General features: G+C 44.2%; 2 pseudogenes; both read left to right on the forward strand.

Annotated features, from left to right (window-relative positions):
- The first annotated feature begins 6,706 nt into the window (after window positions 1–6,706).
- Window positions 6,707–9,644, forward strand: LOC100402161 (catenin alpha-1 pseudogene; annotated as a pseudogene).
- A 22,216-nt stretch (window positions 9,645–31,860) lies between these two features.
- On the forward strand, window positions 31,861–32,722 carry LOC100407959 (calcyclin-binding protein pseudogene; annotated as a pseudogene).
- The last annotated feature ends 39,367 nt before the right edge of the window (window positions 32,723–72,089 follow it).

The raw sequence follows: 72,089 nt of genomic DNA on the forward strand, positions 1-72,089 counted from the left end.
ATAATGGGTATGCAAACAGAGGGGTGGTCCTATGTGAGCTGGAAATAATGTTCTTGGCTGCCGCTTCCTTCTCTTTCTATTTTAGTCCTGAGGGACATGGCTTTTTGCTTCTTTGAGACTTAGGAGTCTTGAGGTTTTATTGCAAAAAAAAAAAAAAAAAGAAAGAAAAGAAAGAATTTAGTGTGGTTTTAGAAGGCAAGTCACTCTGAGTAATTTAAACCCTCATTTATCTAAACACAGAGGCTGAGGACCTCTTAGCAAACTGGGTCCCATGTTATAAAGCTTTAGGCAAAGATTTGTTATCTGTCCTGTGCTCTGCCTGCAATCTTACCTAGCAAGTCCAATCGTCATTTTTTCAAGCCAGCTTGGTCCTGCTGGTTTCTCTTCATAGGTGTGCATTTTGTGCAGGTATGTGTAGATGCCTATGAGCGCATGTGCTGTACAGGAGGTCACGTTAGAGAGAGCAGAGGCTGCGGCTGTTTACCAAGCCCTGCAGCCAGTGAGGTTCAGGGATAATTAAGAGAAATCTCCCTTGGCAGAAATGTGCCTGCTTAGGTCTGCTTCTCATTTTGGACAATTGGAAAAGGCAATCACTCAAGTTTTATTGATGCCAAGGAGTTTTTCACAGTCATCAATATGGGTTACAAAAATGAAGTTGTTGACATCTTATTCTGGGGGTTTTTCTTTCAAATAATTGTGAGCCCTCAAGCATCATATATTCTGAAATAAGGCAGTTCCACTCCAGAACTTAGCATTTTCAATGCAATGCATGCAACTGATCTTACAAACATTCTGCCAAATCCCTGATCAGTCATATCCATCTGTATCTTTCAAGCCCATTCAGAGTTCTCCCTCTGCTGTAAGACACAGGAAGAGTAAAATCTAAGAGTAAAGTCAGAGTAAAATCTGACGTTGATTTTACTCCAAGACGTGTGAGATAAGGTTTAAATTATACATGACTGCTATTAGCTATTTCTTAACATGATGTATATGTCTTGGATACGAACTCCCAGGGTGTTGTATAGAGTTTGGTCTGCTCCCTCAAGCTCCCTGTTAGTTAGGTCTTCTGAACGGCTTTGTTTTCACTCTTCGACCATCCTGGGCTGGGGCTCTCGTTGGGAGCTCAGTTCAGCAGCTGTGAGCCCCAATGGTCAGCTCCCTAGGTCCTAGGAACTCGTTTGAAATCTGCTAGGTTTCCCAGCTTCCATGGACTAGAAGAGGACACCTCTCCTCTCCATTTGTAGAGTGACAGCAGCCAAGACTTAGCTCTTGACAGCAGACTTCTGTCCCTGTCATGGAGGGCCAGGTTCTGTGCTCACTTGATCATGACGGGGCATGAGACCGGCTCAGCCAGTCCAGGGCTGCCTTCTGTGAGCTCAGAGCAGACGATCCCAGCAGGGCCTTGGTGCCTGCCCCTCATGGCTGATCTCATGATGGAGGTGCTATTTCCCTCAGGCCAGCTCCTCGAGGGCTCAGACCTGAAACCAGGTGCACAGGAAGCTGAGTCACGAGGGGCCAACACAGTTGCTCTCAGCCCAGGGGAACTGAGGGGAGCTCACTACAGCTGGCAGAAGTCCTCACCATAAAAGCATAGGTATTTACTAGCCCAGGAAGGAAACGGAGTGAGCCATACAATAGTATGACCATGGAACAACTCTATGAAAGTCACAGTTTGAGCCATCTTTTGTTTAAGATTAAAGAGCTAAGTGGAATAATGGGATAGACTGAAGGTATTTGTCAGGCCACCAGGATGATCTCATCTGCTTTCTATCATTTCTAAAACTGGAGCCAATTTTAGAAACTGAAGCCACCCCTTGCCAAATTACTCTCCTCTATTCTAGTGGGTAAACACTATTCTAGGCTGCCCTTACCAGTCTCCACTGAAATCCATGTGCACATTATGTGCACATCTGTAGTTCCTTTCTGTGGAAGAGAAGCTGAAGGTTAAATAAGTTCCCCAATGCCACAAAAGAGTTTAACAAGATCTCAACATTTTTCTCAAACTACCTCCTCGATCATCCATCTAAAAATGTGCTTCTCTCTCCAGATATGTGCAATGCTGTAATCAGTTGCCATGGAGACCACACTCTGGCCCCGTACCCTCAACACCATGGTTAAATAAGTGGTAATGTCAGACCTCTCAAAGCATCTCAGCGGCCCAATCCAGATACCAGAGCTCCAGCCAGCACAGGTCTGGCCAGTGTGGAAGCAGTGTTGGGAGCTCGTGGGAGCCTGGGTGGTCTAGTGCATCCCTGGCCAATGTTTAAATGCTGACTTCATGCGTGGGGCTGCCCTGTTGGGTTGTGATAAAGACACTATTCCTGTAAGCTGCTGATAAGAAAGAACATTGTAAAATAAACCATTTGTAACTGACTATGGCAAACTCTTCTCTGCCATACATCTGGATTCATGAAGTGCAACATGACCCCACAGATCTTTAATGTGTTCAGGAGCTGGTTTTTCTTTACTTTCCTCTTGTCCGTCTAATGAGTGATTCCCTGCATGCCCATGTCTGCTGATGCCCAATGCATACATAGCTAGAAGTATAAATGAGTGCGTTGACCACTGAAGGTCAAAAAAATTTTTTTTTGCATGATGTTCCTATAAATGATGGGACTGTGGGTTTGAGCCTGCTGCAAACTTTAGGTCTTCTGTCAGTGGCCTGTTGCAAAAGCTCTGCCCAGCTGGGTAGCTCCATATGGTGCCATATTGGCCAGTTACACTGTCTTTCTTCTGGATTTTGAAAATGAGACACACAGGGATGCTGACATTGGACCAGGAGAGCCAGACGACTCACAGGGAGAGTCTGTGAGCAGACACCTTCAGACAGCAGGGCCTGTGTGGGCTTAGGGGCATTTGAGTGGCAGCAACCAATCAAGGGAGATGCAGAGAAGAGAAAAGTCAGATCTCCATGTGGGGTTCAGGGTGGGGTACAGGGCAGAGTGCAGGGCACACTTGCCCAGGATGGGGGTGAAAGATGCCTCCCTGCAGCTGGCCTGAATTTTAGATATTTTTTCATTGGTGGATGCTTTCCCCTTTCCTCTTGACTTCTCTCTTAGGATGAAACCCAAAGGTGTCCTTACTTTTCCTGCCAGACAGATTTCCTTAAGTGAGCCATGTGTTGGTCATGAAATCCTGAATCCACGAAAGGAGCTGTTCTTTCATAGCTCCTTTCTTCCTCTTCAAGAAATCTAGAAATCTTTATTCTTCTCAATTATTTGAAACCCTACCAAATTTTCAGTCCATATCCTAGGTTTGTACCCCTCCCTCCTGATAGACACTCATTAAGGACCAGGGACATAGTGTTTTAGCTTTTCCAGGAAGCTGAGGGTTCCTGGCAGAGCTGGGAACTTGTCCTGAGTCTTTTTCCTCTGAATCATCCCTGCTGTGCTACTCGTGGACTGAAATGATCCCATAGCGGCCCCACCCCCTCTTCAGAGCTTGACCTGCTCAGTGGGGATGACAGTGGAATGGAGAGCCATGTTTATTTGTCTTGCTGTCAAGATGTAACGCCTACTGAACCTGCACCTTCCCCATTACCTGGACACCCCAGCGCCCAGTGAATTCTCCCACACAGCTCCTGCCTCCCACCAGGTGCCTCTTCATCTCTTCCTACGTCAGCATCTGGCCTCTCCCCACTCAGAATGTGGTCTCTCTCTGCCTCTCGAGCCCTGCCTGTCCTCAACAGCCAGGCTGTGTCCTGGGGCTGTTGCACTCTGGCTGCCCTCACAGTGACTGCCCAGGTAGGGTTTAGTGGCAGACCCAGAGAACGAGAATGGCAAACAGAAATGTATCTTTGGTGTCCTGTGTGCTGTCTGTCTCCCTTGTTCTGGTCCATGGTCTCCCTGGGGCCCGGAAAGCACTGCCATGTTCATCACTCTGTCCAGGGCTGGATGAAGTGCCTTGTAGGCCAGGTCTCAGGTGTCCCTGCTGACCCAGCCACCACTGACCAACCACCTACAGGAGTGGCCAATTGTGCCTGCCGAGAAATGTGCACACATTATCTCATGAGCCCTCTTAAAAATCCTTTGAAGAAAACACTGTTTCTATTCCCATTATACAGATGAGGAAACAGGCTCAGAGCAACTGAGGAAGTGGCTCCTCAGCCTGGCTAGTCAGCAGAATCACCCTGAAGCTTTTGAAATACAGATTTCTGAGCTTCTTTCCAGATGTCCTGAATCAACGTTTCTGGAGTTAAAATATCTGTAATTTCTAAGAGTTGACCAGGAGCTCCTCATGATTAGTGGAGTTTGGGGCTAAATTAATTATTCAGGTTCCAAAGATAGTAGGAGGCAGGTCATGATTTACACCTGGGAGTAGCTGGCTCTAGGACCTCTGCCCGCCTGCTACAGAGACGCGGGGTGGCAGCCTCTCTGCCTGTCCTTGGAGAAGTGGAGCCTCAGGGAGCGTCTGGCCACAGAGTGAACAGCTGCAAGGCAGACATTGGAGGTCACATCCTTGACCCTGGTCTGTGGCATATTCCATTCCCCGGCTGCCTTGATGCATTTATATCCCAGGCACAGGGCCATATTGGCTGCTCTGGAAGCCAGAATTTGATCAATGACTAGAAGGTAATATTTCAGAAATGAGTTTTAGAGGCTGGTTATTTTCAAATGAGGTAGCAGGTCTGAAATGTGGTACAAGTGAGTAAAAGTGTATGCAAAGCACCTACTTTGTGTCCTGGGAGTGGCCCTGCCCACCTTCTCTTCTCAGAGTTCCCTGGGCATCGGTGTGATGCCAGGGCCTCGGCTGGGGACTGGGGTTTACAGGTGAGGAGATCACCCTAGCTTCTCTGCAGGAATGAGTGGCCCAGCTACTCTCTGGCATACTGTAGCGGGCAGCCAGGATGGCCTGTGGGAGGAGACAGGCAGTGCAGGGGATGGCATCTGAGACTGCTGACTGGGAGTGACCAGAAGGTGCCAGTCTCACAAAAGTCTCATGGGGAGGCATGGGGAGTAGTGGTGCAGAAAAGCTCCTGCAGACCTGTGGGCCTGCTGCTTCCTGCACTGGAAAAAGCCAGTTTCACTGGGGCAAAGGGTAATGAAGAAGTGTTGAATAAGATATAAAGGTCACTTGTACCTACTTTTGGAGATTTTTCTACTGCTTGAGTGATCAAAAACATTCTTAATTGTTTGTGTTTTTCACTTTGGTGTTTGTTTTTGCTTCTGCCTGCCTGGCATCCACCTCATCTTCTGGTAAGGGTTCCCCAGTTTTGTCCTGGAGGCCCTTTCTCTATAGGGTAGCTTTCAAGGGGCTGTCAACCAAGTTGTCCTAATGTGCTCCCATCTTTGCTGACCAGTGAGTGAGGATTTGACCCAAGCCAGGTCAATCCACTGTTCCCTCCTCGGAATTTTTGTCTGAGAGGAGAAACTGGAAGTGCAATTGCCCTGGGCTTCCATTCGTCCCAGTGACTGCACCCCGAAGGCACAGGCCATCATCAATTCAGTTTCTCCATATCCCTGAACTATCCTGAGGCCCGTCGGTTTGGAAGTCTGGTCTTTCTATTTCTATTATTTCAATCTCTCATAGTCTTCCAATTCAAAACTTTTTGCTTTCATGAGCCACGGTTGTTTTCAGTTGCTAGCCACCAAAGCAGAAACAAAAGCAGAAACAACCGAGAGATCTACAGGGCTAGAGGACACGCTCCTAAATCTGAGAATGTTGTGGTGCAGTGGAGGAGCTAACCCCTGGAGAACTGCCTGTTGTTCGCACTACGCCTTGGGAAATAATCCCAAAATAATCCTGGCTCTTCTTCCTTTCCAGTTTGGATTTGTTTTCTTCTAGAGTTTGTTTTTTGCCAGATGTCTCTCTTCTCAGATGACCCCTAGCTTTGGGTTTTCTAGCGGTCCCTGGGAAGGCTCTGGCTTCTGTGCTCTGTGCTCTCTCTTCTTCTCAGTCCCTCCTTGCAGGCAGTGATGCCCTTCTGCTGACTGCAGCCTGGCCCAGGCTCAAGCTCAGCATACCTGGAGACAACATGATTGCCTGTGTAGAAAATCTGATGGAACCTACAAAAAAGCTACTGGGACTAACAAGTGCATTTAGCAAGGTTGCAAGACACAAAATGAAATACAAAAATCAATTTTATTTTAATATACTACAGCAACAACACCCCAAAAACTAATATTAGTAACCGTATTATTTATAATAGCACAAAATATTAAATACTTAGAGATAAATCTGATAAAACATGTGAAAGACCTCTGCTTATACGAACAACAAAATGTGTTGTTGAGAAAACTTAAATTAAACCTAAATAAATTGAGAGCGATATGTTGTTCATGAGTTAGAAGATGCAACATTGTTACGATGTAATTCTCCCTAAATCAATAGAGTCCATAGGATCCCAATAAAAATGTCAGGTTATTTTTTAAGAAAAAATGTAAGTTAACTCTAAAATTCAAAACACCTAGAATAAAATTTAAAAGACCTAGAGTAGCCAAAACAACTTAAAAAAAAAAAGATCAAAGTTGGAAGACCAATGATGCCTGATTTAAGGACTTACTATAAAGCTACAGTAATCAAGATAATGTAGTATTGGCATTAAGATAGATAAGAAGATCAATGGAACAAAATAAAGAGTCAAGAAACAGGCGCACTTACATGGGATATTGATTTCCAAGAAAAGTGCAGAAGCGGGAGGGAGACAAAGCAGCAGCTGTCAGCTTGGGGCCTCTGGAATGCAGCGCTTGCCCTACTCGCCGCAGAAATGACTGCTGTTCATGCAGGCAATGTAAACGTCAAGTGGGACCCCAAAGGTCTAGAGATCAGGACTCTGGCAGTTGAGAGACTGTTGGAGTACCTTGTTACACAGGTTACAACCCTGGTAAACATCAATAGTAAGGGGCCCTCTAGTAAGAAGACAGGTTTTTCCAAGAAGGCCCAGGTTTTGGCTGCATCTGTTGAACAAGCAACTGAGAATTTCTTAGACAAGGGGGATAAAATTGTGAAGAAGAACCAGTTTCTCAAGGAGGAGCTTGTGGCTGCTGTAGAAGATGTTCGAAAACAAGGGGATTTGATGAAGACTGCTGTGGGAGAGTTCAGAGATGATCCCTGCTCTTCTGTGAAGCAAGGCAACATGGTTCGGGCAGCTCGAGCTTTGCTCTGTGCTGTTACCCAGTTGCTGATTTTGGCTGACATGGCAGATGTCTACAAATTACTTGTTCAGCTCAAAGTTGTGGAAGATGGTATTTCGAAGTTGAGGAATGCTGGCAATGAACAAGACTTAGGAATATAGTAAAAAGCCCTAAACCTGAAGTGGATAAGCTGAACATTATGGCAGCCAAAGGGCAACAGGAACTGAAAGATGTTTGCCATCGTGATCAGATGGCTGCAGCTGGAAGAATCCTGCAGAAGAACATTCCGATCCTCTATACAGCATCCCAGGCATGCCTACAGCACCCTGATGTCACAGCCTATAAGGCCAACAGGGACCTGATATACAGGCAACTGCAGCAGGCGGTCACGGGCATTTCCAATGCAGCCCAGGCCACCGCCTCAGATGATGCTTCCCAGCACCAGCAGGGAGGAGGAGAACTGGCATATGCACTCAATAACTTTGAAAAACATATCATTGTAGTCCCCTTGAGCTTCAGTCAGGAGCGCTTTAGGCCTTCCCTGGAGGAGCGCCTGGAAAGCATCATTAGTGGAGCTGCCTTGATGGCCGACTCATCCTGCACTCGTGATGATTGTTGTGAGTGAATTGTGGCAGAATGTAATGCTGTTTGCCAGGCCCTGCAGGACCTGCTTTTGGAGTACATGGAAAATGCTGGGCGTAAAGAAAGAAGTGATGGACTCAGTTCTGCAATAGGTAAAATGACCAAGAAGACCAGGGACTTGTGTAGACAGCTCCACAAAGCTGTCATGGACCATGTTTCAGATTATTTTCTGGAAACCAGTGTTCCACTTTTGGTATTGATTGAAGCTGCAAAGAATGGAAATGAGAAAGAAGTTAAGGAGTATGCCCAAGTTTTTGGTGGACATGCCAATAAATTGATTGAGGTTGCCAACTTCGCCTGTTCCATCTCCAATAATGAAGAAGGTGTAAAGCTTGTTCGAATGTCTGCAAGCCAGTTAGAAGCCCTCGGTCCTCAGGTTATCAACACTGCATTGGCTTTAGCAGCAAAACCACAGAGTAAACTGGCCCAAGAGAACATGGATCTTTTTAAAGAACAATGGGAAAAACAAGTCCCTGTTCTCACAGATGCCATTGATTACATAACTTCCACTGATGACTTCTTGGCTGTCTCAGAGAATCACATTTTGGAAGATGTGAACAAATGTGTCATTGCTCTCCAAGAGAAGGATGTAGATGGCCTGGACAGCACAGCTGGTGCAATTCCAGGCTGGGCAGCCCAGGTCGTTCACATAGTCACCTCAGAGATGGACTACTATGAGCCAGGAGTCTACACAGAGAAGGTTCTGGAAGCCACTAAGCTGCTCTCTAACACAGTCATGCCACGTTTTACTGAGTAAGTAGAAGCAGCCGTGGAAGCTCTTAGCTCGGACCCTGCCCAGCCCATGGATGAGAATGAGTTTATCGATGCCTCCTGCCTGGTATAGGATGGCATCTGGGACATCAGGAAAGCAGTGCTGATGATAAGGACCCCTGAGGAGTTGGATGACTCTGGCTTTGAGACTGAAGATTTCAATGTCAGAAGTAGGACGAGCGTCCAGACAGAAGATGATCAGCTGATAGCTGGCCAGAGTGCCTGGGTGATCATGGCTCAGCTTCCCCAGGAGCAGGAAGTGAAGACTGCAGAACAGGTGGCCAGCTTCCAGGAAGAAAAGAACAAGCTGGATGCCGAAGTGTCCAAATGGGACAATAGTGGCAATGACATCATTGTGCTGGCCAAGCAGATGTGCATGATTATGACAGAGATGTCTGACTTTACCTAAGGTAAAGGACCACTCAAAAATACATCAGATGTCATCAGTGCTGCCAAGAAAATTGCTGAGACAGGATCCAGGATGGAGAAGCTTGGCCACACCCGCAGACCACTGCCCCAACTTGGCCTGCAAGCAGGACCTGCTGGCCTATGTGCAATGCATCGCCCTCTATTGCCACCAGCTCAGTATCTGCTGCAAGGTCAAGGCCAAAGTACAGAATCTCAGTGGGGAGCTCGTTGTCTCTGGGGTGGACAGCGCCATGTCCCTGATCCAGGCAGCCAAGAACTTGATGAATGCTGTGGTCCAGACAGTGAAGGCATCTTATGACGCCTCTACCAAATACCAAAAGTCTCAGGGTTTGGCTTCCCTCAGCCTTCCTGCTGGGTCATAGAAGATGAAGGCAGCAGAGAAAAAGCCCTTGGTGAAGAGAGAGAAACAGGATGAGACACAGACCAAGATTAAACAGGCATCTCAGAAGAAGCATGTGAACCCGGTGCAGGCCCTCAGCGAGTTCAAAGCCATGGACAGCATCTAGGTCTGCCCAGGTCAGCTGCCCCCACCCCTTGGGGCTCCTGAAGATCAGTCACTGTTCGTCACTCACATGAATTTGATAAATACAACACTGATGTTAGATTCCACGGGGAAATGTGCAGACTGTGAACCAGTCCAGGTGGTGAATTTTCCAAGGACATACTTGTGTTTAAGTTGATTAAAAATGCTTTTAGAATGCATTTTAGAATGCATTTAGCTATATTTTTTTTATCTGCTTAAATAAAAGTAAAAATTCCATAACCAAAGAGAATCCCACATAAAGTTGTTAGTAATGCTCTGACCAAGCCCAGATGCCCATTCTCTTAGTGGTGGTGGTGTTAGGGTTTGAGAAGGGAATTTGGCTCAACCTCAGTTAAGAGGGTGCAGTCCAGACAGCCTGACTGCTTTTAAATGACCAAAGATGACCTTCGGTAAGCAACCTAGCCAGCTTAGGAAGCAGTCTGTGGAGAAGGAATCTTCTCAGAAAGGCCTTTAGAGGAACAAACTCGGTAAAACTTAAATGTATCATGAAGAAAACTGATTACTCTCTTTATGATATGAAATGAGAATTTTAATGCATGGTTACAGTTACTAATGTACGCTGCTGCAGGACATTAATAAAGTTGCTTTTTTGCAGACTAGAGTGTTGTGATGCCATAATCAGCACACACCCTCCCCTTTCTTCCAGCTTCAAATGCAAATTCATCATCAGGCTCACTTCTAATAATTGGAATGTTTGCTGCCTTGGGCTTGCAGCAGAAAACCCTGACAAAATAGTGTTTGCTGAGGCAATAATTTAGACTTTACCTTATTTGTGAAAACTATAGTGATTACTATAACTACAAGGCATAATTTACTATGTTATTTAAATTTTATAAATTTGAATGTTTTTACACTAACTTTTCCCAATAAAGACCATTATGAAACCATGAAGAAAAATAAAGTGCAGAAGCACTTCAGTGGAGAAAGGATAAGTTTTTTCAACAAAAGACTAACAATGAACATATCCATGCAAAATAAAATGAAATTTTAATTTATATCTTGTATCATATACAAAAGCTTAACTCAAATGAGTCATAGACTTAAATGTGAAATCAGAAGCTATAAATCTTCTAGTAGAAAATGGATATGAAAATCTTCATGATCTTGAGTAAGTCCAAGATTTTTTTCAAGGTACTATACCAAAAGCTCAATCCATAAAATAAAAATAAAATGGGTACATTGAACTGCATTAAATTACAACTTCTGCTCTTCATTGTTGATGGAATGAAGACAGACCACAATCTGGGAGAAAATATTTGCAAATAAAATATCTGAAAAAAGACTTATACCCTAAATATGTAAAGAGCTCTCAAAACACAATACTAAGGAAAAACAACTAAATGTGCAAAAGATGTGAACAGACATCTCACCACAAAAGGCATAAAGATGCAAATAAACACATGGAATTATGCTTAACATTTTAGGAAAATGTAAAAGAAACCCACACAAAGAGATACCACTGCACAGCTATTTGAGTGACTAAAACAAAAAAGACAACAACATAACAAGTGTTGGTAGAAATGTGGAGAAACTGGAACTCTTCTACACATTTGAAAATGATTTGGTAGGCTCCTGAAAAAGTTAAATGTATGCCTGTAACATAATTCATCCATTCCACTCCTGTATATTTATTTAGGGTAAGTGAAAGCATATATTCATACAAAGCATATATTCACACATCAATGTTCACAGTAGCTTTATTTGCAGGAGCCCAAACTGGAAACAATCTAAATGCCTATCAGTAGATTAATGGATAAACAATCTGTGGTATGTACATACAGTGGATTATGACTTGGCAACAAGAATGAACTATACTGAGTGGAATAAGCCAAAAAAAAAAAAAAAAAAAGAGCACACACCGTATGATCCATGGACTTACATTCAGCTTCTCCTATTGATCCATGTGCCAGGCTCCCTGTGACAAATCTCTTGTGGACAGGGATACAGTCAAAGCAAATGTTCAGTTCCTGGGCTCAGTTACATTTCTTTGATGCCTCTGAGAAATTCTGTTGAAATATTTATCTTCACTATTTATTTCCCAAATTCCCAAGCCAACACTCTCCACAGGAGTCCCTAGAATATTTTATTAACAAAATTAAACAAAGGATTGTCCAGGAAACATGCTTGGCTGCATTTCACATGTTGCTAAATGGATGAACTGCATCTTCTAGAGCTGTTATCAGCATCCAGCTTCTGGGGATGGCTAAGTTGGCACATGCTGTTGTCAGTTTGAATAGCAAGCTCAAGGACCCTGCTTCCCCTATCTGCTAATGGAGGCTTCAGTTCTTTCCATTATCTGTCACTTATCAGATCCAGTCTTGGCTATAAGAGGATTGAGGCTTCCTTAAGGTCAGACAGAGTTCCTCCCCAAGGTTGGCTGCAGAGGGAGAATCATGTCCCTGTGCCAAGATTCACCTTTGCCTTGGGGTTTCTGTGTGACTGTCCCTACTTCCCATCCTTGGGAGGACTGCATGTCCTGAACAACTCAGGCTTAAGCGAAGAAAGATGCCCCTTCCCTAGCAGCAAAACCAAGGCAAGCCCATGACATTTACACAAGGCTTTGCAGGAGTTGGAGATAATGTAAAAAAAACAATAGAAAGAGTGGCGTAAAGTTGACTGATGTAGCTCAACTTCTTGGTGGTTGTCTCAGAGCTCTCCAGCCAGAATCCCACATTTAGTGATCAACCCTCCCACATCCAGAAAGCAGAGTAAGATGTGAGAGGTCCCTTATCTGTCTGCCTTAGTGGAAAAAGGAAGTTCCTATTTCCTTTCTGATAAACTCTTTTTCCCTATTATTGATGTCAGGAATGCCCACCTACCCTATCCCCTTTAGAAGAATTCTCATGTAACCACCTGGCCTTTCAGGCCTCCCCATTAATAGCCATATTAGATGGTTATTAATACAATAGACAACCTTAATATAATAGGCTCAATGTTCATTGCCTAAACACAGGCATCTGCATGCCCAGGGCCATATCACACAGGACAGAAGAGTAACAAAGTGTGGCCTGGTAGAAACAATGTCTACATAACCGATTCAGTCTCACACTTTATCATCTAGAGAGGGCAAAGGCAGCCACGTTTATACTGTATCCCATAAACACTGGATTCCTTGACAATGGCACACCCCCAGCCCCCCCTTCATAGCAAGTGTTCTAGCATTGCCCTGGGACTTCTCTCCATAGACGTTCCCAGGAATTTCAAAAGGGAGCACACCCTTGACTTGGTGTCAGGCCAGGGTGTTCTCACAGCTTGTCTGGGGTGGTACTGGAGACTTAGGCTTGCCCCTGGAGGTCAGACTCAGAAACTGGCTTACAGATGGTAGCATGGGAAACTCTCTGGCGGCTGTAGTGACATAAATTGCTGCACAACTCTGCTTCTGATAAAAATACAAGGACACCTGTTTTGTCTTCTCCCCAAGGACCCTTGGGCTTCCCTGTATTCCCACTGTGCAGGGGGGGCCTCAGTCAATGCTGTCTGACCCTCAGGTGTGGGGATACCTTGGATTCATCATTAAGGGGGCATCTCAAGGACAATGTGCCTGAGCCCTGAAAGACTACTGCTACTTTTTTTTTTTTTTTTTTTTTTTTTTTTTACCAAAAGACATACATATTCCCCCTCTGAGTTCACACATGCTGCCACATGTGTTGTGTCAAGATGGGATCTAATGTAAGCTGATAATAAGATGCCACCCCTAGTGACCATGAAAGGGTCCTCATGTGTAAGGTGATTTACCTCTCAGAAACTTCTTTTCCCTTCTGGCAACTCAATCTTGGGTGGGGCATCCTGGTCTACCACCCATACTTTTATAGTTTCAGGCCTCAATGGATGGGGAGAATGGCTCATCTGTGTAGTTCCTTTCTCCCTGGAGACCCTCTGTCCCTTTCAAAATTCATGGTAGTACATCAATGTTGGGGAAATAATCATTATCTAATTCCACTGGCCTCCAAGTATGTCCAGAATATTTAGTTTTGAATCAGAGACCCTTGATTAGGCTAGAGCCTCAGTCTCTCCAATGACAAAGGAGAAGGGAATCCCTAGACTCTCAATTTCTGTTTGATTCTGTGAGAATCAAAAGTTAGGATTTCATGAGGAAAGACCAGAAGATAATTCCTCAAGTGTCTCATTTTAATTGTAAAGCTATCTGGGACCACAGCAGTCAGCAGCCTCACTGAATGCAGGGGTGAAAGAAGAAAAATGGCAGCTGGTGCCTCCCCACGTATAAACAAGGAAGCCTACTGGGGAGGAGTGAGTGGGGAGCTCTCCTCTTGCATCTCTGGGGTGTGCCCTGACACCAGCCCACCCTTGTTCTCTGCCTACTTGTTGTGTCAAAGAACAATGTTTCAACAAACTGAGTTTCAAAGATCTAATTAGTTTTTCTTAGTGATTCATGAAATGGGCAGTATTCCATCTAAAAAATGGGTGCTCTAATGAACTGAGAGGAGGGGTTGAGCTTTATAGGCAGAAAAGACTGAAGAAAGCAGAAATGGGTTACAAAAAATGGGTTTGGTGTTTCAAAGCTGCTTTCCTTATGTGGTAAAGCTGAGGGTACTTCCTTATTACGCTGGCTCAGGTTGACTGGGCTCCTTTTGCTTGGTTACTATGAATTTTTCAGAATCTTCATTTCTAGGTTTGGTTTGATTATGTGGCACCTAGCACAAGGGACTCCGTTCTGGTTTGGTCTGGCCTATTGGGCCGAGAGCAGGTGCCCAGTCTAAAACAATGGGCTCCCATCAACTTTATGTACCACGTATTAAGTCTGACATGATTTGATTATATTTCCCTCTTTTCCTGTGCATGTCTAATCAAATTCTACATTTATTTTAGAGACAGAACCAAAGTGGGGCAACTGAGAGTATGTGCCTCCTTTTGTGGGTGAACGTCCCTGACAAGGTGGTGCTGTCTGTGAAAGGTTGGTGTGGCCACTTTGCACATTCTTGTAAGGCACATCTTAGGGCAAGGTGGGGCTGGGCCTTCACCTCCTCTGGCTTCCACCTGCTGGGAGAGTAGTGCTCGGAGAGGCTCGGATGGCAAATTGGAGGCTCGAGTAACAAAGGTGTTTCCCTCATCTTGGAGACCAGTCCAGTTTTTTTCCTCTCAGGGTACAGTTACGCATTCACACATTTTATGAACCCCACTCGGCCCAGTGTGTCTGTGTCTGTCTTAATTTGCTGCAGGCTTAATCTCAGTCCCTTTAAATCTCTCCGGGCAACTGTCTATTGTAACAATGAATCCTAATAAAAACAGGGATTGAGACTCTCTTATCTGAAGTGCTTGGGACCAGAAGTGTTTTTGAATTTTGGATATTTTGGATTTTGAAATAGTTACATTAGACTTACCAGTTCAGCATGCCAAGTCTAAAAATTTGAGACCTGACATGTTCCAGTGAGCATTCCTTTTAGTGTCAGGTTGGTGCTTCAGACGTTTCTGATTTTAGAGCATTTCAGACTTTGGATTCTGGGATTTGTGATGCTCAATCTGTACAGGGAATGAGCAGGAACAAGGACAAAATCCTTGATAAAAGCACTTGATAGTTATTAGAGCATTCAGGAACTACAAATGAGATCTCTCTCATATTTTTAATTAGCCGAGGGTACACTTGAAGACTTCAAAATCCTTTCAAAAATAAACCTCCCCAACCCCCTCATTTAGGCAAGATTGAGAACATAATGGATTTAGGAATTTCAAAAGCAGTAACAGGTCCTTGCAGGGGACTTACAGACAGCGGATTTTGGAAACGTATGTCTTTGAAACATTTTTTCAGAAGCGTTTGAATTCCAGCTGGTGGACTGCATATGGGGTCAAAATAAGCATTCTAGCTTAAAAACAACAAAAAAGAAACTGGACTGAAGCTTGCCCTGAGCTAAAGAGAAGGTCTTGTTCTTGTGGCAGCAGCAGCTGCAAACACAGACCAGAGCAGAAGTTGGGATGACCAGGGACTTTCTCAGAGAAAAATGCTGGCTTTGACTAAAAGGAAAACATATTTACATCTTTATACATTTTTCTGTCTTCTCCACTTCCCTCACCCACCTCCTCTCCCACCTACCAGGCTTGGCAGAACATAGCAGGTGACGCATCAGAGAGAATGGCCACTGTGGCACACTGTGAGTAGAGGAAAAATGACTTTTCAAACCCTCCCTCCATGGAAAGTAGGGTGTGTTATGGGCTGAATTCTTTCCCCCCAAATTCCTATGTTGAAGCCCTAGCCCCCTAGGATAGTGTCAGAAGGTGACTGGATTTGAAGATAGGGCCTGGTGGTTATGTGAAAATTTGGCCATTAGGGCAGGCCCAAATCCAACATGACTGGCATCCTAATCAGAAAAGAAAATGAGGTCACAGACTAATGTGAGGGATGGCCACGTGAGGGCACAGGGAGAAAACAGCCATCTGAACAGAGGAAAGAAGCCTCAGGAGAAACCAACCCTGCTGGCACTGTGATCTTGGACTTCCAGCCTCCTGGACTTCAAGAAAATACACTTCTATCATTTAAGCTGCCCAGTCTGGGCATTTGCAAGAGCAACCCCAGTTGACTAATGTGGGGCCCCTCTCTGCCTGACCCTGGAGTCACAAGAAAACCTCAACCCAGGAAGGCCACAGAGGGCTCCCTTATCAGGACCTCCTCAGAAGTTCTCTGCTGACAGTGGAAATCTGGGAAGAACAAGGAACAAGCTGCCTTTGCAGGGACAGAGGTCTCAGGAATGCTTAGTTTAGGGGACTGGCCAGAGTCTTAAGCCTGGAAACAGACGGAGGTTGATTAACATTTGGCATGTGGGTCCCTCAAAGGGAAAACCTTTCATGTGAATGAGAGGTGGCTCTTCAAAGAGAGAAGTGAGAGCCTCGAATTCCTCTTCCAGACAGGCCTGTCACTAAATCCCACAACCAGGTTCTCAGGTTCTCAACATAGAAATTATAGATTACTTCTAGGCCAATTATTCTCCAACTTCACTGTGATGCAAATCATGGAATCACATAGGATTTTTTAAATTGTAGATTCTGATCTAGAAGCTCTGAGTGGGGTCCATGAACTTGCATTTCCAATTAGCCCCCAGAGACACTGGTGCTGCTGGGGGGCCACCCTTGGAGAGCTGTGCAGAGTCTCCGTGCACATTCTGACCTGTGTCTGGGTCCAGTGCGGCAGTGGCCCACATCCACCCTTGCTCCATGGCACTCACAATTCCTGCCTCTGACACTGGGCATCAGGGAGAGATGAATGAGACAGTGAGACACAGGGGCGAGAGGGAAAAGGGTACGTACAGAGCCCGATGGGTCAGAGCTGGACCCTGAAGGGCACAGAACTAACTCAGCAACCTTAGATGAGGGTTCTAACCACTTAGACACTTAGTTTTGCTTTCTGTAAAATGGGCACTCTATGTTTCATAAGGTAGACCTAAAAAAATTTGACACTTAGCTTACCTCAGACAAAAAAGAAAACAGTGAGCTCTCCAAGGGTCAAATGAGGAGGCTGACAAACAGAGAGACCTTTGGGGCAGAGTCTGGGGTCTCGCCCCTGTAAGGATGAGGATGGGGCACTGGACCACAGTAAAGGAGGAGCAGAAACTGAGGCTGGTGCATAAAGTCTATAGCTTCGTAGAGCCATTCCTTACTCTAAACAGAAACTCAAGAACTCAAGAATTCTGGAAGAAACTTTACTGTTTGGGGCAGAGGGGATAGAAAGTCATCCTCGAAAAATTGAAATGCCAGGTTGCACACACACAGATGTGCAATCCAAATTTGTACAACCAGTCTGGTGTGGGAATTCCAGTGGAGAAATTAAAATAACTGTTCAAGACCATTAAAGTCTTGTATTTTTAGCAGAAGAAAATGTGACATTATTGCTGTAGGGAAACTTCACAGCCCAGAGGTCATGGGGCTCCCACAGAAAAAACAACGTCATTAAAGATGAGCTGACAATCAGAATTATAAACCCACCGCCAAGAAAATGAACCACCATGAGGGAGAGTCAACAAATGCAATAAACGGAATCAGCACCTTCAAAACTGCAAAGCATGCATTCTTCTGAAAAGAACAAAGAAATGAAAAGATTTCAAAGTATGAAAGACACAAGAGAATAAATAAAAACCATACTCAAAGCATTAATCAGTGTGGAAAAGAGGACCACAGAAGTTCTTTAGGTGAAAAGCACAGTCATTGAAAAATAACTCAGTGGCAGAGTAAAACACAGATGAAGCACGGCTGAAGGACTGGTGAACAGGAAGATGGATCTGAGGACCTGAAAGAGAATATGGCACAGAAAGAAAAAGACACAGCAGCTGAGAGGCATGGAGGGGACGGAGGTTGGGTCCTTGAAACAGGAATTCTGGGAGAGAACAAAGTGAAAGGAAGACCAGCAATATTTAAAGAGATAAAGGCTGAGAATCTTCAGATTTAAAGAAAATACACATTTTCATTTTAGGGAAGCATGAGAGTTCTAGAGAAGAATGAATAAAAATAGAACTGTGCTAGATGTATTAACACCAGAGAACATTACAGAAGGAGACACTCTTTCTTACAAATGCAATTATGTTTACAGATTTTTCACAGTGGTTGATGTCAAAATAAAGGAATAATCACATTTTCAGAAAAACAGGGACGAAAGTTTCTCTGATATAAGCCCACTAAGCTGTAACTACTAAAAGATGGGCTGCAGTTAGCTGGAAATTTAACCTGAGGTAGGAGTCAGTTGCCAGCAACAATGGTGATACCCCAAAAAGGACAAATACGTTAGAAAATAAAAAAGAGCAGCGTCTGGGGTCAAAAAGGAAATTTGGGGAAGGTTTAAAATAGGTGCAGCTAAGATACTAACAAGCAATAGCATGATAGGTAGAAGGGCAGAAATCAGAAGTGATATGCGTCAATATCTTTGTATTGTTCAGTGTGAAAGTAATTTTATATTTGTTCATTTAAGTACATAAATTAGAAATTTGAAGGTAACTAAAAAAATGAAAATAGAGTATAAACTTTAAAATCATCAGAGGGAAAAATGAATTAAAGGAACCTAACCAGTTCTATATGAGACAGAAAAAAGAAAAATAGAAATAATGAACAAAAACATGGTGCAGAGAAAACACCACATAATATGGTATAAATAAGCACAAATGTGGGTGATTGCAACATAAACACTAAATTTGAATTATACATTAAAGGATTTTTACATTTGATTATAACAAATGAATAATACAAAACAAAACGTAGCTGGTGTTTAAGGGAAAGCATTTTAGAGATTAAGCAATTTCTTACGTACTAATGAAACATGTATTTTCAGTAGGATTTTCAGCCAAATGTCACTAACAACATAGTATCTAACTCTATAAGCCAGAACTTTTAGAATTACAATGAGAAATAATTAAGTTATGGTCACAGTTGGGGAAAAGTAACAAATCAGCCAGAAGTTGTACTAAGGATAGTTAAGATCAGAAAAATGTATCAATGAGCTTGATCTAATGGATATTATGTGAATTCTGTACCCAACAATGGAAGAACATGTTGTTTTTTAAATATTGTGAACATATTTTTGTTTTTCAGTTTTGAAGATCTAGTTTTAAAAGCCATCACATATAAATGTCATTAACTCCAGTAAAAGCAGTGATGGTGCAGCCTGACCTAAAAGTAGAGTCTCTCCACTTAGCAGGGAGAGGGGAAAGGCACAGTGTATATGACAGAATGTTGGAATGAGACAAGTACGTGAGGCAAGATGAGAATGACACAGCCCAAGTCAGCGATTTCTGGGAGTAGTTCCTAGCCTCATGTTAATTAGCTCTGTGACTCTGGGAAAATTTACTTAAACTCTTTGAGCCTCAGTTTCCTCATCTGTGTAATGGGTCTAATAGCAGCATCTACATCCTAAGGCTGTTGTGAGAATAAAATAAGACACTACATTTTTAGTGCCCAACACCATGTCTATCTCCTCATAAGAGTGCAATAAGTTAGCTGTTTTCATTTTCATTATTTTAATGTCCTCCCTCCTACGTCAAATTCTTTGAATATATTACTATATTCTTTTTTTTTTTTTTTTGAGATGGAGTTTCACTGTTGTTACCCAGACTGGAGTGCAATGGCAGGATCTCCACCTCCTGGGTTCAAGCAATTCTCCTGCCTCAGCCTCCCAAGTAGCTGGGACTACAGGCGCTCACCACCATGCCCAGCTTATTTTTGTATTTTAGTAGAGATGGGGTTTCACCTTGTTGACCAGGATGGTCTCGATCTCTTGACCTCGTGATCCATCTGCCCTGGCCTCCCAAAGTGCTGGGATTATAGATGTGAGCCACCACGCCTGGCCTTGAATATATTACTATATTCTAAAGTAACTGTCTTCTTTCTATCTGTCTGTCTTCTTTCAAGAATTTATTCTATCATCTGTCTTCTTTCAAGAATCTGAACTCTGAGTTAAATATTTGTGTTCTGAATATCTTTTGCATTAAGATGTCTTTGCAATGTGTTTTATTATAAAATGAGGGGGCTATTACTGACACATAAGAAGTGAGGAGGCCCAGAAAAATAGATGAAGCTATTTCGAAGAAACTACATTAGTAAAACAATGAAGCAAAATATTTCAAAAATATATAATAAGGACTCCACATATTACTGAGCAGATGTTGAAATTTGCAGAGGCAAATAGTAACCATGTGGCTTTTCTCATCCCAATGCAGTGAGGAACTCAGAGTCTGGGGACATCCTAATCTTACTCGAAGTAACTCAACCCTACAAACACAACAGTACGGTATGAATAGAACTAAGGAAAGACTTCTTTGAAAAGTGTCTTTTTATCTTAACACGGAATTTTTCACATAAAACCCCAACTTAGAAGCCTGAAGGCAGAGGTTGTAATGAGCTGAAATCGCTCCATTGGATTTCAGCCTGGGTAACCAAGCGAGACTCCGTCTCAAAAAAAAAAAAAAAAAAAAAAGGGAAAGAAAGAAAGACACATATTTACATACATATTTGACAAGAATAATTGAAAATTTCTGCATATATTATGTTTAAATAAAATTGTACATAATAACTAAAAAAAAAAAACCCTCGACTTTGCCCTCCAGGATGATAAAAGTTCATTAGATAAAAACTTCAAGATTTCTCCTGAAACGCTGCCTTTCAGGAGCCCAAGTGACCTGCTGCTTTTGCTCAGATGCTGGTGTTAGCTCAGTCTGGATGACCTCTTTCCACAGCAGGAAAGGGCAAGACGTATTTTCATGGAGCCTCCATTTTCACCAGAATAAATGATGTGGCTTTTTGCTAGAATTGAGAACTTGAGTTGCAGGCTTGAAGCAGAAGGAAAAGGACCAGGCCATGCCCCTGGGCAGCTGGGCCCAAACGTCTGCTATCAGTGTAAACAAGGTTTCATTCAGGGTAATCCTGCACCCAGTGCCTTTGAGTGCCTAGGACAGTTAGAGCAAGGGGGTGTCCCTAGGACCTTGGACAGTGTAGAGACAGAGAGGCCATGGGGAACAGGAAAAAGGAGCATGGCATGGGTGAGGGTGGGGTTTGCCGTGTGTTATCAGGAAAATGAATGGATGACTATTTTGGCATGATTAGGTGGTGGGATGTTCTAAAATGCCAGGTCCACACAGTGGCCTCCACACATGGGGAGCCATGGACAGGTGTTACCAGCAGGAAGCCAGGCACTTGGCACTGCAAGGCCCAGCCTGAAGATAAGTGGCAGTGAAGGTTTGAACCAAGGAAGTGGCGGGGGGCATTCTGTGGTCTTCTGCTTGTCAAATCCAGGTACACAGAATAAGCAATCACATGTGTGTGATCAAGGCACACACGCAGAGACATGGCTCTGCTATGTCACTGTGAAATTTCTAAACCCTATTATGGGGTTTAGTGGTCTCCAAAGATGGGGTGCCTGTATCCAGAAGTACTCAGGATAACCTATCAGTCTGTATTGGTTTCATGCAAGGAAATCCATTTCTTTGCAATATTTCATTTGTGGAATGACCCTGGTTTCCTGCTGTGGGACCCTGTGCCTGAGATGGGGTTTTACAAATACTGAGGCAGGACCCCACAGCACAGGGGTGATGGCTGCATCTTCATTTGTTTCTTTGCTTCCAGGACATCAGTATTTATCAATTTCTTTGCACTGGTTATGGATCTGCAGACTCTATGATCTGCACTGGGAGTCCTGGGTGGGCTGGGGCTCAGGACCCACAGCAGGAATGGCTGTGCTGATGTGTGCCCACTGTCCACTGACAACCAGCCCTGCTTTAGGCAACAGAGAGGACTATGGTGGCTCCAACATGCAAACACAGCTCAGTTCAGAAATCATTCAGTTGGGGATATTATTCAAAATATTCTCTCTTCTTTAGAAATTGAGATTTCTGAGTCTTCCCATGCTGGGGCTTGCTTCAGGGAGAGGATGTGGTCAGTTCTGCTCCCCGCACCACTGCTGTCCCCATCTTTCCCCTCCACTAAGTGCTGTTTCAGAGGAGGGAGGGAGAAGAATGAGGGAGGAGAGGTCTGGGATGGGATAGCTCCTGCCTAGCCAGAGGCTGTGTTGTCTCTTTCTAGAATGAGATAAAAGTAGATTCTTCATCTTGCTGATGTCATTGAGAGTCCTTCAGGGAGTCCTAGCTGGAGATGTGGTTTGTTCACCAAGACAGATGTACCTTTATCCAGGTGGTTTCCTGGAACTCCTTCTTCAGCATGTAGGATCCAGGAGCTTCTTGCTGTTGGGTCCCTCTCTCCCTTCAAGCGGCCCTTTAGACAGAAACCAACTACTGCCCCTCTGTCTTTTTGGTGATCCCATTTGTTCCCCAGGAAGCATGATAACACCTGGCCCCTGAAATCCTTGGGAGTGGGCTTACCCTACCCAAGTCTCACCTGTCACTGTAGGCATCTCAGTGAGTTAGGCAGGCAGCCCAAAAGCCTCTCAACCTCAAGGAAGCAACTCAAGGCACCACATGAAGAATCAGCACCATCTGCCCCTTGCCAGGTGGGACTGCAGCTTTCTGCCAAGATGTGAGGTCAGACTGCCCTTCCCCTCCCTGCTCTCTAAACCCTTTGATTTTTGGTCTGGTTTAGGGGCTCAAAATGAAGCTACTTCTTGGAAATTTTCTTTGTAAATTCTGGTGGTGGTGTTCCAGTTTGCAATTTGAGCACCAGAGGGCTTCAAAACTTCAGTGTGACACTTTGTGACATGTAAATAAGGAAAACAGTTGCCCATAATATTTTTTTCTTTTATTTGGCTGATTCTTTTATTTGGCTCTTTCAAACAGAAAGGAGGGGAGACCACTGCTCTAGACTTTTGCTGTTTACCTTAGTTATCCATTCTAAGAGATTTCTGGCTCTTCTATACCAAGGTTCTTTGCTTCAGAAATTGCAGTAGAAAAGCATAGCCCAGGTTTTGAGACAAAATCTGTCATTTGGTTGCCTAGCTTCCAAAAGAAAGTTCCAAATAATTCTCCTTCCAGACTCAGACATTCCAGGCCCTATCAGAGTTTAAACGTGCTTTTTCTGTTTGGTCAGTCTGAGTTAAATTACTCTGGGCATTTCTGAGTTTCATGAACAGGAAAAAGCTTTTTCAACCTGAAAAATAAATGGAAGCCATTCATTTTGGCAACAGATAACTCCAAAAGATGTGACCTTTCAGAGTTCACACTGCCTATGTGAATTTTTTCCTTGGAGAAACAGAATCTGCATGAGTTCAGTCAAGTAATGTCAAGGAGAAAATGTTAAGTGATGGAAGGAGAAAAAATATTTACAAGACAAGGAATGTTTGGAGCCAATTATTCTCCTCGATTTCCCGACGCGCTGTACGTCTGGGCTTCAACATCGGGCAGAATGTTTTACATCACTTTAGCAACCAGATTAGTTTGGCTGAATACATACAATGATTTGATTTAGAGAAAGTGATCATTATGGTGGCTAGAAAAATAAGTCTCTATAGAAATGGGATAATTTGATAGCTACTGAGTGGGACAGATTTGTGTGGAACCTTGTGTAAACAAATCCGAATGATACTTTTCCCCTTGGTGGATTCTTTTGGTAATCAACCTACCAGTTTCTGGAAATGGACCATTATGCAAATTCATAAAATACAGCAAGATCTTTTCACCTTGGGATGTTTATAATGCTTTCCCTTGGAAATAAGATCTTTAAATGAAAATCTCCATGGTAATGCTCCATGAAGAGTAACACCATAAATGTCTTGCTAGGCAAAAGGAAATAAAAAATGTTGGGCTACTCAGTGAAGTAGTAACTCAATTTCGTGGCTGAGATATTTCAGATTCTCTCAAAGGCTATATTTTACAGATCTTTTATTATAGTATTGCTGTGGACATGACTGTTTTTATTGCTCCTTGCTGGCTCAAGGTAGGTGTAGGGGATATGTGACCAGGAACAAAGGCTATTTTCTTGCCTCACATAGCTCAGGTACCTCTTTTGCTTGACGATACTGAGAAGCCCATTGATAGCTGCAGCACAGAGGGTACATGCCACAACGGCAGGGGCAGGGGATGCTGTGGGAGTGGAGTGGGGCGTTATTAGCCAAAACTGTAAAGGCATCTTGAAACTCACAAAACACTTTCCCATTCTGCAAATGTTTAGTGAGCAGCTGCTACAGGCTGGTTACTATACATTCATCGCTCTTAGGTTCAAATGCTTCTCCCAGTGTTAAAAACCAGACCTCCGCAAAGACTGGCATGCCAAAAAATGGCTTTCAAATAGTCCTTATCCTTACTGGCATCCTGCATGAGAAAATCTCATTGCCCAGAGACTCAAAGAAAATGGTTGGATGTCAAAGGAGAGACTTCTGGGAGACACCAAAACAAAAGCATTGAAAAAAAAAATGAAAATCTTAAGAAGAACAACTAGAAAAACAAACAAAATAAACCCAAAGCATAGCACAGAACCCGTGGGCCCAATAAAGTATTTTGCAACTTAAATTAAGTACAAAGCAGGGCATCTTGAGAAATTCCCACATTTCCAAGGCCGAACCACAGCTGGAACTCAGGGAGGGACTTGAATCCCTTAGGAAATAGATGCAGTAAAGGAACTGCATTGCGCAAGGGCCAAGTAGAAAGACTGCATGTCTCCACCACCCAAGGACATCAAGGGTCTTCCTGGGAAGCCAGGGTAAAACTAGAGACCTCATAGAAAAGCAAGAGCAAAACTGGAAACCCAGACCCTAAAACAAAATACTAAGTAAACACTTCCAGAGAGAGGGATACGGAATAGTTGATGTGGAAAACACAGCAGTATGAATTAGCTGAGCACGTGGAATGAAGAGAAGTGTGGGATGATGCCTTTCCAAACCCTACCAGGCTGTCCTTCCCTATGGAAAACATTTAAGAGTCTGTAGGCCTGCCCTGTAAGTACAGCCCTGCTTTGGTAATAGGGAGGGCTAGGGTGACTCTAATCTGCAAATTCAGCTTCATTTAGAAATCATTTCATTGAATATTTCATTCAAAACTTTGATCTTCATTAGAAGTCAAGATAGGCACTGGAATAAAAATGTTAGGTTTTAAGCAATGGCTTGTGGTTCAGAGACTATCAGAAAATGGGATAAAACCTAGAAACCAAAGTGGAGATCTTGCCAGGATTCCCACTTCACCAATTTGTTGTTGTTATGTTTTTATTTCAAGGGCATTATCTTATGTGTATTCCCAATAAAGTACATATTTTGATATCTGGCTCTGTTAATGTTTTAATGTGTATTTCACAGGTTTCTGTCAGCAAAACTTTGATCAGCCATGGATTTCCCTGTCCAAAATCCAAAAGGGAGAATGACTAACTGTGGTTTGCAAGTCTTCTTCTTCTTCTTTTTTTTTTTTTTGTCAGCATTACTCCCTGCACATCTGCATAGATACAGGCATACCTCCGAGATATTGTGGGTTCAGTTCCAGACCACTGCGATAAAGCAAACATTGCTGTAAACTGAGACACACAAATTTTTTGGTTTCCCAGTGCATATAAAAGTCACATTTACACTATACTGTAGTCTCTTAAGTGTGCAGTAGCATCATGTCTGAAAAACACTACAGTATAGTGTAAATGTAACTTACATTTACATGAATGTGTTTACATTTACACTATACTGTAGTTAACGTGTTACATTTACACTATACTGTAGTTAATGTGTTACATTTACACTGTACTGTAGTTAATGTAATTACATTTACATTAACTACAGTACAGTGTAAATGTAACTTACATTCACATTTTAATTAATGCCTTAATTAAAAATACTTTATTGCTAAAACATGCTAACAATTATCCGCCTCAGTGGTGGTGGCTGCTGACTGATCAGGGTGGTGGTTGCTGAAGGTTGAAGAAGCTGCGACAATTTTAAAAAGTAAGACAATAAAGTTTGCTACATTGATGGACTCTTACTTTCACAAAAAATGTCTCTGTGGCAAGTGACGCTGTTGATAACATTTTACCTTCAAATTAAGATTATGGAATACCCTAAGTTTTTTGTTGTTATTTCAACAATGATCATAGCATCTTCATCTAGAGGAAATTCCATCTCATGAAACCACTTTCTTTGCTCATCCATAAGAAGAGACTCCTCATTCATTTAAGTTCTATCATACGATTGCAGCAATTCAGTCACATCTTCAGGATCCACTTTTAATTCTAGGTCTCTTGCTATTTCCACCACATTTGCAGTTACTTCCTTTACTGAAGTCTTGAATCCCTCAAAGTCATCCATAAGGACTGTAACCAACTTCTTCCAAACTCCTGCTAATGTTGATATTTTAACCTCCTCCCATGAATCATGAATGGTCTTAGTGGCATCCAGAATGGTGAATCCTTTCCAAACGTTTTCAATTTACTTTGCCCATATCCATCAGAGGAATCACTACTGACTGCAGCTATAGCCTTATAAAATGTGTTCAGCAAACCATGCTATAAACAGAGATGCTGTCATTGAGGCTTTGTTTCATTTACAAAGCCCAGGAAGGGTAGATTTAGCATAATTCTTAAGGGCCCTAGGATTTTCAGAATAGTAAATGGACACTGTCTTCAACTTAAAGTCACCAGTTGCATTAGCCCCCAAGAGGGTCAGCCTGTCCTTTGAAGCTTTGAAGCCAGGCATCGACTTCTCTCTAGCTATGAAAGTCCTAGATGGCATCTCCTTCCAATATAAGGCTGCTTTGTGGACACTGAAAATCCATTTAGTGTAGCCACCTTCACCAGCGATCTTAGCTAGGTCTTCTGGATACCTTGCTGCAGCTTCCCCATCGGCACTTGCTGCTTCACCTGGCACTTTTTTGTTATAGAGATGGCTTCTTTCCTTAGACCTTATGAACAAACCTCTACTTGCTTCCGTCTTTTCTTCTGCAGGTTCCTCACCTCTCTTAGCCTTCATAAAATTGAAGAAATTAAGGCCTTGCTCTGGGTTAGGCTTTGGCTTAAGGGAATGCTGTGGCTGGTGTGATCGTCTGTCTAGACCACTAAAATTTTCTCCATATTGGCAGTAAGGCTGTTTCAGTTTCTTATCATCCATGTGTTCACTGGAGTAGCACTTTTAATTTTCTTCAAAATATTTTCCTTTGCTTTTGCACCTTGGCTGACTGGCACAAGAGGCCCAGCTTTTGCCCTGTCTCAGCTTTTGACATGCCTTCCTCACTAAGTTAGTTGTGGGGGGGAACCCTGCAAAAGCCAAGGCAAGGGTCTGAAGCCTCAGCATGTTCTCATATAAACAGAATTAGAAAAGAATAAGAGATATAGTTACATAGGTATTCCTATATATAATCATGAATAATTACATAGCTATTCATATGTAATCATAAATATATACATATATAATCATATAATCTTTAATCTTATTAATAAATCTCAGGTCAAGAAGTATGGGACTGAAATGGCATTGGAAAAGAGGTGACCCTAAGGCCAGATGCTCTAAGTTCTTTGTCACGCCCACATAAGGACTGCTGGAGGACGCCTCAGCTGTGCCACAGTGTCAGCTCTGTGAAAACGCCCGCTGTTTAGTCAGCTAGGGAAGGAGACATCCAAGATGGCTGGGACATCTTCCTCGGGGGAGTAGGAGAAAACTCCGCTCTTCCAAGCTCTTGCGGTAGGCCTGATGTCTGTCAGGGAGGCCCACAGACATCAGGGACTTAATTGTCTCTCTGTGGTGCTGTGCTTCAGGGGTCACATTCCATGTTTACTTTCAAATTCTGCTTCTGCACCTGGTTCCTCTTTTCCTTAGAAGATAAGAATTAGTAATAGTAACATAAATCCTAGTGACCTTGTTATTTCTTGACAAGTATGAGAAAAGTGCTGATGCCTTAGGTTTTCTCCTTGCTGTGGCTTCTTTGAAGTCTTGGGCCCCTGTCTCCAAGACACGTGATTTACCTGACCCTATCACTGACCACCATTACCTCACCCTACCTACCCTTTCCCCAGCTTTGTACTCAATAAAAGTCAGAGTGTCCAGGCACTTCCGGCAACTGCTGGACTGTCCGAGTTGGTTGGCAGTGGGCCCCTGGGCCCGAATTCTGTTTTCTCTTTCTCAGTGTCTTGTGTCTTTTATTTCCACAATTTCTCCTCTCCACACCAGCAGAGAGGGACTCATGGGACCCTCTAGTGCTGGACCCTACACTTAGTCATTTCTAGTTTTTGATTGAAAGGGAGAGATGTAAAACTTCCCTTCATTTGAACACTTAGAGGCCATTGCAGGATTATTAATTGTCCTAATTTTAGTAGCGTTGTGTCTCAAGAAATAGAAAGGCTTAAAGGGAGGGAAAGAGATGGGGAACACCTGGTCAATGGAGCAGTCAGAACACCGACATTTATTGATTTAAGTTTGCCATTTTATATGACTGGTTTTTCATACACCCTCCCTAATTACAATAGTAACATCAGAAATTAATAATCATGATCACAGATATAATAATATAAATAATATATTGATATATCTGTGATCATTATTATATAACAGAATAATATTATAACGGATATTATAATAACAATCAAGCTTGAAATATTGTGAGAATTGCCAAAATGTGACACAGAGACAGGAAGTGAGCACATGCTGTTGAAAAAATGGTGACTGTAGAGTTGTCTGATACGGGATTGCTACAAACCTTTAATGTGTAAAAACGCTAGAGCAAAGTACAATAGAACAAGGTATCCCTGCAGTGCTATGACAAAGGTGACATGGAGCGCTGGATTTGTTGGCGTCATTGCTCATCTAGAAACTCTGAAGGAGGCTGAGCAGACCCCTTGCCAGCTCTAGCTGTTGTTCACATGAGCTTAAATATTCCCAGGCTCTGAATAACTAGAAATTCTTCCTGCCCTGCCACTGAGGGTGTCTGTATTTTCTGCTGCTCCAAACCTGATGCCTGGGTCTCCTGGGATGAAATGACATCTGGGGATGCTGTTATCCTGCTGCGTCTCTGCTCTGGCTTCTAGGTCTCACCCCATTTTCTGGTAATCTCCAATCCACATGCCGTTCAGTTAGGACCTGATGTTCTTATAGCTCCCACTTGGGGAGTCATCTGGACTGTTAACCTTCTGCTTCAGGAAACGCTCTCCTCCTGAATAACTCTCCTCATTTGTGGAAGAAACCACGTTTTCTCCACTCCCTACACCTCTGCCTGCTCATGAAATGCTGCATTCCTGGGGTGACTAGGTAGCTCCCATTCTACTGTCTACACCTCACTCATCCTTCCCTAAAGGGGTGAGAGATTTGTCTGGTGGGCCAGTGGGTAGGCCCTTCTCTACACTCTTCTTTGGAGCCCCTGCCCACAGGGTTCACACATGTCCATGCACACTTGTGCCTCTGTCACCAGCCCCTTCAGGGCCTGACTTAAAAGGCACCTTCTTGGTGAGCTCTTCCCTGGTTTCCTTACTGGAAACTCTGTTCTACTTTCAACACTGACCATACCTTATTCCTCTTCACTGCTTTAATTTTCTCTTTAGCTCACATTACTATTAAAAAATATATGTATATATACACACACACACTCACAAACACTTTTTAATAGAGATAACTTACTTATCTTTTTGTTTAACTCCTCCAATCATGTTCTGATGAATGTTTTACCACTGGCTGTTGACAGCAGGGTGGGGTGGGGACGCTGATAGGTAGTGCTTGCCAGTGGTGTAAACATTCCCACCAGGGCTAATTTGCAAGAGTGGTTATGTTCAACAACCGGCTTGCAAAATCCCTGAGAATTTCACAATTTGGTCTTGCAAACCCATTTGAGCCAATTCTAAAATACCATGGGCTGTCCCCACACTGAGACGTCCCATGAGGGTGTCCCATGAGGGCAGGGGTTTCTGCATGCTTTGTTAACTGCTATAACTTCAACCCTCTACATAGTTTTTGGTCCATAGTAGAAGTTTCATAAATAGCTGTTAAATGAGAGAATGAATATAAACACATACTTTACAATTGGGATAATTATATATAAAGAATGATACATTCTGTTATTTTCACTTATGCTCACAATGAGAACTTTGACCATGCAGTTACATGTTATTCTAGAATATTTAAATGATGCTTTAATGATTAACCTTGGGGTATAGTTTGTTGCACTGCTATTTTATATTTAGGTAAATTTTATCTCATTAAAAATAACACTATTATAAATATCTTTGAACATAAATATTTACTCACATTAACTAGGTCAAACTTGGTGATATATGGTTTGTGGTTAATAAAATTATACTAAAAGAAGTTTGAGAAATAAATTTGAGAAGATTTTGATAATATTCTGAAATTAAAATGACATATGGATACTTGACCAAATACAACTGATATTAGAATTTTAAGAAACTAAGTTAATTAGTTTTTTAATTTTTAAGAAATTTGGTATATACCATAGAACAGATAAGGAACCCAGAAAATTGACTTCCTATAGATACAAATGTAATATGTAAGACAATATTATAAACAATGCAGGATAGACATTAAAAAATATGTTGGGGGTAATTTGTAGCAATATGAAAAGATTAACTTAGATTCATGCTTAATATTATATTGTAAAACAAAGTCAAAGTAGATAAAATAATAAAAAAAACTAAAACTGCTAAAGTTAGAAAATACGTTTAATACAAAGAGTAAGGAAATGAGAATTTTCCAAGGATTAAAGCAATAGAAAAAAATAAATAAGTTCAACAAACTCAAAAATATAATAAAAACTTAAAGTTATATTCTACAAACACCAACAGAGTTAAAATTGAAGTAAAAGTTGTGACAACTGTGACAGGCATAGTTTTGTTAAAATCTTATCCCAAACTACAAAATTCTATGCAGTCAGAAATGGACAAGAGGTTAAATAATATAACAATAAGTTTTATTTTAATTAAAGTGTAAATGATAAACACACATTAGGGAAAATAAAAATAAAGCAATACAAAGTAGAATTTTATAGGCATAGCTCGTATGCTTGGTTCAAGTCTCTTTCATTTATCACACCACCTGTATTGATTCCATTTTAATTCTGCTATGCCTTCATTGAGTTATTCATTGATTCAAATGTGGATCTAAATTTGTCCATTCCAAATTCAGTCATGGAGGTTCCAAAGGAAATATCAGAAGCTTGCCAAGGTAACCAACAGATCCTAGAGCTGATGTGTGATTGCATTGTCCTGAGAGCTATTGGAATAACATTCTTTTGTTCTTCCTCAAGAGAAGTAAAACCTCAAAGCCTCAGTAAGCCAGAAGCAAATATATTTCAGATCCAAGTGAATTGCCTTGAGATTCTTTCACATTTGGCCCCTACGTGAAGCTTAAACACAGAGATACGTGCATTTATGTGCTTCATGTGCACTGGAATCCACTGGTGCAATTTTGTTATGAAAACTAGGATCATTATGACAGTATCCAGCTGCAGAAGGGGCTGTGCATCACTAAATCGTGGATTGCCAGGTGGTAAAACTGAAAACTATGGGGAATCGGTTAAAAAAAAAAGAAAAGGGGCACCAAAAATATTTGAGATCTCTTGAGGCTTTGGCTGAGCACTATACTTCATGTGCACAAGGCAGGACTGAGAGCTGCAGCTAGTGGGGCTCTGAGTCAGAAGGAGGCTTCTGAGGTCATATAGTTCTGAGAGAGGCTGGAGTTCTAACCAGCAAGATCAGAATGAGCTCACTGAATGAGATCCCAAATGGGCAATGCCTCAGAGCAGGGCCCTGTTAACCCTGGACTAAGGGCTACTCCAGATGTGCCTTAACAAAGCTGAGATCATTCCTTGTCAGACTGATGCCTATCCACTAAATAAACTGCCTGTCACAACAAAAATCGATACCTTTTGAAGGAAGAAAACGAAATTCATTTCTCAACAGTGTAACTAACATGTGATTGAAAATGGAACATAACCAGGCTGCTCCTCCTCCCCCTTTTTCTCGTGGAGGCTGAGACTGGCCTTTCACAACATGGCTGCCTGGCGGGTCCGCTGTCCTAGAGCGGATGGAAGCAAGTGACTCTGTAGTCAACTTCTGACTTGGACTCCGAAGCTCGCTACAGAAAGATCTAGAAGAGGTAAAGGTGTTGCTGGAAAAGGCTACTAGGAAAAGAATATGTGATGCCCTTACAGCTGAAATATCCAAGATTGAGACAGAAATCAAGAACAAGATGCAACAGAAATCACAGAAGAAAGCAGAACTTCTTGACAATGAAAAGCCAGCTGCTGTGGTTGCTCCCATTACAACAAGCTATACAGTGAAAATTAGTAATTATGGATGGGATCAGCCAGATAAGTTTGTGAAAATCTACATTACCTTAACTGGAGTTCATCAAGTTCCCACTGAGAATTGCAGGTGCATTTCACAGAGAGGTCATTTGATCTTGTGGTAAGGAATCTAAATGGGAAGAGTTACTCCGTGATTGTGAACAATCTCTTGAAACCCATCTCTGTGGAAGGTAGTTCCAAAAAAGTCAAGACTGATACAGTTCTTATCTTATGTAGAAAGAAAGTGGAAAACACAAGGTGGGATTACCTGACTCAGGTTGAAAAAGAGTGCAAAGAAAAAGACAAGCCCTCCTATGACACTGAAACAGATCCTAGTGAGGGATTGATGAATGTTCTAAAGAAAATTTATGATGGTGGAGATGATGATACGAAGCGAACCATTAATAAAGCCTGGGTAGAATCAAGACAGAAGCAAGCCAAAGGAGATACAAAATTTTGAGACTTTAAAGTCCTTTTTGGGAACTGTGATGTGATGTGGAAATACTGATGTTTCCAATAAGGGAATATTGGTGAGCAGCAGATATAAATTTGACAGATAGCTATTTACATAGCCTTCTAAGTAAAGGCAGTAAATTCTCCATTTCCTACTGAAGGATTTATTTAAATAAAATATGCTTACTACACACACACACACACACACACTCCCACACACACAAAACATGATTGAAAATTACGGCATGAGAAGAAGTTGTGAAGGGAGCATGGGCTTGAAGTTGTTAAGTCCAGGACGTGAAACATGAATTTACTTATGCCTCAACATATCATTTAACTTCTGTGACCTCACTTTTTAGGTGGAAATATTGTGGGGTGGGGATGAGAAGGCATAAAAAGTGAGGTAACTCTGGAGGCTGGGATGAGAGGATTGCTTGAGTGCAGGAGTTCAAGGCTTCAGTAAGCTATGATTGCACCACTGCACTCTAGCCTGGGCAACAGAGTGAGACTCTCTCAAAACAAAAACCAAAAAGCGAACAAACAAAAAAGTGAGGTCATAAAGTACAGAGAGATAAAAGGACTATCCCCAAATCACAGAAATAGTACAATTCAGAATTGGAAATCAAACGTTTATCTTCTGATGCTCAGTCTAACACCTTTTCCTATAGAAAAGTCACCGGCAAAGGCAATGGACGTGCCGAGGCTTTTTGGATGACTGGGACATTTGGGGGCTGTGTTCAAATTGGAACCAGTGAATATTTGTTTCAGAAATGAGAATTGAAGAATTGTGACATTTCTAATTTCAAAGCAAGGCAAAAAGACCCAAATCTTGCGGCTGATTCCAGGTAGGTCAAGTCACCAATTATTCTGACCCTCAGACCACACGTCTATAAAACAGACATTATGTGCTGTGTGCACAGAATGTGGCGACTATTAAGTCGAAGCACCAGGAGCAGCCCCCAGGGAACGTACCTTCCCATACTCTGGATCAAGGGTCTTGAACTATTATCCATCATGACACTGAGCTCCTGAGAGCCAGGGACAGAGGTTCTGGATCCTTTGTTTATTCTCCGAAAACAAGTCTAGCATGACTATATGAGAGCTGAAGTGAATGTGTGTGAAAGAGTACTTTTTTTTGGCAGTTCCCAGCCTCAGTTCCCCTTGGCTCAGAAACACAGGCCAATCTGCGATGTTATCAGTCTGTCTGGGCCCAATCTCTGCAGAGTCAAGGTTCCCAGATCCCACAGGGCAGCATCCTCACCCTACTCCGGTGCTGAAGCTGGGATACTAAGCAGGGTATCAGTAGAAACCCAGAGAAAAAGCTGAAATCTCCTGCTTTCCCTGATGGGTGAAGGTGGAAAGACATTACTTGTCACATTCCAGCTTCCTCTGGAAAGGCCTGGGCAGCGCTGGCTACATCCGTGTCTGCTGCCTGCTGTGAGACCAAAGGAGTAGCCTGTAGTGCCCATTCATTTGGTCAGCAAACATTCACTGAATGTCAGTTCTGTGCCAAGTGCTGTAGGGGGCTTTAGAAGAGTAGCAGTGGATAGGACAGACCCAGTTCTTGCTCTTGTGGGTTCACTGCGTTGTGACTTGGTGACCCCTCCAATGATGTGGGTGCACAGACAAGAATTCCAGGCCTATTAAGCAAACCTGGTTCCCAGTATTCCTTCCTTCCTCCTGTCAGACCCCTAAAGATAAGGGGAAAAGCTGAAATACTAGGCATCAGTTTAGGGGTGCCGAGAAGTCTCAGCGACAGCTTTGGGATTTGGAGGACCCTATTTGGAGGTGATATCTTCAATCCTCACCCTGTCCCTCTTTGGTCCCAGCAGGGCTCAGCCTCACATGGACACTTGTGGCTGCATTGCTCCTGTGCCCCCACTTCTTTATGCACAGGTCGGAATTGCCCCTGTTCACTGGTGTGATGCCACCTCCAAGCAGTTTCTGCTCTGACGCTGTCTTCTGTTCCTGAAATAGCTTGGACCCAAATCTGTTTGAGCCCTGATTCTGGGTGAAAGAAACAGGGGAGCCCATGTCTATCTTGCTGGCTGCCCGAGGCTGGGCACATCCTTTGCAGGGCCTGGGTGGTGGGCTCCCATCATCCTGCTCTCATCCAGGGAGCTGAGCACATTTGCAGGCCCATTGTATGCTGGGCCGGCTGCCAGGCACCCGCTCTACACAGGGCTGTGCCACATCCCCGCTTTCCTGGAATTCAGGGAGTAAGAATAAAGCCGACTCCTTATTCATTTCACAATTATTTCTAGCTTCATTTTTCAGGCACCCCCTATGACATTGTTTTCCCAGGAACTCTGAAGCAGTGAAACCATGAAACATTCAAACACTATACATGGACTGACTGTTTATCAAGAAAACAATCACAGAAAAAAGATTCTGCAAATTTGCCTAGTGAGAATTTCGGTGTGGGAAGGAGGAGGTGGGAATGGCCAAGGGGAAGGTCAGGTTTCCCCTGAAATGCTGACCATCAGGACAGGCCTGGGGAAGTGTCCATAAGTACACACATAGGCACACAGAGTTGCTGGGCATGCTCTCCTGTCTTGGTAAGACTCTTCCAACAACTAGAAACACTCATATTTCCTTTTAGAAAATTTATGAAGTACTTTTAAACACACCCACTCCCTTGGGGGGAAGATTGTTCAAGCAAAAACCTAACTTTTGTTGATGGATTGTTGGCTATTAGTGGATATTAGTTCAGGATGATTTGATTTGTGAGTTTGATTGAGGGGAGCAAGGGAGGCCCAGCTTGTTCGGTAGACAAAGCCTCGGGCTAAGAGGGCCTGGGCTGCGATCCTTCTCCTGATCCCTCCCTGGGCACAGGCAGGCGGGTCCTCCCTGCCTCACTTTTCCCTCTGGTGTTTGCTCCTGTCATTCTCTCACTCAAAGCTTAAACAAAGGGGACAGCAGAGCCCTGGGTGTTAGAGGCCTAGGCACTAGTTGCCTGTCCCCTGGGGATGTCTCAAAGAGGAGCCGGGGACTACGTTGGGTCAGGCTGTTGCACCAGAGTTTGCTGCTCTGGTGTTTAAACGCTGTGACTCTCAGAGTTCCGGGGCTGGAAAGGCCACCTGAGGCCCAGAGGGGGCTGAGGTTGGATGGACTTTCCTCTACCTGCTTGTCCATCTGTCTGTCTGTGCTCAGCGATGTTGCCCTTGGTCAGCTGCTCAGCAATAGCAGCAGAATAAGGGTGAGTTTTTGCCACTTCAGCTAGAAGAAATCTAGACTCCCCACAAAGAAGAAAAGGAAAAAGAGAGCATGCTTGGGTATGTAGTTAGAAGGAAATGTGCCCCTCTGACCATCATTCCTATCTGGGCCCCAAGTGGCTGGGTGGGTGATGGAGGGGCCCAGGACCACAGAAACACACATTTCCTCTGGGAATCTCCCCAATCCTGCAGCTTCAGCTACTAAAGGCTGAACCTTCCCTTAGTGGCAAATCCAGATGGCCTGAGTGTTGTTCCCAGGCCCTGGGGCTACACACAGCTCCAGCTGCCACGTTTCCTCATTTGGGAGAATGAAAACAAGGGCTTGGACTGTCTCTGAGCTTTCTAATTGGGCCACCAGCTGATCCACATGGCCTTATTTCTTTTAACCAACTTGACCTTCTAATATGAGCGGGGAAATGCCTATTTGCTTAAGCTTGTATTTTCCATAGTTATATAGCAAAATCCCATTTTTATAAGCATAGTTTAGCTTACAGTGTAATGAGGTCCCATCGAGCCATCCAAAAAAAAGTGAATTGGGCTTCCTTCCAGTATAAGGACCAGGTTGCTTGGAGGAATGGAGGTCCTGGGGTGGCGGTAGCTCCTCTTGGGGTGTGCATGAGATTCTGATTCCATCCTGCACGAAAAAGATGACAGATTCACACTGTATGGGTGGACCTGGAGGGCATCGTGTGCAGTGAAATAAGGCCCATCACAGAAGGACAAGTGCTGCGTGATTCCACTTCTGTGAGGTTCCTAGGGCAGTCAAGTTCACAAGCAAAAAGAATGGTGTTTCCAGGGACTGCAGAAGGAGGAAGGAGGAGCTTTTATTTAATGGGGATAGTTTCCGTTTAGCAAAATGAAAGGAGTTCTGGAGCTGGATGGTGGTGACGGTCGCACAGCAGTGTGAATGTATTTAATGCCACAGAACTGTACACTGTAAAAGGTTAAGATGGTTCATTTTTCACTACCATTAAAAAGATAGTGGGGAGGATTGAGGCCAGCCAGCCCATTTCCCTGAGGGGTATGGAAAATGTCCCTAGGCTTCTGCATCTGCAGCTCTGTGGCCTCTGAGAAACCCACTGCTCTACACTTCATCTTGTTGGCAATGCTGACCCCATAAGTTCTCCTCTCTACAGGAATCCTCATTTATGATTCTGGCATAAAACAAAGGGCAAGCCTCACTGTGACCCATTTCCAGGGATGGGAACTGGGGCTTGGTTAGTTTGGTACATGCTTTGGTTTCAACATGAGCTGGATCGTGATCCAGTTGTATCCGTGAGGCCTTCCTTAATTCACTTCTTTGTTCTTTCCTTCATTATTCACAAGCTTTTACAGGGAACAGGTTTGGGACCAGCACTGCACTATGAAAACGCAGTGAAATCCTTGGTTCCAGGCTGAAAGGAATGTTGAGTGTGAAATGCACTCACTCCACACACGGCTGCAGACATTCTGACTTTGAGCTTTTGTTTCATGGAAGATAAATAGTACTTTGTTCATAGATGAGTCTGAAGAGTAGAGAGCATGTGCCTGTGTGTGCATATGTCCCTGTGGGGAGAGTTACAGAAACTCCTTGCTATTTCATCTTTGCCATAGCGTCCCTGTGTGCCTCTCCTCATCACTAGGGTGCCCAGGCTAGAGAGCAGGCAAGAATGCTTCCAGGTACACACCGAGGGAGGGGCACACTGGAAGCTGATAATGCGAGCATAAAACCTTACTAACTCACTGTAAACAATGACCCAGCTCAGCCTGCAGGAGCTAGAAAGGCCCCTGGTGAGCTCTCTGTTGGAAGTGGCATCTGCTCTAGTGGAAGAATTATTTCTTTGAGAAAAGAAAACACATGTGCATTAGGGGAGGCTGCCTCCCCAGCACATCTGTCAGGCTCCAGCTCCTCAAAGAAGGGCAAAGGGCGGGGAGGCTCAGGATCATGTTGGCTGATAGAATCCTGCCCACTCGTGGAATTGGCTGTGCCAATGTGGAGCTAGGCCTATTTAGCCCTTGCACAGACAAAATAGGAAACACACTTCCTATCGCAGGAGGCAATGGTGAATTTCTATTGGTTTTATCAAACAAACCTTAAGCTCTTTGCCTTTTCAAAACTTAGAGAATAGGACCGTTTATATTTCGTGTGAACCTCACCTTCCTAAACACAAAGGCCAATCTCAGAAGCCGAAAAACCCTGAAACGTTTGGCAGGAATCTCCATTCAGAGCAGGAAGGTAGTGTTTATATTCTTCTCTCTAGACCAAAGGCTCTTGCAGGGCTGCTGTTTATTTTTCTGGCTCAAAGAGCAGAGCCACCAATATAATATAAAATAGGTAATATAATAAAAATACTTTATAAATCAGAAGCTCTGTCCGGTTAGGCCCATGCTCTGTTGACTCTGAAATAAACACACGGGCGCCCTTGCTGGCCTCATTTCCTCTCGGTTTCTTCATCAGTGTGCTGCCAGAGTCGCCACTTGGTTTGTTTTCGCTAATTCCCCCAGCCCATCCTGCACCAGGTCGGTCTTGCTGCAATTAGGAGTGAACTTTGTCTTGATCTGCAATGTGGCATGGAGGGACGTGTTTTCCTTCCTTCTCCTGGTGGAGTGGAGAAGCTGAGCCTGCACAGCAGCAGGCACAACCAGCCAAACGCACATCCATCACCCGGCCCGGGAACGTCTGGTTCTCACAATGGCGCTTTACTTAGTAAAAGTGGCCTTTCCTCCTGGGTAAACCTTTCCTTTAGAAAGATACATTGCATAGTGGACAGTTAATTGCGAATAAGGGACACCTCAAATGCCAAGATTTTGGGGGCATCACCCTGCTTCTTTGGCATGAAGACATGCTGGAAAGAGAATTTTGCGAGTCTACCCAGACCACCTGGCACTGAGGGCCTGCCCCTGGGATACAATCCTGCTTCCACATACCCCTATCTCCCCCTCAAGCCTGTGCCTTTGTTCTACAGACACTGTGGCTGGAACTTCCCTCCATGTTAATATCAAACCTGTCCCAGTCTTTAGCTGTCAGTCCCTGATTCTAGTTCTAGAATCAATAGAATATATTGAATCAATAGAAATGCAATAGAATAAGTGCATTTTTTCCCCATATGATTGCTCTTCAAAAACCCAAAGACTTCTAAAATATTCTCCCAAGTCTATGCTTTTCCAGGTTAACCACTTTTCTTTAGTGCTTTCCCAAACCTCCCAGACTCTTCTCCCATCTTTTCTTCCTTCGATGTGTCTGAGGTTGGTGGTCATCACTCCTAAAATGTTGCATCTGGAATGGGCTGGAACCTTCCAGACAGGGATCTGACGATGTTGTTAGAAACTTCCCCTGCCATGAACTCATATTGTGCAGACACTATTGAACTCATACATTCTTAGGTCCCCTTTTGTTTGGTTTGTAAATACAAACCATTATTTGTATTCTTTATTCAACAATTTATTTATTGTCCTCATTCCTAAAATGATTTAAGGTGTCTTTTCAAAATATGATGCCATATGTAAAGATATTAACTGATAAACCAGCAAAAGGATAGTATGAATAGGGAAACTACAGAAATACAAAAGTTTATACTGGCCATAAAATGCATTCCAGGATGTCCTGTAACCCTGCTATATGTGAGCCACACATGTGGCTGGGTTTTCTAACAACAAATGGAAAGGAGGTGACATCATTTGAATGTCATAAAGAAAGCACAAGCCAGTGGCTCAGGACAAGCATAGCTATTTGTGGTACTTAGATCTAAGAGAAATATTCACCATAGGTCCTGATAGAGGACACTACGTGATGTAGGTCTCAGCAAATAGTCCATGTCTTAAGAATTTAGGTTGCTTTCAAAGCCCCTAAACTGTTGTGATCTTACGCCATATCCAATGTGATGCTTTTGGCAATTGATTTTTTTTGTGACAAATACTTATCCCTGCTATATTTTAATGTGTATTTTAGGGAATTCATATTGAAAAAGGAAAATAGAGAAGCTGAATGGGAGCACACATTTCACTCAGTGTCCCATAGGGCGCTCCTTGATTTTGGAAACTCTCTTGATATTCACCCCTCTCTTAGTTGGATCACATTCTTATAATATTCTCCCAGGGCCCTGTTATTATCATAATATTTTAAATCAAAACATGTTTTGAGGCTAGGGACATTTGAAGGAGGCTCTCTGTTTTGATTTTTAGTTCCAGGCAGGTCCAGCTGGAAACCTGGGATTATGCAGGGCATCTGTCCTCCAAGGGACAGAACAACCTCAACTCTCCTGGAGTCCTAGATCCCAAATGCCTCCATCCAGGTACAAGCAGAGGGGCAGGGTAGGGCTGTTACCACATGTCAGCTGGAGAAGCTCCTGTGACAGGGAGAGAAGACAGCCTGGTGGGGTTCCTCTAGCCAGGGATGTGCCAGAGTGGGGGGATTCCCATGTGGATGGAAGGAATACACTAACCTGTGTGAATGCTCACACACCTTCATGGGCTGGGCACCAGGGTTCTCTCACCACTCCTCCAGCTGGGCCTGCTGGCTTGAGGCTCTGTCTCTACTGTCTGCTCAAAACTACTCACACTTACCTTAGTGTTGCTCGGTCATTCTAATAGCTCGTTTTGTGTTTTGGCCTCAGCGATGGTTGATTTTATGTATCAACGTTTGGCCAGATATTTGGTCAAACATTATTCTGGGGGTTTCTATGAGTGTTTTCGGATGCCATTAGCATTTAAATTGATGGAATAAAGCAGAATGACAATGTGGGTGGCCCCAACCAATTGGTTAAAGGTCTGGAAAGAACAGAAAGCCTGGCCCTCCCACCATCCACCACTGAGAGAGACCTTCTGCCCACAGTCTTTATCCTGGGGCATTGGCTTTTCCTGTCTCTGAACTGAGATGAAACACAAGGTCTTCCTGTCTCCCAAGCCAGCCGGCCTTCCAGCTGCAGCCCCAGTGGCTCTTCTAGGTCTCTGGATTACTGTTGCAGGTCTGGGGGCTTCTCAGCCTCCACAGCCACATGAGCCAATTCCCATGCTAACTCTGCATCCATGTGTGCTCCTATGGGCTCTAAAGAACCCTGACTCATAAGCTTCTAACGGGCAAAACTGCCTGCCTTTGGACTCCTTGCCTCCCCAAAGCCCCACAAAAGTCTCTGTGCCTGGTGGCCAGGCCTTGGTAGCCCTGTCCACCCACCCTTCAGCACTGCTTGTGGTCAGCCCACACAGAAGGAGAAGTCTGGGTTTAGGTTTGGAGACATCTCTTTGTCATCCTAGCACTTGACTATTTGCTTTCTTAAACTTCATCAGTTTCTTCTTGCATCTGGACAGGCCATCCTAAAGACAGAAACTTCTTCTTTTTTTCTTCTAAGAGACAGCATCTTGCTCTATAGCCCAGGCTGGAGTGCAGTGGTATGATCATAGCTCACTGCAGCCTCAAGCTCCTGGGCTCAAGTGATCCTCCCACTTCAGCCTCCCTAGTAGCTGGAGTACAGGTGTGTGCCATTGTAACTGGCTAAGTTTTAAAAATTTTTTTATAGAGACAGGGGTCTCACTATGTTGCCAAGGCTGATGAACTCCTGGCCTCAAGTGCTCTTCCCTTCGCAGCCTCCCAAAGTGCTGGGATTATAGGCCTGAGACACTATGCCCAGCCTGTATCTTTCTTCTTCATTAATATCATCAATACAGGTAAGCATTTAAGTCCCCTCTCTGGCAAGCTGCCATAGCTGAATTTCATGCACTTGAATTCTGACCATCAGTATCTCTAGACCATTTTTTCATCTCTGTGCTTCTCTGAAAGCTTCAAAAATTATTTCTTTAATATATGTCAGGAAGGTCCTATGTTTAGGAGCTGTCTTGAAGGAGAGGAATGGGAGAATTTATTCCTGAGGGTTCCCTCCATGGTGAAGAAGTTAACATAAAAGGCACATAGCATTCAAGTCTGGAACTTGCGTATTCCCCTCCACACAAATTACCTATTTTCCCAATTAAAATAGCTATGACTTTACATTCCACTCTAGATAAGAGCACTCAGGTACAAATCATTCAGGCATCTTTCCCATCTTGGGGTGAGGAAAACCAAAACTCCAACAGTATCTGGGACAGGGAAGTAAGATCGATTCAATCTCATCTTGAACTGGGTCATCACCACTCCCAACCTGGAACAACAAAGAAACAGGGATAGTTTCTATTCTGTTTCCATTTAATGATGACCCAAAAGAAGAGCAAGGGTACAGCAGAAAGTTTATTTATTCTGATGAAAGAACCAGCTGGCGAGTCTGCCTCTGTGTGTCTGCAGAGCACACCTGGGCTAAGTCTGCAGGCCCGGGGTGCTGTGTGTGCCTGGCAAGAATGGCAGCTGCTGGATCCATTCTTTCTGCTTGGAAAGTGCTTTGGCTTGGTCCTAAACAAGAATATGAACTGTGTCAGAAGTATTAGGGGCACTATGCATCTAAAAACATTGTGCACGCACTAAGCACATATACACTGGTATTTATCATTATAAACACATCAAACTTGTAGTGTCTCAATCATTGCACAACTCTGTGATGTGGAAATCTATTTATCTATTTATTGTTTGTTTGTTTGTAATAATGTTTACTATTATTGGTTGAATCATTGCTTGATTTTAGTGAAACTCTTGGTATACACCAAAAATCCTTTCAGCCCTTAAACAGCTTGAACTGGCGCTCCCCACACTTGCCAGTATCACCTTACTTTTTTTTTCTTACCATTATTTCTTATATTGATCATACAAAACAATGAGAAAATCCTTATAGTTTAGTTTCCCCAACAAAAATTGCAGTAAAGTCTAACAAAAGTGGGTCTCTGTCTATTCAAGCTCATTTGTTCTCTGTTCTTCCCTTTGCTTTCTCTCTTTTTTTTTTTTTCAATTTACCAATCTTTATTTGCAGGAAGCATAAATCGGAAACGGGATGGAATGCCTCCTGGCATTATTATATTAAGTTTTTTTTAATATTTCCTTTCAAATTTGATCTCTTTTTTTTATTACATTTTAGGTTTTGGGGTACATGTGAAGAACATGCAAGATAGTTGCATAGGTACACACGTGGCAGTGTGATTTGCTGCCTTCCTCCCCTTCACCTATATCTGGCATTTCTCCCCATGCTATCTCTCCCCAGCTCCCCACTCCCTGCTGTCCATCCCCTATTTCCCCCAGTAGACCCCAGTGTGTACTGCTCTCCTCCCTGTGTCCATGTGGTCTCATTGCTCAACACCCGCCTATGAGTGAGAATATGTGATATTTCATTTTCTGTTCTTGTGTCAGTTTGCTGAGAATTATGTTCTCCAGCTTCATCCATGTCCCTACAAAGGACACAAACTCATCATTTTTGATTGCTGCATAATATTCCATGGTGTATATGTGCCACATTTTCCCTGTCCAGTCTATCATCGATGGGCATTTGGGTTGATTCCAGGTCTTTGCTATTGTAAACAGTGCTGCAATGAACATTCGTGTGCATGTGTCCTTATAATAGAACGATTTATAACCCTTTGGATATATACCCAGTAATGAGATTGCTGGGTCAAATGGAATTTCTATTTCTAGGTCCTTGAGGAATCGCCACACTGTCTTCCACAATGGTTGAACTAATTTACACTCCCATCAGCAGTGTGAAAGTGTTCCTATTTCACCAAATCTTCTCCAGCATCTGTTGTCTCCAGATTTTTTAATGATTGACATTCTAACTGGCGTGAGATGGTATCTCAATGTAGTTTTGATTTGCATTTCTCTAATGACCAGTGATGATGAGCATTTTTTCATGCTTGTTGGCCTCATGTATGTCTTCCTTTGCCCACTTTTGAATGGGCTTGTTTGTTTTTTTCTTGTAAATCTGTTTTAGTTCTTTGTAAATTCTGGATATCAACCCTTTGTCAGATGGGTAAACTGCAAAAACTTTTTCCCATTCTGTTGGTTGCCGATTCACTCTAATGACTATTTCTTTTGCCATGCAGAAGCTGTGGAGTTTGATTAGGTCCCATTTGTCTATTTTGGCTTTTGTTGCCAATGCTTTTGGTGTTTTGGTCATGAAGTCCTTGCCTACTCCTATGTCCTGAATGATTTTGCCTAGATTTTCTTCTAGGGTTTTTATGGTGTTAGGTCTTATGTTCAAGTCTTTAATCCATCTGGAGTTAATTTTAGTGTAAGGTGTGTCAGGAAGGTGTCCAGTTTCTGCTTTCTGCACGTAGCTCGCCAGTTTTTCCAACACAATTTATTGTACAGGAAATCCTTTCCCCATTGCTTGTTTTTGTCAGGTTTATCAAAGATTGTATGGTTGTAGATATGCTGTGTTGCCTCCAATGCCTCTGTTCTGTTCCATTGATCTATATCTCTGTTTTGGTGCCAGTACCATGCTGTTTTGATTACTGTAGGCTTGTAGTATAGTTTGAAGTCCAGTAGTGTGGTGCCTCCCGCTGTGTTCCTTTTTACTTGGCTATGTGGGCTCTCTTTTGGTTCCATATGAAGTTTGAGGTGGTTTTTTCCAGTTCTGTGAAGAAGGTAATTGGTAGCTTGATGGGGATAGCGTTGAATCTGTAAATTACTTTGGGCAGTATGGCCATTTTCATGATATTGATTCTTCCTAACCATGAACATGGAATGTTTCTCCATCTGTTTGTGTCCTCTCTTATGTCACTGAGCAGTGGTTTGTAGTATTCCTTGAAGAGGTCCTTTACATTCCTTGTTAGTTGTACTCCTAGGTATTTTATTCTCTTTGTAGCAATTGTGAATGGCAGTTCATTCTTGATTTGGCTCTCTTTAAGGCTGTTATTGGTGTATAGGAATGTTTGTGATTTTTGCACTTTGATTTTGTATCCTGAGACTTTGCTGAAGTTGCTTATCAGTTTCAGGAGATTTTGGGCTGAGACGATGGGGTCTTCTAGATATACTATCATGTCATCTGCAAATAGAGACAATTTGGCTTCCTCCTTTCCTGTTTGAATACCCTTTATTTCTTTTTCTTGCCTGATTGCTCTTGCTCGAACTTCCAGTACTATATTGAATAGGAGTAGTGAGAGAGGGCATCCTTGTCTAGTTCCAGATTTTAAAGGAAATGCTTCCAGTTTTTGCCCATTCAGTATGATATTGGCTGTTGGTTTGTCATAAATAGCTTTTATTATTTTGAGATAGGTTTCGTCAATACCGAGTTTTTTGAGGGTTTTTAGCATAAAGGGCTGTTGAGTTTTGTCAAAGGCCTTCCCTGCGTCATTTGAGATAATCATGTGGTTTTTGTTTTTGGTTCTGTTTATGTGGTGAATTACATTTATAGACTTGCGTATGTTGAACCAGCCTTGCATCCCTGGGATGAATCCTACTTGATTATGGTGGATAAGCTTTTTGATGTGCTGTTGCAATTGGCTTGCCAGTATTTTATTTAAGATTTTTGCATCTATGTTCATCGTGGATATTGGCCTGAAGTTTTCTTTTCTTGTTGCGTCTCTGCTGGGTTTTGGTATCAGGATGATATTGGTCTCATAAAATGATTTGGGAAGGATTCCCTCTTTTTGGATTATTTGGAATAGCTTCAGAAGGAAGCACACTGTGTGTGTCTGGTGGAATTTGGCTATGAACCCATCTGGACCTGGGCTTTTTTTGTGTGGTAGGCTCTTAATCTCTGCCTCAACTTCAGATCTTGTTATTGGTCTATTCATGGTTTCGACTTATTCCTGGTTTAGGCTTGGGAGGATGCAAGTATCCAGGAATTTATCCATTTCTTCCAGGTTTACTAGTTTATGTGCATAAAGTTGTTTGTAATATTCTCTGATGATGGTTTGAATTTCTGTGGGATCTGTGGTGATTTCCCCTTTATCATTTTTTATTGCATCTATTTGGTTATTTTCTCTTTTCTTTTTTATTTTTTATTTATTTATTTTTTTAATTTTTTATTGGATTATAGGTTTTGGGGTACATGAGCAGAGCATGCAAGACAGTTGCGTAGGTACACACATGGCAGTGTGCTTTGCTTTTCTTCTCCCCTTCACCCACATTTGACATTTCTCCCCAGGCTATCCCTCCCCACCTCCCCCTCCCACTGGCCCTCCCCTTTTCCCCCCAATAGACCCCAGTGTTTAGTACTCCCCTTTCTGTGTCTATGTGTTCTCATTTTTCATCACCCACCTATGAGTGAGAATATGCGGTGTTTCATTTTCTGTTCTTGTGTCAGTTTGCTGAGGATGATGTTTTCCAGATTCATCCATGTCCCTACAAACGACACGAACTCATCATTTCTGATTGCTGCATAATATTCCATGGTGTATATGTGCCACATTTTTGCAATCCAGTCTATTATCAATGGGCATTTGGGTTGATTCCAGGTCTTTGCTATTGTAAACAGTGCTGCAATGAACATTCGTGTACATGTGTCCTTATAGTAGAACGATTTATAGTCTTTTGGATATATACCCAGTAATGGGATTGCTGGGTCAAATGGAATTTCTATTTCTAAGGCCTTGAGGAATCGCCACACTGTCTTCCACAATGGTTGAACTAATTTACACTCCCACCAACAGTGTAAAAGTGTTCCTTTTTCTCCACATCCTCTCCAGCATCTGTTGTCTCCAGATTTTTTAATGATCGCCATTCTAACTGGCGTGAGATGGTATCTCAATGTGGTTTTGATTTGCATCTCTCTGATGACCAGTGACGATGAGCATTTTTTCATATGATTCTTGGCCTCATATATGTCTTCTTTCGTAAAGTATCTGTTCATATCCTTTGCCCACTTTTGAATGGGCTTGTTTGTTTTTTTCTTGTAAATCTGTTTGAGTTCTTTGTAAATTCTGGATATCAGCCCTTTGTCAGATGGGTAGACTGCGAAAATTTTTTCCCATTCTGTTGGTTGCCGATCCACTCTAGTGACTGTTTCTTTTGCCGTGCAGAAGCTGTGGAGTTTCATTAGGTCCCATTTGTCTATTTTGGCTTTTGTTGCCAATGCTCTTGGTGTTTTGTTCATGAAGTCCTTGCCTACTCCTATGTCCTGGATAGTTTTGCCTAGATTTCCTTCTAGGGTTTTTATGGTGCCAGGTCTTATGTTTAAGTCTTTAATCCATCTGGAGTTAATTTTAGTGTAAGGTGTCAGGAAGGGGTCCAGTTTCTGCTTTCTGCACATGGCTAGCCAGTTTTCCCAACACCATTTGTTAAACATGGAATCCTTGCCCCATTGCTTGTTTTTGTCAGGTTTATCAAAGATTGTATAGTTGTATGAATGTTGTGTTGCCTCCGGTGCCTCTGTTTTGTTCCATTGGTCTATATCTCTGTTTTGGTACCAGTACCATGCTGTTTTGATTACTGTAGCCTTGTAGTATAGTTTGAAATCCGGTAGTGTGATGCCCCCCGCTGTGTTCTTTTTGCTTAGAATTGACTTGGCTATGCGGGCTCTCTTTTGGTTCCATATGAAGTTCATGGTGTTTTTTTCCAGTTCTGTGAAGAAAGTCAATGGTAGCTTGATGGGGATAGCGTTGATTCTGTAAATTACTTTGGGCAGTATAGCCATTTTCACGATATTAATTCTTCCTAACCATGAACATGGAATGTTTCTCCATCTGTTTGTGTCCTCTCTGATTTCGTTGAGCAGTGGTTTGTAGTTCTCCTTGAAGAGGTCCCTTACGTTCCTTGTGAGTTGTATTCCAAGGTATTTTATTCTTTTTGTAGCAATTGCGAATGGCAGTTCGCTCTTGATTTGGCTTTCTTTAAGTCTGTTGTTGGTGTAGACGAATGCTTGTGATTTTTGCACATTGATTTTATATCCTGAGACTTTGCTGAAGTTGTTTATCAGTTTCAGGAGTTTTTGGGCTGAGGCGATGGGGTCTTCTAGGTATACTATCATGTCGTCTGCAAATAGAGACAATTTGGCTTCCACCTTTCCTATTTGAATACCCTTTATTTCTTTTTCTTGCCTGATTGCTCTGGCTAGAACTTCCAGTACTATATTGAATAGGAGTGGTGAGAGAGGGCATCCTTGTCTAGTACCAGATTTCAAAGGGAATGCTTTCAGTTTTTGCCCATTCAGTATGATATTGGCTGTTGGTTTGTCATAAATAGCTTTTATTACTTTGAGATACGTTCCATCGATACCGAGTTTATTGAGGGTTTTTAGCATAAAGGGCTGTTGAATTTTGTCAAATGCCTTCTCTGCGTCGATTGAGATAATCATGTGGTTTTTGTTTTTGGTTCTGTTTATGTGGTGAATTACGTTGATAGACTTGCGTATGTTGAACCAGCCTTGCATCCCTGGGATGAATCCTACTTGATCATGATGAATAAGTTTTTTGATTTGCTGTTGCAATCGGCTTGCCAATATTTTATTGAAGATTTTTGCATCTATGTTCATCATGGATATTGGCCTGAAGTTTTCTTTTCTCGTTGGGTCTCTGCCGGGTTTTGGTATCAGGATGATGTTGGTCTCATAAAATGATTTGGGAAGGATTCCCTCTTTTTGGATTGTTTGAAATAGTTTTAGAAGGAATGGTACCAGCTCCTCCTTGTGTGTCTGGTAGAATTCGGCTGTGAACCCATCTGGACCTGGGCTTTTTTTGTGAGGTAGGCTCTTAATTGCTGCCTCAACTTCAGACCTTGTTATTGGTCTATTCATAGTTTCAGCTTCCTCCTGGTTTAGGCTTGGGAGGACACAGGAGTCCAGGAATTTATCCATTTCTTCCAGGTTTACTAGTTTATGTGCATAGAGTTGTTTGTAATATTCTCTGATGATGGTTTGAATTTCTGTGGAATCTGTGGTGATTTCCCCTTTGTCATTTTTTATTGCATCTATTTGGTTGTTCTCTCTTTTCTTTTTAATCAATCTGGCTAGTGGTCTGTCTATTTTGTTGATCTTTTCAAAAAACCAGCTCTTGGATTTATTGATTTTTTGAAGGGTTTTTCGTGTCTCAATCTCCTTCAGCTCAGCTCTGATCTTAGTAATTTCTTGTCTTCTGCTGGGTTTTGAGTTTTTTTGATCTTGCTCCTCTAGCTCTTTCAATTTTGACGATAGGGTGTCAATTTTGGATCTCTCCATTCTCCTCATATGGGCACTTATTGCTATATACTTTCCTCTAGAGACTGCTTTAAATGTGTCCCAGAGGTTCTGGCACGTTGTGTCTTCATTCTCATTGGTTTCGAAGAACTTCTTTATTTCTGCCTTCATTTCGTTGTTTACCCAGTCAACATTCAAGAGCCAGTTGTTCAGTTTCCATGAAACTGTGCGGTTCTGGGTCTGTTTCTGAATTCTGAGTTCTAACTTGATTGCACTATGGTCTGAGAGGCTGTTTGTTATGATTTCAGTTGTTTTGCATTTGTTGAGCAGTGCTTTACTTCCAATTATGTGGTCAATTTTAGAGTAGGTGTGATGTGGTGCTGAGAAGAATGTGTATTCTGTGGATTTGGGGTGGAGAGTTCTGTAAATGTCCACCAGGTTTGCTTGCTCCAGGTCTGAGTTCAAGCCCTGGGTATCCTTGTTGATTTTCTGTCTGGTTGATCTGTCTAGTATTGACAGTGGAGTGTTAAAGTCTCCCACTATTATTGTGTGGGAGTCTAAGTCCTTCTGTAAGTCATTAAGAACTTGCCTTATGTATCTGGGTGCTCCTGTGTTGGGTCCATATATGTTTAGGATCGTTAGCTCTTCTTGTTTTATCGATCCTTTTACCATAATGTAATGGCCTTCTTTGTCTCTTTTGATCTTTGTTGCTTTAAAGTCTATTTTATCAGAGATGAGAATTGCAACTCCTGCTTTTTTTTGCTTTCCATTAGCTTGGTAAATCTTCCTCCATCCCTTTATTTTGAGCCTTTGTGTATCCTTGCATGTGAGATGGGTTTCCTGGATACAGCACACTGATGGGTTTTGGATTTTTATCCAATTTGCCAGTCTGTGTCTTTTGATTGGTGCATTTAGTTCATTTACATTTAGGGTTAATATTGTTATGTGTGAAATTGATACTGCCATTTTGATTCTAAGTGGCTGTTTTGCCTGTTAGTTGTTGTAGATTCTTCATTATGTTGAAGCTCTTTAGCATTCAGTGTGATTTTGGAATGGCTGGTACTGATTGATCCTTTCTATGTGTAGTGCCTCTTTTAGGAGCTCTTGTAAAGCAGGCCTGGTGGTGACAAAATCTCTGAGTACTTGCTTGTTCGCAAAGGATTTTATTCTTCCTTCACTTCTGAAGCTCAGTTTGGCTGGATATGAAATTCTGGGTTGAAAGTTCTTTTCTTTAAGAATGTTGAATATTGGCCCCCACTCTCTTCTGGCTTGTAGTGTTTCTGCCGAGAGATCTGCTGTGAGTCTGATGGGTTTCCCTTTGTGGGTGACCCGACCTTTCTCTCTGGCTGCCCTTAGTATTCTCTCCTTTATTTCAACCCTGTTGAATCTGACGATTATGTGCCTTGGGGTTGCTCTTCTTGCGGAATATCTTTGTGGTGTTCTCTGTATTTCCTGCAATTGAGTGTTGGCTTGTCTTGCTAGGTGGGGGAAATTTTCCTGGATGATGTCCTGAAGAGTATTTTCCAGCTGGGATTCATTCTCTTCGTCCCCTTCTGGTACACCTATCAAACGTAGGTTAGGTCTTTTCACATAGTCCCACATTTCTTGGAGACTTTGTTCATTCCTTTTTGCGCTTTTTTCTCTGATCTTGGTTTCTCGTTTTATTTCATTGAGTTGGTCTTCGACTTCAGATATTCTTTCTTCTGCTTGGTCAATTCGGCTATTGAAACTTGCGTTTGCTTCGCGAAGTTCTCGTATTGTGTTTTTCAGCTCCTTTAATTCATTCATATTCCTCTCTAAGGTATCCATTCTTGTTATCATTTCCTCGAATCTTTTTTCAAATCTTTTTTCAAGGTTCTTAGTTTCTTTGCATTGATTTAATACATGATCTTTTAGCTCACAAAAGTTTCTCATTATCCATCTTCTGAAGTCTAATTCCGTCATTTCGTCACAGTCATTCTCCATCCAGCTTTGTTCCCTTGCTGGTGAGGAGTCTTGGTCCTTTCTAGGAGGCGATGTGTTCTGGTTTCGGGTGTTTTCCTCCTTTTTGCGGTGGTTTCTTCCCATCTTTGTGGATTTGTCCGCTGGTCGTCTGCGTAGTTGCTGACTTTTCGTTTGGGTCTCTGAGTGGACACCCAGAATGTTGATGATGAAGTATTTCTGTTGCTTGGTTTTCCTTCTACCAGTCTAGCCCCTTCGCTGTACGACTGTTGAGGTCCGCTCCAGACCCTGCTTGTCTGGGGTGCACCTCTAGTAGCCGTGGCACAGCGAGGGATGCTACCAGTTTCTTTTTCTGCTCTCTTTGTCCCAGGATGATGCCTGCCTAATGACAGTCTTTTGGATATAGAGGGGTCAGGGAGCTGCTTGAGGAGACAGTTTGTACTTTATAGGGGTTTAATTGCTGAGCTGTGCACTCTGTTGTTCATTCAGGGCTGTTAGGCTGCTATGTTTGATTCTGCTGCAACACAGCTCATTAAACAACCCTTTTTTTTTCTCAAATGCTCTGTGTTGAGGGGTTTGGGCTTTATTTTTGGATGTCCGATCAGGTGTCCTGCCCAGCTCAAAGGCAGACTAGCCACTGTTTGGCTGCCGAGGCTCCGCCCTGCTGTTGTGTGATTCGCGCTGTTCCTGCAGGCTCTGCTGTGGTCTCCGCCACGCCCTGCGGCGGAGTCTCTTCGTTGTAGCGTGTTGCCTCAGCAACGGAAGGCTGCGTCAGCAGTGGGCGTGTATCTCAGTAGGGACGGGTTGCCTCGGCAACGGCTGGCTGCGTCAGCAGTGGGCGTGTATCTCAGTTGGGGCGGGTTGCCTCGGCAACAGCTGGCTGCCTCAGCAGTGGGCGTGTATATCAGTTGGGGCAGGTTGCCTCCATGGTGGTGGACGCCCCTCCCCCACAGAGCGTCTCGGACAGTCTGCCCGGGATAGTTTGAAATCGCGGTTTTGTTCGTCCCACTGGGTATCCCAAACGATCTGTCCCTGCAATCCCCTGGGCTGGGCTACCGTGCAAGTCTCGTTCAGTCTCAAGTCCAGCCCTCTCAAGTCTCAGGTTGCCGGTTCAACAAGGCACCCGGACAAGTGCGCCCTGTGGGGATTGCTGGGTAGGGCCGGCCGCCGCCGCCCCGGCTGCCGGCTTCGCCAGGCAGACCTACTGCCTGGCGTCCCGTGTCTTTTTATACTTGGGAGTTTCCCCGTTCTGTGGGCAACAAAGATCAGTCTGGAAATGCAGCACTGACTCACCGTTTGCGAATTCAACACGGGCTCCAATCCTGGGTTGTTCTCACAGCGCCATCTTGAGTCCCCCCTCCCTCTTTTTTATTAATCTGGCTAATGGTCTGTCTATTTTGTTGATCTTTTCAAAAAACCAGTTCCTGGATTTATTGATTTTCTAAAGGGTTTTTCGTGTCTCTATCTTCTTCAGTTCTGCTCTGATCTTTGTTATTTCTTGTCTTCTGCTAGGTTTTGAGTTTTTTTGATCTGGCTCCTCTAGCTCTTTCAATTTTGACAATACGGTGTCTATTTTGGATCTCTCCACTCTTCTCATGTGGGCACTTATTGCTATATATTTTCCTCTGGAGACTGCTTTAAATGTGTCCCAGAGATTCTGGTATGTTGTGTCTTCATTCTCATTGGTTTTGAAGAACTTCTTTGTTTCTGCCTTCATTTCATTGTTTATCCAGTCAACATTCAAGAGCCAGTTGTTCAGTTTCCATGACGCTGTGCGGTTCTGAGTTAGTTTCTGAATTCTGAGTTCTAACTTGATTGCACTATGGTCTGAGAGGCTGTTTGTTATGATTTCAGTTGTTTTGCATTTGCTGAGGAGTGATTTACTTCCAATTATGTGGTCAATTTTAGAGTAGGTGTGATGTGGTGCTGAGAAGAATGTATATTCTGTGGGTTTGATGGGGTGAGTTATGCAAATGTCTATCAGGTTTACTTGTTCCAGGTCTGAGTTCAAGTCCTGGATTTTCTTGTTAATTTTCTGTCTGGTTGATCTGTCTAATATTGATAGTGGAGTGTTAAAGTCTCCCACTATTATTGTGTGGGAGTCTAAGTCTCTTTATAAGTCATTAAGAACTTGCCTTATGTATCTGGGTGCTCCTGTATTGGGTCCATATATATTTAGGATCATTAGCTTTCTTGTTGTATCGATCCTTTTACCATTATGTAATGTTCTTCTTGTCTCTTTTGATCTTTTTTGCTGTGAAGTCTATTTTATCAGAGACGAGAATTGCAACTCCTGCTTTTTTTTGCCCTCCGTTTGCTTGGTAATTCTTCCTCCATCACTTTATTTTGAGCCTTTGTGTATCCCTGCATGTGGGATGGGTTTCCTGGATATAGCACACTGATGGATTTTGGTTTTTTACCCAATTTGCCAGTCTGTGTCTTTTGATTGGTGCATTTAGCCCATTTACATTTAGGGTTAATATTGTTATGTGTGAATTTGATACTGCCATTTTGATGCTAGGTGGGTGTTTTGCCCATTAGTTGATGAAGATTCTTCATTTTGTTGATGCTCTTTACCACTTTGTATGTTTTTAGACCGGCTGGTACTGCTTGTTTCTTTCTATGTGTAGTGCCTCTTTCAGGAGCTCTTGTAAAGCAGGCTTGGTGGTGACAAAATCTCCGAGTATTTGCTTGTTTCAAAGGATTTTTATTTTTACTTCACTTATGAAGTTAGTTTGGCTGGATATGAAACTCTGGGCTGAAAGTTCTTTTTTTAAGGATGTTGAATTTTGGCCCCCACTCTCTTCTGGCTTGTAGGGTTTCTGCCGAGAGATCTGCTGTGAGTCTGATGGGCTTCCCTCTGTGGGTAACCTGACCTTTCTCTCTGGCTGCCCTTAGCATTTTCTCCTTCATTTCAACCCTGGTGAATCTGATGATTATGTGCCTTGGGGTTGCTCTTCTTGAGGAATATCTTTGTATTGTTCTCTGTATTTCCTGGACTTGAATATTGGCCTGCCTTGCTAGGTTGGGGAAGTTTTCCTGCATAATATCCTGAAGAGTATTTTCCAGCTTGGATTCATTCTCTTTGTCACATTCTGGTACACCTAGCAAATGTAGATTAGGTCTCTTCACATAGTCCCACATTTCTTGGAGACTTTGTTCAGTCCTTTCCTTTTTGCACTTTTTTCTCTAATCTTGCCTTCTCATTTTATTTCATTGAGTTGATCTTCGACCTCTGATATCCTTTCTTCTGCTTGGTCAGTTCGGCTGTTGAAACTTGTGCATGCTTTGCGAAGTTCTTGTGTTGTGTTTTTCAGCTCCATCAATTCACTCATATTCCTCTCTAAGTTGTTCATTCTTGTTATCATTTACTCAAATCTTTTTTCAAGGTTCTTAGTTTCTTTGCATTGAGTTAGAACATGTTCTTTTAGCTCACGGAAGTTTCTCATTACCCACCTTCTGAAGCCTGATTCTGTCATTTCATCACACTCTTTCTCCATCCAGCTTTGTTCTCTTGCTGGTAAGGAGTTGTGATCCCTGTAGGAGGAGAGGTGTTCTGGTTTCAGGTGTTTTCCTCCTTTTTGCACTGGTTTCTTCCCATCTTTGTGGATTCATCCTCCTGTCATCTGTGTAGTTGCTGATTTTCAGTTTGGGTCTCTGAGTGGATGTCCAGAATGTTGATGATGAAGTTATTTCTGTTTCTTAGTTTTCCTTCTAACAGTCTGGCCCCTCTGCTGTAGGACTGCTGAGGTCCACTTCAGGCCCTGCTTGCCTGGGGATCACCTGCAGCAGCTGCAGAACTGTAAGGGTTGCTACCAGTTTCTTCTTCTGCTATCTTTGTCCCAGAATGATGCCCGCCAAATGTCAGTCGGACTCTTTGGATATATGGGGGTCAGGGAGCTGCTTGAGGAGACAGTCTGTTCTTTATAGGAGCTCAAGTGCTGAGCTGTGAGCTCCATTGTTCATTTAGAGCTGCTAGGCAGGTATGTTGAAGTCTGCTGCAGCAGAACTCATAACCCCCCTTTTTGTTACCCAGGTGCTCTGTCCCGGGGAGTTAGGGCTTTATTTATGAGTATCCATTGTGCTGCTGCCTTTTTAAAATTTAATTTTATTATTTATTTATTTATTTATTTTACAGGGCTACCCTGTCCAGCAAGAAGGCAGCCTAGTCACTGTCTACCTGCAGAGGCTTTGCTGAGCTGCTTTGGTCTCCACCCTGCTGTCGGCTCTGCCCTGCTGCTGCCATGTGAGCTTCCCTGGAGTTCTGTTTATATGGGTGTGGTTAGAACTGCCTTGGCAATGGTGGCCCACCTCTGTAATTGTGGACTCTTTCTGTTATGGTGGGTTGCCTCAGCAATGGCAGGCTGCCTCAGCAATGGTGGACTACCTCTGTAGGGGTGGAGTGCCTCGGTAATGGTGGACACCCCTCCCCCATCAAGCTGCACCGTCCTGGGTTCAGCTGTGTTTGCTGTGAAACTCTCAACCCTGAACATTTCCAATTGCTGTTTTTTTGCTTCTTTGTTTTTATGGGTGTGGGACCCGCCGAGCCTGATCACCTGGCTCCCTCAGAGCCTTTTTTTTTTTTTTTAAGTTGTACAGTTGACTCTCTCCCAGGTGTTCCAGTTCCCTGCTGAAAGGGCGCTGGGATCTGTGTGATTTCCCGTGTAGCAACCCACTGCACCGGCTGGAACAATGTCGCTGCCCAGGAATCTCCTAGCCTGGCTCCCTGTTTCAGACCTATTTAATCAGATGAATGGGTGAATCTGCCTTCCTGGAGCTTCAATTGCCAGCTTAAAAGGGCAACCAGACCAGTGTATTTTGTATGGAGAGTGGCCACGCCTGGGCACCAGCCAAACAGCCGCACCGGCCGAAACAGCCGTGCTGGCCTAAACAGCCACCCTGGGGACCCGTGGGGCTCCTCTGCCTGGGAATCTCCTGGTCTGTGGGCAATAAAGATCCATCAGGAAATGCAGCGTCCACTCGCCCCCTGTGCTTTCACTGGGAGCTGCAATCCTGAGTTGCTCCTAAAGGGCCATCTTCCCTCATATTTGGAAATTTATTATTGACAGTAGCACGATCCTCATTTCCCAGGTGATGTCATCGAGGTTTGAAGAACATAAGTTCCATTTGCAGTAATGGCCTTGAACCTATCTGACACCCACTTGGCTCTGTTTGCTTGTCAATCCTCTGTTACTCTCTGTCATTCCCGATGCCTTAGGCATCAGGCCAGGACTACCCAGTGTGACCTGAGTCACTGCTTCTTCTTGGCATGGGAGTACTGATGATCTCCACATTCAGACACACCGGGGCTCCCAGAAGCGGCAGCCTCAGCTTTGGAGAATGGGGTCCACTTCTGGTAGCTATTCACTGGGAGAAATGGGGGAGAGTGGGAATTTTTTAAAAGATGATACATGCTTTGTTATTTCTGGCACTCATGGTGCTAAACTCATTTCAGCTGAGTAAGCACTAGTGACTCAACTCCAAGGCACACCGTAGACTTCATCTCATACTGTGTGGGATGTTTAAGGGTTATTGAGTGCTTTCTTCATGGCCCCTTAAGATCTGTGAAATAAATCTCTGTCTTTGGCAAACACACCCAGGGCTTTCTGTCTCTGTGCCCGATTGAAATGTCAAAAGTATGACAAAAAGGCATAGCTTCTCTTCTTAGGAGGCTTGACAGAACAAAACCAACAATGAATGCAGCAAACCAGCTTAAGACTTTGCCAGGCACCTCTGTGAAAATACATAGATTTCCACCTAGTGCTGTTCTTTTATATGTTAGCATAAAAATAAGCTTGTTACAAGTCTAAGCACCTAGTAGACATGTGGGACCCTTGGGCGCTCTGAAGTAGTGGCCTGAGGTTCAAGTCTCCTCTCTGTTTGGAGGGACTGCCCAGAAGAAAGACACCCTGGGAACTTTTCTTCCCTTGCTGTCTTTAGAGTCAGAAAGGACTTTGATATGAGTTTAATGAGATCTTTTTTTAAAAATATATATTTTATTGCATTTTAAGTTTTGGGGTACATGTGAAGAACATGCAGGATTGTTGCATAGGTACATACATGGCAATGTAGTTTGCTGCCTTCTTCCCCATCACCTATATCTGGCATTTCTCCCCATGTTATCCCTCCCCACTCCCCTCTTTCCCTCCCCTAGTTCCTCCCCACAGACCCCAATGTGTGATGCTCCCCTCCTTGTTTCCATGTGTTCTCATTATTCAACACCCACCTGTGAGTGAGAACATGTGGTGTTTGATTTTCTGTTCTGTGTCAGTTTGCTGAGAATGATGGTGAGACCTTTTACATCACTGTTTTATAGTTGAGAAAAGTTGAGACATGGAATACATTTCTTGTTAAGGTAAAGCAGCTGGGACTGGTGTGGGAGGCATCTGGAAGGGGACAGGCCCCCTCTACATGGGTGATACACCAAGGAGGAAGCACAAGGGGCAGGCGATGAGATCAGGGACCTCCCTCTGAGTGGGGTGATGGCATCGGGATACACATGGATGCTGTCCAGGGAGCTGGGTGAGTGCAGGGCCACTGGTTGTCACGACGGGGTGGGGAGACATCTGAGGGATGATGTGCCTGCAGAGGGCAGCCTCTTCTGGGCTTGGATGTTTTCTAAGCTGGAGTGGGTGGCAGATGAGGGGTGCAGTCGGCGTCAGAAGAGCAGAGGAGGCATCTGGAGAGGTGAACATGATGGCTGACTTGGTTTAAGGTAGTGGCTCTCAGCCCTAAATCAAATGATTTCCAACCACCTCCCAAGCATTTGGTAATGTCTGCTTAGGTTGTCACATCCTTGGAGAGAGATGCTACTGGCATCTAGTGGGTAGAGGCCCAGGATGCTGCTAAACACTCTACAATGTGTAGGATGGCTTCCCACACAGAGAGTCACCTGGCCCAAAATGTCAATAGTTAGTAGCGCAGTGGTTAGGAAACCCTGGTTTAAGAGTGTGTGTCAGGAAATGTTTCCATGGGTATGTCATGTTAGTTTCACTTATATCAATCTACCACCTAGCATTAAGATTCAGTCTCTCACACTTTACAGAGTCATTCCCAGAGAATAGTGTCATGATGTCAAGGGAGAATGGTTTTAAAATATTCCAGCCTACTCTGCCCTAGTTTGGGGCGTGACTCTTTCTCCCAAGCTGGAGGCAAGCACTGCTTCCTGGGCACTGTCTAGGGCTCCGTCTGTCCTCCTGAGGATGGAGACTTCACCTCCTCTGGACCTGATTAATTCACCTCCCACCTCTCACTACAGGCTGCCTATTGTTTTATCCACAGCATACTCGCTGGGTGTCTGCAACCCTACCAAGCCACTGAAGCTACCTCAGGCTGAGATTCCAGACCTTAATTCCATGGCGTTTCTCTCTGGCTTGTGAAGCATGGTCACATGTACTTTTAGGGTCTATCTCCACTGGAAAGCCAGAGGAAGAAGGGCAGGAACCCCCTTAATAGCCATTCCCTATCTTGGCTCTTTGACTCCCTGAGCCTCTAGCAGTTGCTCGCATTTATGGCATTGAGACCTCGTTGGAAATGGCGCACCCATCTAAGTGGGCTTGTCCCTGCCCACCTACACATGCATGTTGTGTGCTTCCCATGCACTTGATCTATGGCTGTGAATAGGTGGGTGTCTCTAGCACTGTCCTAAGAGACCTGTATGGTGTGATGAGTGAGGAACCATCCCTCACTTAAGTGAGGGGGACAAACAGGTGCATCCATAGTCACAGGAGACGGCTTAAATGCTCTCTTGGAAACACATCCAGGCTGCGGGTAGCAGTGGAAAGAAAGAAGCCTGGCACTGCACATGGCAGAAGGGCAGCCATGGAGGGTTAGAGAGAGCTGTGCTTTAAGCAGCCCTAAAAAAGGCGCAGAAGGTGAATAGGGGGAAGGGTGTGCCAAGAAGGGATTCCTTCTTCACCCAGTTGAGCGTTTAGCCAAGAAAAGAAGCTGTGGCCTTCCTGCTGCTGTCCAGGTGGCATGGACCACTCTTCCCACAGCTCCCTCATTCTGGACAGGCCCAACATGGGAGTTTGGAAGTTGTGGATGAAGGTCCCCCTTCCTGAACCACAAGGCTCTCTGCAGCCCGGGTACCACTCAGCTGCCTCACGTCTCTCTCCTGTACCCTCCCCCAGTTGTAGTTATCTCTTCTAATTCCTGGTGATGGCAGAATATTCTCAACTGCTTGGCCACTGTGTGCTGAGCTGTCATGACCTTTCCCTGTTTGGAAAGCATCCTCCTCCATGAGTGATTTTTCTACCTCTTAAAGTCATCTTCCACGAAGACATAGAAATCAACCTAGGTCCCCATCAGTGGGGGGTTGGATAAAGAAAATGTGGTATGTAATGAAGTCATGTCCTTTACAGTAACGTGGATGCAGCTGGAGGGCATTGTCCTAAGTGAATTAACGCAGGAACAGAAAACAAAATACTGCATGTTCTCACTTAGTGGGAGCTAAACATTGGATACTTGTGGACATAAAGAAGGGACAGCAGACCCTGGGGAGTACAGGAGAGGGACAGGGGAGGGATCAGGGGCTGCAAAACTACCTCTCAGCTACTATGCTCACTACTTGGGTGACAGGATCCTTTATACCCCAAACCTCAGCCTTACACAGCATTCCTGTGTAATGAACCTGCACATTCACCCCAAAACTAAACTAAAAGTTGAATAATTTTAAGAAAGAAAGAGGTCCCTGGGTGCAGTGGCTCATGTTTGTAATCCCAGCACTTTAGGAGGCTGAAGTGAGTGGATCACCTGAGGTCAGGAGTTCAAGACCAGCCTGACCAACAGGGTGAAACCCTGTTTCTACTAAAAATACAGAAATTAGCCAGGCCTGGTGGTGTGTGCCTGTAGTCCCAGCTACTTGGAAGGCTGAGAGAGGAGTATTTCTGGAACCCGGGAGGCGGGAGCCACTGCACTCCAGCCTGGGTAACAGAGCGAGACTCTGTCTCAAAACACCAACAAAACAAAAACAACAACAAAAAAAAAAAAAAAAAAGAAAGAAAGAAAGAGGTATAAGGAAGCTGTGGGAGGTGTTGAATATATTTACTACTTTGAGGTAGTGATGGACTCACAGATGTTTGCATATGACCAAGACCATCAAATTGTGCATATTAAATATGTATAGTTCTTTGTATATCAATTATACCTCAACAAAGCTGCTTTAAAAAGAAATAAAAGTCATCTTCAGTTGAAATGTGAAAGGCTACTTTCTCCATGAATTATTTGTACTTCCAGGATGGACATGGCTGCTTTTGTAATCTCATCACACCGGGGTTTTGCACCCGTGCTCCTTGAGGCCATGCACTGTATCTAACAAATATATTTGTATTTTTCTACCACCCTGTCCAGCCAGTGAGTGGACTCATTACTACTGAAATGAGTAGCTAGTAGATGTTGAATGAATGTTGGCTGGTGATAAAGATGATAAATAGTACAGAAGTCTCATTATATTTTTCAGGAACAAGTGTGCACCTATCAAAAAGACTCATGTGCTTCAGAGGAATCCTGAACCTTTTCAAATTCCCCCAGCTTTCAGCTTTTAATGATGTTCCTGAACACACAGACCCCCATGGTGCGCAGGGGATATTAAAGTTCAAAGAGACATAGAATCAGGTTGAAGATGGTAAGTGATCAGACTCCTAGGGGAATGAGAGCATTTCCTCATTTTCGGGCTACAGCAGAAATGTCTGTAATCCAGATATTTAAAACTCGGCTGGGTGAAGAGGTGGGGGAGGTTTCATGGAATAGCCTAGAGTCAGGTCCTGTGGGATGAGGTGGATGTGATCGTGAAGGTCATCTCTGGCCCCCACGCCTCGGATTCCATGATAGCACATCTGCTTTTGATTGCAGTGGGTTCCGAGCCCAGGGCTTAGGGCGCGACGCCATCTGAAGGAGGAAATACTAAGCCTGTCTGCAGGTCTGGACGTTCCCACAATGGGACACCAGCTAAGCCCTGTGGCCGCTGGAGAGACACTGGAGCTCTGTCTGGAGCTCTGCTCCTTCTCAGAGGCCCCACACGTGGAGGCCTTTGCAGCCCACGCAGGCCTGTGTCAGAACCAATAAAATGGAGAAGGCAGGACAGGAGTTCTGGGAAAGAGGACCTAACAGGAGCGGGGGTGGCTGTGAAAGGGAGGGTACCGTGGTAATGAAGGGGAAGGAGGAGAATCCGAATCAGACTTGAGCAGTGATCTTGGAGACACCACTCACTGCCCGAGTGGGACCTCAAGAGGTTCCCACTCCTCATTTTCAGAGTCTAGGATTACCCAGATACTGCAGCAAAGTATTTAGTGCTGTATCCAGCACTTAATCATTCCATCACCTCTGGCTATTGGAATTTGACAACTTAGCTCTGGCTTGCTCCATCTGGGAAGACAAAATGACTCTGGATGGATGTTTCCTTTTTAAAAAGAAAGAAGGAAAAAAAACCCACCCCAGAGTACTGTTTAGAGTAGGGAAGCCTTCCTTGGGTGAGCAGCCTCACTCCCCGCTGGGTGCAGATGTGAGGGACCTGAATCCTCCGACCGCAAGTGCACTTGCTACCCAGCGAGAGCGAGGTCCACCGAGTCACGTGAGCGGAGGCGGCAAAAGCTGCACAAACACATGTGGCGGGAACAGGCACAAGGAGGTGATGCCGGCCCCAGGAGGTCCCTGAGGCTGGCTGGGACATGGATCTCTTGGAACGCTGCAGAGAGAAGGACTATGTAAACAAGAGATCAAAACCCAGCCTCCCTGGGCCTTCGATGTGATGAATGTTTGTCCTGAATGTGCAACAGAAGTCAGACCACCACCATCTTTTGTAGTCTGAGTTTTCAGAGGACTCTGGGGAATACTCACTGGTGTGGGATCTGGGGGATCCTTTCAGATGGCTTGTCTCCCCGGTGGCTGGACCCACCTTCCAAGGGCAGGCAGCCCCCTGCATTTTCAAAGCTCAGCCTGCCTGCATGACCCCTCCCAAGAAAGTGGCCACAGAGCTCGCTGCTTAGAGCTTTCATCATCCAAAGGCAGCACATGATCCCCTCCCCCATGGCGTGGGAATGAGCTGGCCACCTCCTCCAAATTACACCCGTTGTCCGAGGACCATCAATGACCCTGTCTGCCAGCTCAGCCAAGAAAAGTTTAATGGGAAGTAAAGCAGCATGGCCAGGTGTGCCCAAGGTCATAAAAGCCACATAAGTGTCAGCCGCTCCTCCTGCTTGTTTGCTACCCATCAGAAGGCACCTTCTCCTTGGCTGTTCCTGATTCAGCCCCTCCCTGCCGCCCCTTCTCCTTGGCAGTTCTAACTGAACCCCTCCCTGCCTTATCCAGGGCATCTTCCCTTAAAGGAGAAAACACAGAAGAGAAAATATGCCCTATTAAATGTCCGAAAACGTGTGGCTTCTCTGTCTTGTCTTAGAGTGAAACTGACAGGTTATTGTGACTCAAGCAGTCTCCCTGGATGGACAGACAGACAAATAGACACACAAACAAGTAGACAGTCGGTCAGTCAGTAGATAATCTATTGATGAAAAAATCCCCTGCTGGTTAGAACAGCCCTCTATGATCTAACCCTCTCCATTTCATTATGAGGACTGCAAACCCTATCATTGCTCTGTGAGCATTTATCACTCTTTTCTGCCAGAGGTGCCGAAGCACTGCTCACGCTTGCTGTTTCCTTCAGAAGGCATTAGCAACAAGGCCATTTGCCTGAGAATATTTTATTTGTTCCATTTTTGCTGTTGGTCCTCCACCATAGTGGAGGGGACCATAAAATGATTCCCAACCTGGTGCCTGAGAGAAGGTGCTCAGATTGATTTGAGGGCCATCCAAAAGGAGAGGCTAAGGCAATCCTGGGAGTCTGGGGGTGAAGGGGGTCAAGCTCAAATCTCAGGTGAGGGCTGTGGCTGGAAATGGTCTAGGAGGATCTCAGAGATGTGTGTGTATAGGCACTGTGTGTTTGTGTGTGTGCATGTGTGTGTGTGTGTGTGTGTGCTCATGAGTATGCACATAAATGTACATGTGTATATGTACACATGCATGGGCAGAACAGCTTGGGCATGCTGATTATGTGAAGCTTGTGCCCAGCTTTGCATGGTGATGTATGAGCATTTGTACAGGTGCCCGCCCATGGTCAATTCAGAGTGTTCGGGCAAGCATGCAAAGGTCCCACAATGCCTCCTATAAGCACCAGTAAACCACAATGCTGTTGAGTGTGGCTGGATGCCTCGGAGGGTCCCAGGCCCTGGAGGCCTTTCTTCCTATTCTGGTGTTTCTGTGGTGCCTGGCTGGGCAGCTCTGAGGTCGGAAATGCCTGACATCCAAGGCTTCAGATTTCAGCTGGGGAAGGGGCTTGGTGGACACCAGGGTTCCTGAGGCACGACTGGCCACTTCTGCTGGGTGCACTTGAGGCAGGTCCTCCTCTCTTTTAGCTCTCTGACACCTAGTGCTCAGGCTATGATTGCAATAAACTATATAGAATAATGCATGTGACAGCCTTTTAGAAAGTAAGAAACACAATTCTACATAGGGACTGTTAAGGGCAAATCTATACACACTGAAATCAATCCATCCTTGAAAAAGACATGCCTGAACTGTGGAGAATTACTCATCCTAGAGGGTTCAGTATTCAACAGCATCCACTTCTTCCTCAGGGCAAAGACATTGGATCAATTAATTCCTAAAGATTTAGCCCTGTTCCATCCTGGGATGAAGAATCTTGGTTGGGTTAATATATGTGAAGGAAGTAGAAGGTCAATTTTGAGTTTGGGGACTTAGCAGGGTGGGCACTCTTTGAAGGTAACTGAGCAGGGGCTGGAGGACCCCGGGGACAGGCTGTGTCCCTGGGAGTCCTAGAGACAAGGGTGTCAAAGTTGCCAGAGGAGTTGCTTGAGTGTTCCTAATAGGCTGGGGTCAAAAAGATCCCCTGGGAGTTCATGATGGGTGGGACCAGGCCCTTAAACCCCAGGCAGCCTGCACCTGAGGATGGGCTGTCCAGGTCTCCCTGGACTGTGCATCCTCCCGTGTATCCAGGGTCAGAGATGCAGGAGGTTGGTTTCCATCAATTCAAGGCCAGGCTGCACCCTGTTCTCCTTACGTGGTGGCTCCCAGACACTGATCTTCAGACCCAAGTGTCCCTGTTGCTCTGACCTCATCAAGAGCTCCAGAGCCAAGCCATGCACTGACTGACGCTTACAGAGAGCCAATAAGGTCAAGATGTTAAAGACCTGCCAGTAGTCTTGAGGAGTTTCAGGAATGGGGGCTTCAGGGATCCTAACAGGGTCCGGTCTCTGGCTCTTCTGTGACTCTCCGGAGTTGCACAAAATCAAAACAACGCAGCAGCAGCACACAGCAAGGGAGCCTTCAGTGGCTCCTCTTACAAGCCAAATCCATTCAGTTACTTAATTTGAATAAAAAATGATTTTGCTTTGTGTTTCACTCCGGAACCTCTGGTTCCAGGGTGATACTGTGGCTGTGAAATGGGAAAGATTAAGGACAAAATGCCAGTGGTTAAGAGCGCTAGCTCCTACTGGAGACCGTGGTCTCCAGGGTGGAGGGTTTGAGAAAGGAAAAGTCATATTCCAGGTTCCTGAGGTTTTCGCCATGCTAAGCACCCATCCACTTGTCCAGAACTGGAACCCTATTACAGTGTGTCCTTTGTTATTTTTAGAATTTAAGATGATATTTTCCTATTGTAGTTAATGGCCTGAGAATGAGATTTTGGTTGTTTGCAATAAATTGCCTGATTTGGAAGTATTGGTGCAGAGGGACTTTATAATTCAGTCTTTTTATAGCACAGCTTTTTTTCCTGGTCTAGAGAATTCCTTTAATCAGGTGGTAGGAATGATTAATGACCCTCTGTGACTGTGTGTGCATGTAGGGGCTCACGTGTTCTGAGAATGGTAGCTGAGTGGTGGGTAGTCACATTGCTGCAGAGAAGGCAATCCCAGGGCTGCATTCTCTACCCAGAAAGTGCATGCATCCGATTAAAGCCCTCCCAGGTCCCACCCAGATGCAAACAGGCAGGAATAGATTAATTGCTGGACTGTACTCAAGGCTATATCCTCACATGTGCTGGCCCAACATGCCTCTTTCTGCCCGAGAAAACAAAGCAGGGGTAAAGGATGGGGGGGGGGGTGGTGTAGAGTTTATTCCTCATCTTTGTTTTTCTTCTTGTTATTTCAAAAGGAAAACACTTAACATTTTCAATCAACTTTTACTAAGCACTTCTTATATGTCAGACACTAAGTGGAAGCAGGAGGAAAGATTTTAAAGAGAAATCATATTCTATATTGCTCCTAGGAAGTCCACAGTTAGAGAGAGGCTCATAAACAATTGCAGCAGAGGGTGGGAAGAGCCATTGGAGGCTGTTGTGTTGGCTGCTGATGAGGGCAGGACTCACCAGAGGAGTTCACCAGGCTGAAAAAGAGAAAGGGTGTTCTCAGCTGAACTTTGGGAAAGGTGCAGTTGCTGCACTGAGGCATGAAAAACAAGAATGCTCCCCTGCCTGACAGGATGTAGCCTTGGGCAGGGGTGGGTGGCGGCAGGGTGGGGGGCGGTGGAAACTAGACCGCAGAGGACTTGTAAGTCCCGTTGAAGACTTTGGATTTGCTTCTGCAGGCAATGGGGAGTCAGGGAATGTTCTGAAGCAGGGAAATTGAAGTGGCACTGTCCATTGAGGACTGCACACAGCTCATTATAAAGATGTGAGAGCTAAGGCTAGTGCAGAGTTGGGATAGCACTGGGGGCACATGGCTGACGGCAGAGTTGGGGTAGGACTGGGGACACGTGGCTGATGGCTGGCAGGACCTATGTGAGGTCTTGGATCTCTTCAAAGGAGGCTAAATGGGTTAAATCTGGAGTTTCTCTTGCATTCTTTTATCCTTATTAATTCATTCTCTCTCTCTCTCTTTTGAAAGAAGTTCTTTCTCATTTCTCACGTGTATGTGCTAGGTACCGTGTTTCCCCTCGCATCTCACTTCCCAACATGTCCTACCTGTACTCTATTGGGCACGCTGATGTGGGATCTGAAGAGATTTGTGGGAAGAAGCTTCACTCTTGGATGTATCCCCAGTGGAAAGAAATATCTGTCTTCCAAAGTCATGCCAGACTTGTTCATTGCAACCTTACTCAAAATAGCCAAAACCTGGGGAGAACCAAAATATTCAAAAAGCGGAATATGGATGAACAAATTCTGGTGTGTCCATACAGTAAAGCACACCACAGCAATGCAACACAATATATGATGGCCGTGTGTGTCACCCTCAGTGACCACACATACACACAGCACAGGGGACGCCCCAGAGTAGCGACTGCTCCGTTCCACAAGCAAACCTTGCCTGGAGAGATGGAATAGTGATTACCATGGGTAGCCTGATGGGAGGGGAATGGGGACCCCCGCAGGATGCAGAGGTTCTAGATCAAGGTCTGGGAGGTGGTACCCAGCGTCCATTTTTTTCATTGTAAATGTGGTGATGGAACATGATTTTGGAGTTCTTACAGACTGAGCAAAATGATGGACTTCGACACCTCGCACTGCAGGGTGAAAAGTATCCCCAGACAGGTGCAAGGCAAGTGTTTGTTTCCTCATCTTCTCTAGTTTTTAGTCAAAAGGGGTGGGGCTGGAATATGGAGTCCACAGCGTGAATTTGGGCCAGATTGGCAGATGGAGTCTCCTGAAGTTCCATAGCCAGACAAATCCCAGGAGCATCTGTCCCTGCAGCTCCAGACTGCTTTGCATTTAGTGGATCTCAGGTCCTTAATAGGCCCACCCTCCCTGACCAGCCCCCAGGACCGCCACCACCAGAAGCTAAAGTGAATCTCCTCTCTGCCAATGGGCCATGTCCTGGGAAGGAGTCTGAAAGCCCAGGCTCACTCTAATAAGGGAGCCTGAGTCCGGTGGGTCCCAGCAGCCACTTGCTCACCTTGTAGCACTATCACTGGCCTCTGACAGCCCAGGTGAGTCCAGCCTAGTTGCCCTTTTGTAGTTAGACATCCCACTGACCCCACTGCACCTGGACTTCAACCCCTGTGTTTAGAGGCAACAATTCCATGCAAAGACCAAATGCCCTTGGCCCCTCCTTGGTCCTGTGGCCTCAGCATTTGGAACTTTTCCTGGTGGACCCCAGTGCCTTCAAAGGGCTGTTCTAGATGGGGCAATTGGCTTGTTCCCAGAATCACATAATTCATGGAAATGCACAGAGGCGGAGACCAGTTTAGGCGAAGCCTCTGGGACCCGCTCTCTGCTTCTCATGCTCCTCATCTCTACACAGGCAGCCCTCCCTGCCCACGTGCCTCTGTGGCTCCAGGCACACATTGTGCTGGTTTCTTCAGTGATGAGATCTCTGGTTTTACTCTCTCTTCTGCATATTCACAAGCTCCTACAGAAGAAGCCAAATGCATCAGGTGACACCCATGTGCTGTGGATATAGCAGCACTTGTGTGTGGGCTCGTGAACATGCATTACTCATACCTGAAGCATTCCCAGGCACCAATGTGGCACCTCACAAAACATCCCAAAATTCAGGACATTGTTAGGATAATTATGGGTCCAGGGCATGGAGAACATCCTGCTCATCTCCCCAGGTAATTCAGGTGGACTCTAGCTTGTCTTCTCTTCCACAGGGGCCTCCCTCCAGCCCTGCCTTGCTTCCCCTCCCTTGCTCCTGGGTAGATACAAAGCAGGGAGTACAGCCAGATGCCAGACTCCGTGGGAGCAGCTCCCCGTGGAGGCTGAGTGGTTAGTGTGTCCTGACCGCACGCTCCTCACACCCCACCTCAGGCGCTAGCTGGGTACCGTATCCACATGACTGTGGCTTCACATGTCCGAAGATCCTCCAAAGACCCCAACGACATGTTGATGATGCAGGTGACAGAAGGCAGAAAGTGAATAATAGGGTCTTATCTGCTGTCCATTTTATAGAACATTGCATAGAATTCACAACCTCCACCTGGATAAGTGGCAATGTGTGTGTCCAATCTTATATCTCTGTTTTACCTGTATCTATCATATATATTTCCCATATTAATTTGTCCTAATTATCTGTACACCTAAATGCATTCATGCATTCTATTAAGTCTATTCAGTAAAGGGAAAGGAGAGAGCGAATGATTATGAATTGAGTGTCTCCCTTGTCCTAGATGCTTTACTAGCAATTTATTCTCACAGTCACACATTAAACCAGGGCTCTAAAAAAATCTAAGCTGGCCCATCAAATGATCTGGGGGCTTCTTAAAATGCAACTGTCTGGACCCCAGTCCTAGGTTTCTGATTCAGCAGGTGTGGGCTGAGGTGTGAGAAGGTGCATTGCTGATGAGTTTCCAGGTGAGGCTGCAGCGTCTGGCCCAGGGAACCCGCTTTAAGAAGTATAGTTTTAAAGAATTAGGATAAATTTAAGATGAAAAATTAGAGGCTCAAATTTGAGATGTAAAGTCATACAGCTAGTGACAGAGCAGGATGTGGGCCTGGCAACACTGCCACACTGCACACCATGGAGTTCCTTCGATATTCTTAAATTCTGCCCTGAGGGCATTGCAAGGCGGCAAGACCTGGGCTGCCCAGCACGATGTGTAGGGGCTGACAATCCTGCTGCACAGCGTGCTTGGAAGTTTCACAGCTACCGCTGGCTCTGGGGGACTAACTATATCTGTTCACTTCCTCCAGGTAAGAAACTGCTCCATCAGGGAGTGGCTTGAACAACTAGTTATCAGTGCTGGCCAGTCTATGGGCCAGCTGGGCAGTTCTGCTGTTGAGGTCAGGCTAACTGATAGAAACTGGGGTTCTGCCGGTCTGGGGCCCTCTGTGCTTGTGTGCAGGTTGGCTTCATTCTGGCTGACAGGTGGGGAGCCAGGGCCACGAGCTTCTCATAATCCAGCAGGTGACCTAGCCTTGTTCACACAGTGGCTGCCAGATTCAGAAATGAGGGCAGAACGTTAATGTTGTGTGGAGGACCTGGTTTGGATCTAGTACACATGGCTCGTGTCCTGTTCTGTTGACTAAAATGCTAGAATGGCCAAGATCCACAGGGTGGGTACAGAAGGCGGAGGAATTTGTGGCTATTTTAAAAACAGACCTACTGCGTCTTCTGCATTACAGCCGCTGTACATACTCCCGTGTCCTCATCCCATATACCTGGCTCAACAAGGAGGCCAGCTCTGCCTCTCATTTGTCACTTCTTCTGTAGATGCCAAGAAGACAAAATCTATCATGAACAACAGCATGCCACCGGTGTCCTCCTGAGAAATGCGTTTTTCATTTTCCATGGAAAGCTTTTAAATGACATTTCCTTGGAACCATCAGCTATAAGCATAAGTATGGAGTTCAAATGGAATATCTAGTTTTCACAGCTGTGTCTGTGCTAAATTAAAAAGAACAGAAAAACAAAGAGAAAGAAATAAAATGACCTCCGGCTTTTTGCAGCAGAATGAGGGTGCAGGGAAGGAATCCTTCCAATGCTGTGCAGCCAGCTCCACGACTCCATCATGTCCAGATTGGACTCTTAATTAATTGTGGTTGAATTTTTGCACTTTTACTCTGGGCTGGTGGTTTATTTTCTTGTTCTAGTGCCCACATGAGCATCCTCTGGCCATAAAACATCCAGAGAGAAGTTATAAAAACATGTCATCTTGGTTATAACATATGGCTAATTGATTTTTGAGAATCGCTTAATTGTGTGACTTTAGTTAACTAAACAACAATGCCTGTTTTCACACCCCTGATATTAGCTCATAGGATTTCACAACCTGCCCCTGCTGAGACACACTCCGTATTTCTGACCATAAATCTGGCCTCTGCTCAGCTCGCATATTTGCTCCAGCTTTGTTGTGGTGGTTTTACTGCATTGGTTGCCTTTAAAAAAATTTATAGTGGGCAATCAGCATGGAGAAAGGTTTAAGGGTAGAAAGTGGGGTTTTTTCCAGTCTATATGAGCTGAATTTTTAATTTCTTCCTTAAATAAAATAATGAAAGGTGGTTTTCTTGACCGCTTTGCCCAACATGGATCTCTGTAGGTTCCACTTAAACAGAATGTGAGAGAAACATGAGCCTGTGGCCTTTTTTTACAGAGGTTTACAAAAGCTCTGCTGAGTTCGATTAATTGCCTGGAGTTTCACAGGGGTCTGTGTCAGTTACAAGAGGGCTTTAATGTGGAAAAGTCAAGATGATAGGCATGTGAGGAGGAGGGAGAGGAGAGGCCTGAGCGAGAGGAAGGAGCTAGGGAGGAAAATAAAGCCATTTGAGCAGCAGTGGGAAAAATGCCTTCAGTGGATAATGAGAAGGTGGGATGGAGGACTCGGCTTATTCCCCCAGATTATGGTCCAGGATACAGAGAAGGGGGAATGAAGGGAAGGCCATTTTCCAGTTTTGCCCCTCTGGAAACTGCCTGCCTATCATGGTTATTGTGCGGAGCCAAGAGGCGGGATCCCTGTCAAGAACCATAGCCTGGGGTTGGGGAAGCCACCCTCAGTGTTCCACAGCTTCACTTGAGAGTGATGATACTTTAGTTTCTTCCACATTATAAAAGAAGTTCAGAGTAATTATTACCATCTATAATAATAGCTGATACTTGCATGTTTTTGCCATGTGATCAGGCAGTACTCTAGATGCTTTGAGGATGTAATTCCTTAAAACCTCAGAAGGACCCTGTGGTGCAGGTACCATTGTTACACCATTTCACAGATGAAACTGCTGAGGCACACTGAGGCGGGTAACCTACACACAGTCAGACAGTTGCTATGTGTACATGGCAAAGCAGGGACTGATGAGCTCTTTGCTACCTTGCCTCCTTGTTTTGATGGTCCTCAGCTAAAGTCTTCAACAAGGGCTTAGGTGCTAGGCCCTGCAGTCACTGATGCAAAAAGATACGCTGGGGCCGATTCCCAAGATGAAAGATTATGCATTTCATTCCCTTTCTTGCCTTAACACACTGGCTAGAAGTTGCAGGTGATGTTGAGACTTTGCTTCATTCTCAGCGTTAGGAGAAAAGTATTCAGCCTTTTGCCATTAAGTATAATGTTAGCTGTAGGTCTTTTTGTTGATACTCTTTATCTAGTAGAGGAAGTTCCCCTCTACTCCTCATATAAATGGTGTTTTTTTCTGTATCCATTGATATGATCATGTAATTTTGTTCTCCATTAGTATTGTAGATTACAAAGATAGATTTTTTTAGCATTGAACTAGCTTTGCATTCCTGGAATACACCCCTCTTGGTCATGGAGTATGTTCTTTCTATATACTGCTAAATTTGATTTTCTGATACTTTGTTAAGGGTTTTTGCAACAAGAGGAGGAAGGGAGCATGCACAATTTGAGCCTTCACCTGAGCAGTGGGCAAACCCAGGATCGCCTGAAGTTTCCGGCTCTCTGGGGCTATCCTGGCCAGGCCCCACTGAGGAGGCCTGCTGTGCCACCGTGCTGACAGGATGGGACCACATGGTAAAAGAAAACAGAAAACACAGAATGAAAAGGACAAACCTGAGTGTTCTCATCTGGATCATTCCATTCTTGTAAAAACAAGCAAACAATTATAAAAGGCCACAGCTTTGTGCGGTTCTTAGGGGAAGGTCTCAACCAAGGCACTGAGACTGAGTTCAGTGCTAGATGCTGGGCAGACCCACAGAGAAACCAGACAAGTCACTCTTCTGTACGTTTGTATGAAGATTAAATTTTTCAGCAATTTTCATTGAACAGAAACAAAGTATTCCGCAGGAATGAAGTCCCTCAGCTCTCAGTGCTTGCCTTCATCCCCTCAACCCCTGGGGCGAAGGTCAGTGTGCCCCAGGCTCTGTGGCTGGCTAACTTTAGGGAAGAAGGACACAGGGCCCCATACAAGGGGCACCATCCAGGCAGACCCTGCTCCCCACTTTGTCCAAGTGTGTTCTTGCCTTCATGGATGACACTGGCTTTGCTGCCTACCTCTGGCCTACTTCCTAGCACTGGCCCCTGCATCTGTAACCACCCTGGGGTGACCTATAATTTGTCTTCCACACTAAGAATGTGATGCTTTTGAAAATGATTTTGCTGGAACAGCAGGCTTAACCTAGGATTGCTTGGGGCAAAAGGGCCCATACAGTCCACCTTCTAATATTTGAGGTTCTCCAGAAGTGGGGCCCTGGGTTGCCCTTCCCAGACCCCACTCCTCACCACGGTGGCTGTGAAAGCTCTGGCTGTTCCCTGCCCCAGCAGCCAAGCCCCTTCTCCTCTCTTCCAGAACCCCCTCTGCTGTCCTCTCTGGGATCTCTAACAATCTATTGTCTGACCCTTGAGCCCGCTGTGAAATACTGGTGTGCCATACACATGTCTGGTCTCAAGCTGGACTGAGCCCGCCAGTGCTTGCCCTTTGACTTTTGTCCCACCCACCTCCTACAATCACCTGGATTTCACACCAAGCAAGTCACTGCTCTCTTGGCTCCCACCAGGCAGACCCACGTGGCCCCTGCACACACTTGCTCTCTGCCTCTCCGAAAGCACTCCTCCCTGTTGAGGAT

This window comes from Callithrix jacchus, chromosome 12 (assembly GCF_049354715.1).
Source record: "Callithrix jacchus isolate 240 chromosome 12, calJac240_pri, whole genome shotgun sequence".
Classification (NCBI taxonomy): domain Eukaryota; kingdom Metazoa; phylum Chordata; class Mammalia; order Primates; family Cebidae; genus Callithrix; species Callithrix jacchus.